The sequence below is a fragment of the Triticum aestivum genome, chromosome 5A (assembly GCF_018294505.1).
Source record: "Triticum aestivum cultivar Chinese Spring chromosome 5A, IWGSC CS RefSeq v2.1, whole genome shotgun sequence".
In the NCBI taxonomy this organism is placed as follows: Eukaryota; Viridiplantae; Streptophyta; class Magnoliopsida; order Poales; family Poaceae; genus Triticum; species Triticum aestivum.
The window spans coordinates 322394228-322464722 of NC_057806.1; the positions used below are offsets into that span (position 1 = coordinate 322394228).

At 47.6% G+C, this 70495-nt stretch overlaps 5 protein-coding genes and 1 non-coding gene across 8 annotated transcripts in view; 1 reads left to right on the plus strand and 5 right to left on the minus strand.

The window, feature by feature from the left end:
• Positions 1–31373: 31373 nt before the first annotated feature.
• TRNAL-CAA (transfer RNA leucine (anticodon CAA)) lies at positions 31374–31457 on the minus strand. The gene has a single exon. It is a non-coding gene; the product is annotated as a tRNA-Leu (tRNA).
• Positions 31458–31574: 117 nt separating this feature from the next.
• LOC123103150 (cytochrome P450 714C2) lies at positions 31575–35499 on the minus strand. Of its 2 annotated transcripts, XM_044524644.1 has the most exons (7): positions 35206–35499; positions 34718–34863; positions 34206–34579; positions 33423–33649; positions 33011–33258; positions 32333–32696; positions 31575–32138 (listed from the first exon to the last, which is right to left on the minus strand). In XM_044524644.1, exons 3-7 carry the CDS (start codon positions 34510–34512, stop codon positions 31713–31715), a joined length of 1572 nt encoding a protein of 523 aa, XP_044380579.1. In that variant the 5' UTR covers positions 34513–34579; positions 34718–34863; positions 35206–35499; the 3' UTR covers positions 31575–31712. The 2 variants fall into 2 exon arrangements, with proteins under 2 accessions (XP_044380579.1, XP_044380580.1); XM_044524645.1 differs by lacking the exon at positions 35206–35499 and having other exon boundaries at positions 34718–34875.
• Positions 35500–56068: 20569 nt separating this feature from the next.
• LOC123103151 (cytochrome P450 714C3) lies at positions 56069–62012 on the minus strand. Its single transcript, XM_044524646.1, has 6 exons — positions 61832–62012; positions 61186–61404; positions 57686–57912; positions 57360–57607; positions 56829–57204; positions 56069–56739 (listed from the first exon to the last, which is right to left on the minus strand). The coding sequence occupies exons 1-6, from the start codon at positions 61992–61994 to the stop codon at positions 56314–56316; spliced, it is 1659 nt and encodes a 552-aa protein (XP_044380581.1). The 5' UTR covers positions 61995–62012; the 3' UTR covers positions 56069–56313.
• A 349-nt stretch (positions 62013–62361) lies between these two features.
• Positions 62362–68137, minus strand: LOC123103152 (uncharacterized). Of its 2 annotated transcripts, XM_044524648.1 has the most exons (3): positions 67832–68137; positions 65703–67280; positions 62362–65250 (listed from the first exon to the last, which is right to left on the minus strand). In XM_044524648.1, exons 2-3 carry the CDS (start codon positions 67095–67097, stop codon positions 65197–65199), a joined length of 1449 nt encoding a protein of 482 aa, XP_044380583.1. In that variant the 5' UTR covers positions 67098–67280; positions 67832–68137; the 3' UTR covers positions 62362–65196. The 2 variants fall into 2 exon arrangements, with proteins under 2 accessions (XP_044380583.1, XP_044380582.1); XM_044524647.1 differs by lacking the exon at positions 62362–65250 and having other exon boundaries at positions 65347–67280.
• Positions 68131–70344, plus strand: LOC123103154 (acetyltransferase NSI). The gene is made up of 4 exons (XM_044524650.1): positions 68131–68716; positions 68827–68885; positions 69600–69656; positions 69829–70344. Exons 1-4 carry the CDS (start codon positions 68249–68251, stop codon positions 69908–69910), a joined length of 666 nt encoding a protein of 221 aa, XP_044380585.1. The 5' UTR covers positions 68131–68248; the 3' UTR covers positions 69911–70344.
• Positions 70345–70423: 79 nt separating this feature from the next.
• The window catches only part of LOC123103153 (bifunctional epoxide hydrolase 2), a 2694-nt gene continuing 2622 nt past the window's right edge, over positions 70424–70495 (minus strand). The window contains exon 6 of the mRNA XM_044524649.1: positions 70424–70495. This exon is cut by the window's right edge and continues 524 nt beyond it. The gene's annotated coding sequence lies outside the window, so the exon portion shown is untranslated.

The window sequence follows — 70495 nt, forward strand, 5'->3', positions numbered from 1 at the left end:
CGTGAAAGCCCTCATGCAATGGAACCTTGGCTAGTTTCTTTGATTGCACCATCGTCTTGTCGAGAGCCATGCTCACAGGTCAAGAGGCTGCATCGAGAGCTACCTAGGAAAAACCTGCCGAGACGCATCCACGCCAAGATGACTGTTAAGGACCGGACCCTTACGACAATCGCGGCAATATGATATCGGCAGGCATCTAGAGCATATATATGAATTGATCATACGAACACGAACGTGTAGGGATCGAAGGGATAAACACACATTTGAAAATCCAGCTAGAAATATCAGTTTCGCACAAACACTAGAGATAGAATGACTAAACACAAAATATGTATCATGTTCCATTACATGGCGCAGTGGAAACAACGGTGGCCCGATACTTGGTCTGGTGGCCAGAAGGAACAGCCTAAACACGAAGAACCCTATCGGCACGGGGAGCGGCTTTCTTCTCGGCAGCTACGATGTTGGCACCTGCTGGCGGCTTCTTGAATCCATCATTGAGGTCGAGCTCTGGATGGCGGCAAGCGATATTGCTCAGGACCATGAAGAGGGCATTGCGGGCAAGCTTCCGGGACTCGGTCGCGAAGCGCTCGGCCCTCCCCTCTTCATGCACCTTCAGCTTGTCGATCAGCTCGTTGAAGAAGAGCCTCAACTTGTCAAGACGTGATGAGATATAATTTTTTGTATGAGATGATCATGTTTTGTAGAAGTTATCGGCAACTGGCAGGAGCCTTATGGTTGTCGCTTTATTGTATGAAATGCAATCGCCATGTAATTGCTTTACTTTATCACTAAGCGGTAGTGATAGTCGTAGAAGCAATAGTTGGCGAGATGACAACGACGCTGCGATGAAGATCAAGGTGTCAAGCCGGTGACGATGGAGATCATGACGGTGCTTTGGAGATGGAGATCAAAGGCACAAGATGATGACGGCCATATCATGTCACATATTTTGATTGCATGTGATGTTTATCTTTTATGCATCTTATCTTGCTTAGTACGTCGGTAGCATTATAAGATGATCCCTCACTAAATTTCAAGGTATAAGTGTTCTCCCTGATTATTCACCATTGCTACAGTTCATCGTGCCGAGACACCACCTGATGATCGGGTGTGATAAGTTCTACGTTCACATACAATTGGTGCAAGCCAGTTTTGCACATGCAGAATACTTGGGTTAAACTTGACGAGCCTAGCATATGCAAATATGGCCTCGGAATACTGAGACTGAAAGGTCGAACGTGAATCATATAGAAGATATGATCAACATAGAGATGCTCACCATTGAAAACTACTCCATCTCACGTGATGATCGGACATGGTTTAGTTGATATGGATCACGTGATCATTTAGACGACAAGAGGGATGTCTATCTAAGTGGGAGTCCTTAAGTAATATGATTAATAGAACTTTAATTTATCATGAACTTAGTCCTGATAGTTTTCTTGCATATCTATGTTGTTGTAGATCAATTGCCCGTGCTACCATTCCCTTGAATTTTAATGCGTTCCTAGAGAAAGCTAAGTTGAAAGATGATGGTAGCAACTACACGGACTGGGTTCGTAACTTGAGGATTATCCTCATTGCTGCATAGAATAATTACGTCCTAGAAGCACCGCTAGGTGCAAGACCCGCTGTAGGAGAAACTCTGGATGTTATGAACGTCTGGCAGAGCAAAGATGATGACTAGTCGATAGTTTAGTGTGCCATGCTTTACGACTTAGAATCGGGACTTCAAAGACGTTTTGAACGTCATGGAGCATATGAGATGTTCCAGGAGTTGAAGTTAATATTTCAAGCAAATGCCTGAGTTGAGAGATATGAAGTATCCAACAAGTTATATAGCTGCAAGATGGAGGAGAATAGTTCTGTCAGTGAACACATACTCAGGATGTCTGGGTACCATAACCACTTGACTCAGCTGGGAGTTAATCTTCCTGATGATAGTTTCATTGACAGAGTTCTTCAATCACTGCCACCAAGCTATAAAGGCTTCATGATGAACTATAATATGCAAGGGATGGAAAAGACAATTCCTGATCTCTTCGCGATGCTAAAGGCCGCGGAGGTAGAAATCAAAAAGGAGCATCAAGTGTTGATGGTTAACAAGACCACTAGTTTCAAGAAAAAGGGGAAAGGGAAGAAGGGGAACTTCAAGAAGAATAGCAAGCAAGTTGCTTCTCAAGGGAAGAAGCCCAAGTCTGGACCTAAGCCTGAAACCGAGTGCTTCTACTACAAAGGGACTGGTCACTAGAAGCGGAACTGCCTCAAGTATTTGGCGGATAAGAAGGATGGCAAAGTGAAAGGTATATTTGATATACATGTATTGATGTGTACCTTACTAATGCTCGTAGTAGCGCCTGGGTATTTGATACTGGTTCAGTTGCTCATATTTGCAACTCAAAACAGGGGCTACGGATTAAACGAAGATTGGCTAAGGACGAGGTGACGATGTGCGTCAGAAATGGTTCCAAGGTCGATGTGATCGCCATCGGCACGCTACCTCTACATCTACCTTCGGGATTAGTTTTAGACCTGAATAATTGTTATTTGGTGCCAGCGTTGAGCATGAACATTATATCTGGATCTTGTTTGATGCGAGACGGTTATTCATTTAAATCAGAGAATAATGGTTTTTCTATTTATATGAGTAATATCTTTTATGGTCATGCACCCTTGAAGAGTGGTCTATTTTTGTTAAATCTCGATTGTGGTGATACACATATTCATAACATTGATGCCAACAGATGCAAAGTTGATAATGATAGTGCAACATATTTGTGGCATTGTCGTTTAGGTCATATTGGTGTAAAGCACATGAAGAAACTCCATGCGGATGGACTTTTGGAATCACTTGATTATGAATCACTTGATGCTTGAAAATCATGCCTCATGGGCAAGATGACTAAAACTCCGTTCTCCGGATCAATGGAGCGAGCCACTGACTTATTGGAAATAATACATACCGATGTATGCCCTCCGATGAGTGTTGAGGCTCGCGGCGGATATCGTTATTTTCTGACCTTCACATATGATTTGAGCATATATGGGTATATCTAATTAATGAAACACAAGTCTGAAACATTTGAAAAGTTCAAAGAATTTCAGAGTGAAGTGGAGAATCATCGTAACAAGAAAAATAAAGTTTCTATGATCTGATCGCAGAGGCAAATATTTGAGTTACGAGTTTGGCCTTCATTTAAAACAACGTGGAATAGTTTCACAACTCACGCCACCTAGAACACCGTAGCGTAATGGTGTGTCCAAACGTCGTAACTGTACTTTATTAGGTATGGTGCGATCTATGATGTCTCTTACCGATTTACCGCTATCATTTTGGGGTTATGCTTTAGAGACGGCTGCATTCACGTTAAATAGGGCACCATCTAGATCCATTGAGACGACACCATATGAACTGTGGTTTGGCAAGAAACCTAAGCTGTCGTTTCTTAAATTTTGGGGCTGCAATGCTTATGTGAAAAAGCTTCAACCTGATAAGCTCAAACCAAAATCGAAGAAATATGTCTTCAAAGGATACCCAAAGGAAACTAGTGGGTACACCTTCTATCACAGATCCAAAGGCAAGATATTCGTTGCTAAGAATGGATCCTTTCTAGAGAAGGAGTTTCTCTCGAAAGAAGTGAGTGGGAGGAAAGTAGAACTTGATGAGGTAATTGTACCTTCTCCTGAATTGGAAAGTAGTTCATCACAGAAATCAGTTCCAGCAATGCCTACACCAATTAGTGAGGAAGTTGTTGATGATGATCATGAAACTTCAGATCAAGTTACTACCAAACCTCATAGGTCAACGAGAGCATGTTCCGCACCAGAGTGGTATGGTAATTGCCGGTCTCAAAACTGGCGGATCTCGGGTATGGGGTCCCGAACTGTGCGTCTAAGGCGGATGGTAACAGGAGGTAGGGGACACAATGTTTTACCCAGGTTCGGGCCCTCTTGATGGAGGTAAAACCCTACGTCCTACTTGATTGTTCTTGATAATATGAGTAGTACAAGAGTAGATCTACCACGAGATCAGAGAGGCTAAACCCTAGAAGCTAGCCTATGGTATGATTGTATGTTGTCCTACGGACTAAAACCCTCCGGCTTATATAGACACCGGAGGGGGCTAGGGTTACACAGAGTCGGTTACAAAGAAGGAGATCTACATATCCGTATTGCCAAGCTTGCCTTCCACGCCAAGGAGAGTCCCATCCGGACACGGGACGAAGTCTTCAATCTTGTATCTTCATAGTCCAACAGTCCGTCCAAAGGATATAGTCCGGCTGTCTGGATACCCCCTAATCCAGGACTCCCTCAGTAGCCCCTAAACCTGGCTTCAATGACGATGAGTCCGGCGCGCAGATTGTCTTCGGCATTGCAAGGCGGGTTCCTCCTCCGAATACCTCATAGAAGGTTTTGAACACGAGGATCGTGTCCGGCTCTGCAAAACAAGTTCCACATACCACCATATAGAGAATAATATTTCCACAAATCTGATCTGCTGACATACCCCGTAGCGTGGCATCACACCACATCCAGGTCTTTATTCGAATCATTTTTCATAACCTATCTCAACGCATTTCGCGAGGCGGTTTCCTTGGCACGTCTTGTCAAAGCAGAGATCGTGTCCCCTTATTACGGGATTCCCATCAATACGGATGTGGGTAACCCAACCGCGCCATCAATTACGGCGCTTGGGGGATGAGCGAGTTTTACCAGGATGGTGGGGGCGCATAGTTTCATCTGCCCTTATAAAGGGATATGGTTTCACCTTCTTCTGCCCACGCCTTCTTCCTCCTTGCTCATCCATTCTTGCGCACTCGAGCTCCAGCGCCCAAGTCCACATCCTTCTCCTCAACCCTCTCCAACATGTCCGGGGCGGGAGGCAAGTGGATGGTCTCCTCCGTCACGGAGAGAGACATCAAAAAGCTGCGCGGGGCCGGATACTTAGCCGCGGATATCGCACACCGGCTGCCAGCCGCGGGGCAGATTGTCCCTACCCCGGAACCTCACAAAAGGGTGGTTTTCCGCCCCCACTTCATCCGCGGACTGGGGTTTCCCCTACATCCATTCTTCTGTGGCCTTATGTTCTATTATGGGCTGGAATTTCATGATCTGGCCCCAAATTTCATCCTCAACATCTCGGCATTTATCGTCGTGTGCGAGGCTTTCCTCCGCATCCGGCCCCACTTCGGCATGTGGCTGAAGACCTTCAATATCAAGCCGAAGGTAGTAGGCGGCCAACAAGCAGAATGCGGTGGAGCCATGGTGGGCAAAATGCCCAACGTTACGTGGCTCGAGGGCTCCTTCGTGGAGACCATAAAGGGGTGGCAATCGGGGTGGTTCTACATCACCGAGTCGCGCGACACCAACCGGGTGGAGGCCCCCGAGTTTCGATCCGGAATCCCCACGTGGCTCACTTCCTGGAAGGAGAAGGGCCTGTCCTGGGGTTCATCGGTGGAGCTGGACGGACTCCAGAAGTGTATCTGGAACATGATAAGCAAGAAACTTAAGCTTGTCAACATAGTCCAGGTCATGCTCTTCCGCCGGATCCTCCCGTGTCAACAACAGGCTTTCAACTTATGGGAGTTCGACCTGGCCCAGCACCAGACTCTACGCGAGCTCTTCGACATGATGCATAAGGACGTCTGGAAGGTGCTATTCAAGGGCGTCGAGGTCCCTCCTTCTCTTATCGAGGACCGCGGGCTAAGCGTGAAGCACCCTGCGAATCTGGTAAGTTCTGTACATCTGGTAGGGTATTTATTTCCCATAGCTTAACCATGTGCGGGGTCTGAGCTCCCATGCCTTTGATGGGACTGAGTGGAGACATTGGAGCAGATTAACTGTCTGCCCCCTCTGCCCGAAGACCCTGTGGACGCTCTCCTGATGAAGATGCGTACTCCTGCTCCTTACGAGGTGCCGGAGAAGACCAAGAAGAAGGCCAAGGGAACCCGAAAGAGTTCCCGGCGCCAGGTGGTATCGGACTCATCGTCCCATAATTCCAAGACGCACTCCTCCCATGAAAACGAGGAGGAGGAAGATGAAGACTCTCCCCCTCCAGCCGGGGGAGACAAGAAAAGGAAGGCCGCCCCAATCGGGGAGGCCGAAGGGTCCAAGAAGGGAAGGACTCTCCTTCCAGACTGTTCCACCATCGCCGTCGACGGTGAAGACGAGTGGTTACTCGGGGCCAAGCCCCTGGCGAAGTCATAAGTATTCAGATACCAGAGTAACTCATAGCAAACTTTTATCGCACTGCTCCTCCTAACGTCGAATATGATCATGTAGTCCGCCCCGAGCCTGTATCGACGTATCCTCGTCGGGCGGTTCCTTGGACTCGTCGGATATGGATAGCGATCCACTTCCATCCGCCTCCTCTCCTCGCCCTACGGACAATGCCGAGGTATCTCAAGGGGCACCGAGCCGGGGGGAGGTAGTCCCAGAGGCGCCTCAAGGCAAACTTCCGGACTCCAGGCGCGAAGGGAGCAAGACTCCCAAGGGCTCCGAGTTCGGTCCCCAGACGAACGCCGCACCGGAACCTCCAGTGGTTCCGGAATCCAGCAGGCGGCCCCCTTCCAAGAGGGGCAAGCCGCCCGTGCTGGTGACCTCTGTCCATCCAGAGGCACCGGACAACCTGCTGGGAGCGCTTCGCGGCGCTTCCATCGATGAAGAGCACCGCACTATTATGAGTGCGGTGATCAAGAAGGTTCAGTCCGCCAAGAGCGGATTGACTGAAGCCTGTGCCAGCCTTCTAACAAGCTTTGAGGTAAGTATTTAAAATATAGGAAAATATTACCGCATAGACAGTAGCCCCTTATGCTCTGTTTGGTGTTCACAAAGAAAAGTCGAATAGAGGATCAAATAATATCCGCAGGAGTCTAAATAAGTATGTCTGTATGCGTATGCAGGCTTCGCTGCTGGCCTCTGTCGCACTGACTGCGGAGGTCGCTGCTCTGAAGCAGAACTTCGAGCGGTCCGAGAAAGAGCTCAGCCTTGCCAAGAGGCAGCTCGAGGAGAACAAAGGTAAGTAATACCTTGTCTATATATATATATATAAAAAGATATGGTTGCAAAATGATAGGATCATCATGGATGTGCCAGGGGCCACGATCTAAGTGGCGACCCTGAAGCAAGCGCTGTCCGAGGCCGAAAACAAAGCGGCCAAGGAGCGCATTGAGTGGGAGAAACAAGAGGCACGGGTGGGCGTGGTGCAGCAAGAGCTCCAGGCTCTCATGACGAGCACGAGGCTTTGGAGCTTGACTCGAAGATGCGAGAGTCCGAGCTTGCCGCGGCCCTCGAGAGCACAAAGCATGCCAAGGCTGAAGCCCAAAAGGCCCTCCAAGAAATTGAAGCGATGAGGAAGATAGTGGCGGGTAAGGCATTCATTATGCAAAGCAAGCATGTGAAAGTAAATTACTTATTACTTACCCGAGTCCGGAGCTCTCCAGGAGCATTCGTAGATTTGCCCCGCAGCGTGTCAGATGCCGCGAAATATTACCAGGCCGAGGAGGTAAGCTCGACGGAGAAGTTGTTCTGGTCTCAGTATACTGGGACCAAACACCCGATGCCTATGAGCGACCAGCTGAAGTAACTGGTCGAGCAGCACAAGGGGGCCGAACAGGCCATGAGGGGCCTTATAGTCCGGATGTGGCCTGGCGACTCCCTTCCCAACAGCTACTTTGGCCTGGTGAGGCAGCTTGTGGACGCCTGCCCCCGGCTGGAAGTAATAAAGTGATCCGTCTGCATTGAAGGTGCGCGCCGGGCTTTTGCCCGTGCGAAGGTGCACTGGGCCAAGATGGACGCCGAGAAGCTGGTGAAGGAGGGGCCGCCGTAGGGCAAGGAGCATCGCCACCCTGAGATGTATTATGAGGGTGTCCTGAAGGATGCCCGTCTTGTGGCGGACGAATGTGCGAAGGATGTAGTTTTTTAATAAACTTGCTCGTGTGATCCTGTATTATGAAAACTTGTTCATGTGCGCTATGCAACGCTTGTTTGAATTTAAAATATTACCTTCTATGCGGCTGTTTATCAAATCTGAGAGATGGCCAGTCGTCGGCTTATGCCCCCATGCTACGAGTGCTGGGGTGTTCGGATAAATCTGAGCACTCTTTTTCCCATTGTTGGGTCCTTCGAGGGAGGTGCTCAGCACAACGAACAAGGCAATCGGACTATAATGCGTTATCACTCTCACTTAGCCATAGAAGTCTACAATTTTAAATTTTGGCGAAGCCCCTAGTATTTGGAAGGCCGAATTCGGGGCGCTATACACGCCTAAGCCGGGCAAAGCTGACTCCTCGCCCTAAGCGGCATAAGTCTTTAGGGACTCGAGACCTCTCGAACAGCGACCCGCTCTCGGCTTATCATGACAGTCAGTTTTAGCTTTCTCTACTGAGGTGCTTAGCCCAGATGAACCGGGGCACAATCGCAGTAGTTCTCCCAGTGCTACCTTAGCCGTTATAGCGGAACGTAAGGTACCAAAACATGGGAGCCGGGCAAACCCAACTATTGACCCAAGACATGATTGGGAGCCGATGCATATAATGCTATAAGTTCGGGGTGCCGCACTGTCAAAAGTGTTCGGACTTCTCACGCCGTATTATGGGGTACGCTTAAGCCCCTGGCGTATTGGCCATACCAGAGTGTACGGGTGCTGAATGTCATGAATGAACATATATATATATATATATATATATATATATGTATAAAAGAATAGAGAATGTTGTAATAGACTAGTGCTATGCATTGTTTATTCAAAAAAGGTGCGTCGAAGCAGAATGATACAATTAGTACAATAAGCAAAAAAGTAGGACTATTTGACGTGTCCCTTCCAAGGGCAAGCTGAGGAATGGTATTTAAAGCATGTATTTCACTCGTTATCAGAGACCACCTGGGAGTTCCATGGTGCGACGTAGATTTCTGCCTCCTTGGTTGTTGCATCGTGTGTCTGGCAATCATACTGCCGGACGGGGTTTCCAAAGATTGAAGTCCTGAAAGAGAGAAAAATAACAAAGCGGGAAGCCCCTAGTGCGGTTGAGCCGCGTCTTGGGGCGTGCCGTAGTCGTGCCCCCCTCCCCACCTGTGCCCATGGTATTTTCAATGCATAATTATGTACGCATGGCACGGATCTCGCCGTTTGGCTGGGACTGGGGTGGGGGCCGCATTGCTATGCGAGCTCGGAACGTGCCAGGCGGTCTTGTTGCCGATTACTCCGGGCGCGCTTGAAGGTGTTCGGGTCCTTAATCGCCGAACTGGTGGATTGCCTTAAGAGGCTGCTTTGCACTTCTGCTGCGAGGGCCGCAGTGTGCTCCTCCATGCGGAGAGAGCGCTCTGTGTTTCCATTGACTGTGATGACCCCCCGAGGTCCTGGCATCTTGAGCTTGAGATATGCATAGCGCGGTACCGCGTTGAATCTCGCAAATGCGGTTCGCCCAAGCAGTGCATGATAGCCACTGCAGAACGGGACTATATCGAAGATTAACTCCTCACTTCGGAAGTTATCCGGGGATCCGAAGACCACTTCCAGTGTGACTGAGCCTGTACAATGGGCCTCTACACCTGGTATGACACCTTTGAAGGTCGTTTTTGTGGGTTTGATCCTTGAGGGGTCTATACCCATTTTGCGCACTGTGTCCTGATAAAGCAGGTTCAGGCTACTGCCACCGTCCATAAGGACTCGAGTGAGGTGAAATCCATCGATGATTGGGTCTAGGACCAGTGCGGCGAATCCGCCATGACGGATACTAGTGGGGTGGTCCCTGCGATCGAAGGTGATCGGACAGGAGGACCATGGGTTAAACTTTGGGGCGACTGGCTCCAACGCGTATACATCCCTTAACGCACGCTTCCGCTCCCTCTTGGGGATGTGGGTTGCGTATATCATGTTCACCGTCCGCACTTGTGGGGGGAACCTCTTCTGTCCTCCGGTGTTTGGCTGCCGGGGCTCTTCCTCGTGATCGCTATGTAGCCCCTTATCTTTGTTTTCGGCGTTTAACTTGTCGGCCTGCTTGAACACCCAACATTCCATGTTGGTGTGGTTGGCCGGCGTGTCGGGGTGCCATGTATTTGGCACAAGCGATCGAGTATACGGTCCAAACTGGACGGGCCTGGAGTGCTTCTTTTGAATGGCTTTTTCCGCTGACCGGGTTTAGAGCCTCTGAATCCGGCATTGACTGTCATATGCTCGGTATTGTTGCTATTGACGCGGCGCTTATGTTTGTTGCGACGTGACCTGCAATTGCTATCCTTGGTATCTGAAGTACCGTGGTTCTTTGATATGTTATTGCTGCGAGCCAGCCAGCTGTCTTCTCCCGCTCAAAAGCGGGTCATGAGTGTCGTGAGGGCTGCCATAGATTTCGGCTTTTCCTGGCCAAGGTGTCGGGCGAGCCACTCGTCGCGGATGTTGTGCTTGAAAGCTGCTAGGGCGCTGCATCTGGACAGTCGACGATTTGATCTTTCTTTGTTAGGAACTGTGTCCAGAATTGCCTGGTCGAATCCTCTGGCTGCTGAATTATGTGGCTCAAGTCATCGGCATCTGGTGGTCGCACGTAAGTGCCCTGGAAGTTGTCGAGGAATGCGGCTTCCAGATCTTCCCAACAGCCAATGGATTCTGCTGGCAGGCTATTGAGCCAATGCCGAGCTGGTCCTTTGAGCTTGAGTGGGAGGTATTTGATGGCGTGTAGATCATCACCGCAGGCCATGTGGATGTGCAGGAGGAAGTCCTCGATCCATACCGCAGGATCTGTTGTGTCGTCGTATGATTCGATATTTACAGGTTTGAAACCCTCTGGGATTTGGTGATCCATTACTTCGTCTGTGAAGCATATGGGGTGTGCGGTGCCTCTGTAGTGGGCTATGTCGCGACATAGCTCAAATGAGTCTTGTCCGCTGTGTTTGGCCCGGACGGATTTACTTTTACTGTATCCGGCGTGACGGTTATCGTATCGCGTAGTGGCGCGCCCTCATGATCCATAGACCGATCTTGCATGTTTTGCTTTGTCCTCCAATACGTATCAAAGGTCTAGCGTGTTTCCCCGTGCCTTGTCATTTGTATTTGCGTGGCGTCGGGGTGCGGGCTAAGTTTTTGGCTGAAATGCCTCTCTGTCGCGGCCACGAGGTGGCCGATCAGCCGTGTCATATGCTAGAGATGTTGGGTTTAATGCTTCCTCCTCCAGTCGGTGTAGCAACCTGCGCTTTGGGTAACTCTTGGAGGGCAGTTCGAGTTCATATTCCTCGGGCGCAAGGACTTCAGTCCATCTGTCAGCTAGCAAATCGTGATCAGCTTGAAGATGCTGCTGCTTTTTCTTAAGGCTATTTGTCGTGGCTATAAGCCGGCGCTTGAAGCGCTCTTGCTCGGCGGGATCCTCCGGCACGACAAATTCGTCGTCGTCGAGGCTTGCCTCATCTTCGAAGGGAGGCATGTAATTATCATCCTCCGCCTCTCCATCTACCGCTCTCTCGGGAGGGCTAGCTTCTCCATCCTCCTACTCTAAATCTTGCTGGAGGGGATTGTTGTCGTCTTTGGCACTGTCCGGAGTGTTATTATCTCCTGTGCCGGTGTCACCGCTTTTGCTTTGGCGAGACTTAGAGCGGCGCCGCTGACGTTGACGCTTGGGTTGCTTCTTGGAGGGATCATCCTCCGCCGTCCCGTCGCCATTGCCTTCTTTGGGTGTGTCCACCATGTATATATCATATGATGAGGTGGCTGTCCAGTGCCCTATGGGCAGTGGTTCCTCTTTGTCTCCCGCATCGTCGTCCATACCGTCGATGTCTTCGGAGTCGAAGTCGAGCATGTCGGTCAAATTGTCGACAGTGGCTACTAAGTGGGTGGTGGGTGGGCGGCGAATTTCTTCGTCATCCGCATCCCAATCCTGTCGAACATAGTTTGGCTAGGACTCTCCTGACAGGGAGAGAGACCTTAATGAGTTCAGTATGTCGCCGAAGGGCAAGTACTGAAAGATATCCACGAAGGTGAACTCCATGATCGGCGCCCAGTCGAGTTCGATAGGCACGGGCGCAGGCGGTTCGGAGTCCGTGGCCGGGGAAGGATCCGGCAATTTGGCATCACGGCTCCCGCGAAGGGTAAGGTCGATATTCGGCTTGATCGCTGCTGAGAATGCGGCCTCCGTGGCGGGGTCTATCCACCCGTCCATGGATGGCGCAATTGGCTCCGAATTGAGGGTCGGAGCGGTTGCCGGTGCGGTCTCCTGAACACTGTCTGATGGTAGAGCTAAATCATGCTTATCGTGACCGTGCGGCGCACTCGGCAGGGGCTCGAATCCATCGAAGATCAAGTCTCCGCGGATGTCGGTCGTGTAGTTTAAGCTTCCAAACCTGACCTGGTGGCCAGGGGCGTAACTCTTGATCTGCTCCAGATGGCCAAGCAAGTTGGCCCATAGTGCGAAGCCACCGAATACAAAGATCTGTCCGGGGAGGAAAGTCTCACCCTGGACTGCATCTCTATCGATGATCGAAGGAGCCATCAAGCCTAACGGTGACGACACAGAGGAACTCTCAATGAAAGCACCAATGTCGGTGTCAAAACTGGCGGATCTCGGGTAGGGGGTCCCGAACTGTGCGTCTAAGGCGGATGGTAACAGGAGGCAGGGGACACGATGTTTTACCCAGGTTCGGGCCCTCTTGATGGAGGTAAAACCCTATGTCCTGCTTTATTGTTCTTGATAATATGAGTAGTAGAAGAGTAGATCTACCACGAGATCAGAGAGGCTAAACCCTAGAAGCTAGCCTATGGTATGATTGTATGTTATCCTACGGACTAAAACCCTCCGGCTTATATACACATCGGAGGGGGCTAGGGTTACACGGAGTTGGTTATAAAGAAGGAGATCTACATATCCGTATTGCCAAGCTTGCCTTCCACGCCAAGGAGAGTCCCATCCGGACATGGGACGAAGTCTTCAATCTTGTATCTTCATAGTCCAACAGTCCGGCCAAAGGATATAGTCCGGCTGTCCGGATACCCCCTAATCCAGGACTCCCTCAGTAATCCTGTTATGGAAGTCATGTTACTAGACCATGACGAACCTACGAACTATGAGGAAGCGATGCTGAGCCCAGATTCCATGAAATGGCTTGAGGCCATGAAATCTGAGATGGGATCCATCTATGAGAACAAAGTATGGACTTTGGTTGACTTGCCCGATGATCGGCAAGCCATAGAGAATAAATGGATCTTTAATAAGAAGACTGACACTAATGGTAATGTTACTGTCTACAAATCTCGACTTGTCACAAAAGGTTTTCGACAAGTTCAAGGAGTTGACTACGATGAGACTTTCTCACCCGTGGCGATGCTTAAGTTTGTCCGAATCATGTTAGCAATTGCCACATTTTATGATTATGAAATCTGGCAAATGGACATCAAAACTGCATTCCTTAATGGATTTCTTAAAGAAGAGTCGTATATGATGCAACCAGAAGGTTTTGTCAATCCTAAAGGTGCTAACAAAGTGTGCAAGCTCCAGCGATCCATTTATGGACTGGTGCAAGCATCTCGGAGTTGGAATATACGCTTTGATAGTGTGATCAAAGCATATGGTATTATACAAACTTTTGGACAAGCCTGTATTTACAAGAAAGTGAGTGGGAGCTCTATAGCATTTCTAATATTATATGTGGATGACATATTGTTGATTGGAAATGATATAGAATTTCTGGATAGCATAAAAGGATATTTGAATAAGAATTTCTCAATGAAAGACCTCGGTGAAGCTTCTTATATATTAGGAATCAAGATCTATAGAGATAGATCAAGACGCTTAATTGGACTTTCACAAAGCACATACCTTGATAAAGTTTTGAAGAAGTTCAAAATGGATTAGTCAAAGAAAGGGTTCTTGACTGTGTTACAAGGTGTGAAATTGAGTCAGACTCAATGCCCGACCACTACAGAAGATAGAGAGAAAATGAAAGTCATTCCCTATGCCTCAGCCATAGGTTCTATCATGTATGTTATGCTGTGTACCAGACATGATGTGTGCCTTGCTATAAGTCTAGCAGGGAGGACCAAAATAATCCAGGAGTGGATCACTGGACAACAGTCAAGAACATCCTGAAGTACCTGAAAAGGACTAAGGATGTGTTTCTCGTTTATGGAGGTGACAAAGAGCTTGTCGTAAATGGTTACGTCAATGCAAGCTTTGACACTGATCCGGATGACTCAAAGTCACAAACCGGATACGTATATATAATGAATGGTGGAGCTATAAGTTGGTGCAGTTCCAAGCAGAGCGTCGTGGTGGGATCTACGTGTGAAGCGGAGTACATAGCTGCTTCGGAAGCAGAAAATGAAGGAGTCTGGATGAAGGAGTTCATATCCAATCTAGGTGTAATACCTAGTGCATCGGGTCCAATGAAAATCTTTTGTGACAATACTGGAGCAATTGCCTTGGCGAAGGAATCCAGATTTCACAAGAGAACCAAACACATCAAGAGACGCTTCAATTCCATCCGCGATCAAGTCAAGGAGGGAGACATGGAGATTTGCAAAATACATACGAATCTGAATGTTGCAGACCCGTTGACTAAGCCTCTCTCACGAGAAAAACATGATCAGGACCAAGAGTCCATGGGTGTTAGAATCATTACTATGTAATCTAGATTATTGACTCTAGTGCAAGTGCGAGACTAAAGGAAATATGCCCTAGAGGCAATAATAAAGTTGTTATTTATATTTCCTTATATCATGATAAATGTTTATTATTCATGCTAGAATTGTATTAACTGGAAACTTGATAGATGTGTGGATACATAGACAAAACAGAGTGTCCCTAGTGAGCCTCTACTAGACTAGCTCATTAATCAAAGATGGTTAAGTTTCCTAGCCATAGACATGTGTTGTCATTTTATGAACGGGATCACATCATTAGGAGAATGATGTGATGGACAAGACCCATCCGTTAGCTTAGCATAATGATCATTAAGTTTTATTGTTATTGCTTTCTTCATGACTTATACATATTCCTTTGACTATGAGATTATGCAACTCCTGGATACCGGAGGAATACCTTATGTGCTATTAAACGTCACAACATAACTGGGTGATTATAAATATGATATACGGGTATCTCCGAAGGTGTTTGTTGGGTTGGCATAGATCGAGATTAGGATTTGTCACTCCGAGTATCGGAGAGGTATCTCTGGGCCCTCTCGGTAATGCACATCATAATAAGCCTTGCAAGCAATGTGACTAATGAGTTAGTTACGGGATGATGCATTATGGAATGAGTAAACAGACTTGCCGGTAACGAGATTGAACTAGGTATGAAGATACCGATGATCGAATCTCGGGCAAGTAACATACTGATGGCAAAGGGAATAACGTATGTTGTCATTACGGTACGACCGATAAAGATCTTCGTAGAATATGTGGGAATCAATATGAGCATCCAGGTTCCGCTGTTGGTTATTGACTGGAGAGGTGTCTCCGTCATGTCTACATAGTTCTCGAACCCGTAGGGTCCACATGCTTAACGTTCGATGATGATTTGTATTATATGAGTTATGTGATTTGGTGACCGAATGTTGTTCGGAGTTCCGGATGAGATCACAGACATGAAGAGGAGTCTCGAAATGGTCGAGAGGTAAAGACTGATATATTGGATGATAGTATTCAGACACCGGAAGTGTTCCGGGATGTGTCGGGTACATATCATAGTATCGGGGGTTACCGGAACCCCCCGGGGGGGAATATGGGCCATATGGGCCATAGGAGGGAGGCACACTAGCCCACAAAGGGGTGGCGTGCCCCCCACAGGGAAGGAGGCCGAATAGGACTAGGAGAGGGGGTGGCGCCCCCCTTTCCTTCTCCCCCTCTCTCTCTTTCCCCCTTCCCCCCTTCGGTAAAAGGAAAGGGGGGCCGAATCCAACTAGGAGCCCAAGTAGGATTCTTCCTACTTGGGTGCGCCTAGGGCTGGCCAGCTCCCCTCCCTCCTTTATATACGTGGGAGCGCCTACAACACACATCAATTGTTCCAAGCCGTGTGCGGCGCCCCCCTCCACAGTTTACGCCTCCGATCATATTCACGTAGTGCTTAGGCGAAGCCCTGCGCGGATCACTTCACCATCACCGTCACCACACCGTCGTGCTGACGGAGCTCTCCCTCGACACTTTGCTAGATCAAGAGTTCGAGGGACGTCATCGAGCTGAACATGTGCAGAACTCGGAGGTGTCGTACGTTCGGTGCTTGATGGTTGGAACGAGAAGAAGTTCGACTACATCAACCGCATTAACAAATGCTTCCGGGTACGTGGACACACTCTTCCCCTCTCGTTTCTATGCATCTCCTAGATAGATCTTGCGTGGGTGTAGGAATTTTTTTGAAATTGCATGCTACGTTTCCCAACAGGTTGTGCCTCCATTGGACGAAGTGCAAATGCTGGATCACCCAAGCCCCAAGCGGAGGAACTATGGCCACTTCACCCAAGCCCCTTGCTCCTAAGCTGGAGAATCTGCCATTGCCTCTGGACTTCACAAAGCACTTCCCCGCCATCCCTACAGAGTTCAAGCTGAAGACGAACATCGGTTGCGCATGGAGGGTGACAGTGAGGGTGATCGACGGCAGGGTGACCCTTCATCAGGGTTGGGCCACCTTCGCCGCCGTTCACCAGATCTTGATCAGGTACATGCTGACATTCAAGCTATTGTCCCCCGAAGGTGATCGTCTTCAACGACGAGGGCGTGGAGGTGATCACCAAGTGCAAGGAGCACGACAATGCATTTGTCGCGACCGCCTAAGCTCCTATGGTTCAATCCTTGGTTGTTCTTGCTTTAAGACTTTGGTTTCATTTAGAACTTATCATATTGTGTTGGTTTAAAACTTGTTGTGCATGGTTAAGACTTTGTTTGTGCCTAAGATTATTCCGTTGCTACTAGTTGAGTTCTTACTAGTTCATGTGTGCCTTTGGTAACCTCACCACATCGAGTAGGAGGTTACCACACAACTGTCCTGCATGTAACCAAACAACTGGACTTGTGTTTCCCCTCAAACAAGTCCGCAACCAAATAGCAGGCCTTTCGTTTTAGCACATTCATGCTGGAGGGATGCAGGCAACCAATCAACATGCAGATGTTGGTTTTTCGCATGTATATGCTCAGCCAGACCCAACTAGGACAAGTATGCAAAGTGGCAAAAATACGATGCAGGTAACCAAACACGCCCGTAGCGATTCACGCGGGGCCATCCTTGACCCACAGGAGAAGAACTGACTAGGCAGCATGTCCATCGGAAAAGCTGGCTCGATCTGGAGGAGCAACAGACAGAGATTCATGCGACGGCGGCGGCGGACAGAAGACCACTGCGATCAGGAGTAGAAGTGGACAGAGAATCCTATGACGGTGGCAGCAGACCCGCACCGGGCTTCAGCGGATGGCTGGAAGAACCAGCGGCGGCCAAAGCAACCAGGGCGGCGGCGGGAGGTGTAGCCGGTTGAGAAGATGCGACGACACGAGGAAGCAACAGACCAGGTACATGCAGCTAGACCCGACCTCTTTGATCTGGACGGGGAGGCAAGAGAAGTGGAACCGACAGCCTGAGGAGCAGAGGCAGCCAGGGCGTCGTGGCCAAAATGGAGAAGATCGGCGAAGTTCATGGCTAAAAGAAGACGGTGGCAGCGACAACACTAGATGGAACTAGCACGAGTTGCAATCATGCACGAAAAAAAAGAATCTACGCTCTATACCATGTATGGAATAGCAACATAATATCTGGAGGCCAAAGCCAACATATATACAGGCACATACGGGAGGTCAAAAGCCAAAATACAGAAGATCAAAGGCCAAAGGCCAACATAAATATATAACTCTAACATGTACGACGACCTTATAGAAATGTCGGCGTACACCAATGAATTACACGACTATGTTTTTCTAAATAGGTCAAGTCACCTCATTGGAGTGCGACCTATGCCCTATGAGATGATCCATCGAGAGTGGTACTCTGCGCATAGAATGTTTAGAACATCACCACTTCCAAAGTTCCATGACTCTCGAAGTCTGAGCCTTTACTAGGTCCCTTAGATTGTGATTCCCAATCCCCATTTGGACATAGTTCTAGGGAGGGTGAGGAATGTCTCTCATTGTGAGTTTATTCAAGTGGTAGTGAATGAGCTCAATGCCAATTGGGGGCTATTTATATCCTAGGGGTCCTTGACAATGACCAAGACTTCCTTGAGATGAGGAGATGGGTGGGTAGAATGAGGTAATCTTTGGTCGATGGTTGATGAGTCTATGGGCTCCTAGTTGGTCTAGGAGCGAAACTGTGGCACATGGGAGGATTTCCCTACTCTACATGAAGGCTTTTGCCTTGGGACATGAATGTCTTTGTTCCTTTTCCCGCATCTCTTTTTTGAATGGAAAGTCTCTTGACACTTTATTACTAATTTAACAATGTTACATCATTCAGAACATGAGGTAATAAAAAACTAGGAGGCTCATCATCCCACCTATACATTATATTAGCATCATAAGCATGTCTAGCAAATAGGTGTGCCAAAGTATTTGCTTCCATAGGACAATGCTTGTACTGAATTGATGGTACCTTATGTGCAAGCTGAAAACAGTTAGCCACAATAGCATAATAGGGGGCTAATATATCTGAAACTCCAGTGCATGCATTTACTAGTTCGAGATAGTCCGATTCCACAATTATCTTTTTAGCAACCAATATCACTAACCAGTTGTAATCCTCGGCAGAGGGCCATTGCTTCTACTGATGCAGCATCCGCGACATGACTAAAATGTTCTGTTACCCCAGACATCACTTCCCCATGACTGTTGCGAAGAACTACATCAATTATCCCCTGCCATCTTTGAAAAATGTGGCATCAATATTCAACTTATAGAAGCCTGGGGGAGGCCTCTCCCAGCCAGGTTTGTTCACTTGCTCCCGAGGGTGCTTCTCTGCATAATTTGTTGTCAAAGCTTGTATAGCGAAAGCTGAAATAAAGGGAGGCTTAACAGTCAAACCCTTCCTCGCTTCTCTCCTCTCCCACCATATATACCAAGAGGCAACAACCACTGTTTCTTGCAATCCTAGTTGCCCAAGTACCGGGGACTTTCCTCTCGGCCAGCGGAGAATTTCCTCCAATACTACTGATCCTGAATGGTCCACGTCCAAAGCCTTGTCAATGATGTTTTCTAGGCCAAGGGCTTTCCATACCTTACGAGCGCGAGTACATGTAAAGAGAAGGTGACATATAACCTCGGGACCCGAGCGGCATATTGGACATTCTGGTGAAACTTTTATGTGCGTGTGAGTGAGGACAACCATACTAGGAAGCACACCTTTTAGGGCACGCCAGATAAATATTTTTACTTTGCTTGGCACTTACAATTTCCAAACAGCCAACCACACATGATTAATGTTCGATGTCCCTTCGTCGCTAGTAATGCAAGCTCCAGACTAATGTTCTCACTCGGTGTAATAGGCAGACTGAACAAAAAACATATAAGATTTTGTCTTGTGCCATGCTATAAAATCCTCATTAAGATGAACTGATAGAGGAATTGTCAAGATTCTTTCCTCATCAACCGGAAGGAAAATATTCCTTACAAGATCCTCATCCCAAGTTCGCGCAAGGGGATCAATGAGCTCATCAACAGTTCTCAGTAAAATATTTCCTCTCCTAGTTTGCACCATTTTCATTGGACTAGATGGTACCCAATGGTTCTCCCAAATATTGATTATCTCCCCTGAGCCAACTCTCCAAATTTGCCCCCTTCTAAATGTTTGAAGACCAGCAAAGATACTCTGCCAAGTGAAGGACGATCCTTTTCCCCGCATCTTACTTGTTCTCTTATCCCCCCTTCTTCTTGTGACTTGTTGACCATGAATAATTGTCCCCTTCTTATTCTCTTATGCCCCGTTCTCCTACACCACTAATATTTTCTTGAGATACCGGTTCTTTGGGGGCTCACCACAAATAACTCTTGCCTATAAGTCTTTGTACTAGTGATGTATATAAAAATAATATTTGCAATATAAAAGGGAAAAACATTAGTGAAAGTACACGCCATGCGTGAATGAAAACAAGCAAGATAATATGCAATATAAAACTTTCAAGAAAGAGAAAAAACTTGTAAAAGTGATGCGGAGCATCCCAAGATCATCCCCATGGACGCACCCACGCCTCCAACGGCACCACTTGGACCAATGACACGAGCCTGAGCCAAAGCTATCGAAGATAAGGTGAACTCACTCCTCTCTGAACTTCCACTTTCTATGCATGAGACATGGCTACTACCTAAGTCCGAGATGTTGTGCATGATTAGGTACCAAGAGGGTCCTCCCGAAGATGCGCATGAAGACGGACAAGTCCCCAAGTCCACGGATGAGGAGAACCAACGGAAGGGGCCAAGAGCATCTCCCAGGCCCCGGACATCCGGCCCCTGGAGCGCCTTCCTCTACAGCTGCTGAACCACCAAGTGCCTACAGGCCCCGGACATCCGGCCCCGCAAGCCCGGACATCCGGCCCTTCCCGAGGTCCCGGACATCCGGCCTCCTGCCCGGAAATCCGGACACCCCCGCACCCGAGAGCAACATGGCCAGCTTCACCAGCCCGGACATCCGCCCCCCACAGCCCGGACATCCGGCCCGACGCCCCGACGTTCGGCCTCCCTGTCTGCGCACAGTAAAGGGACGAGACCCGTGTACCCCTTCTACCCCCCTAGACTATATATACTCCATCATGTACAACTTTCTAGGGTTAGCAAATGTTTAGCTCATATTTGTGAGAGAGCTTTGCTCATCCACTTGGTTACCTTCTCCATGGAGATTCGAGCCTCCACCGGAGAAGATCCCCCAAGCGGATTCAAGACCCCTTTTAGGGAAGAACTCAAGACCTCCTCACGGAGAAGACTGTTACCATTGTATCGTCCCTAGTTGATCATGTACCGTGTATCGTTCCATGTATCCGAGGATCTAGCGCATGTGTAACTTGTTCTTGTCGGTTTAGTGTTTCTCTTGTGTTTCCCCTTGTGTTTCCCTCATTATCCCCTCGTGTTCTTCGCGGGATCCGCTCCTTTCGTGAAAGATCGGCCGATTAGGGTTCCACCCTACATCATCTTGGTATCTAAAGCCACGTTGATCACGATTTCGGAGCCTCCCCTCGTAGTTTTCTAGCCTTGTTTTGTTGTTTTTCGTCCTAATTCGAAAATTCCCCACCAAAAATAGCCCCAAATTTTTTTTGTGATTTGTTGGTGTGTTGAGATTTTGTTGGTTTGGATCCGTGGATTTTCTTTGTTTTGAGTGGATCTAGTTTCCCATCCTTCTCCCCCCAATTTCCATCCACAAATTCTTCCGAATTTCACCCGGATTTAACCTCCCCATGCGGTGTTCGTCCGTTCGTCCCCGGATCCAGAGCCCGGACATCCGGCCCATAGAGCCCGGACATCCGGCCCCACCCGAACATCCGGCTTTCCACCCAGACATCCGGCCCCTGGCAGCAACATATCCTCCCACCGCCCCAATTTTCCACCAAATTTTGTTCCGCTGCCCACCATATACCATACATACTTCCGCATCCCTCCATCACTTCCGCATAACCCAACCATTTTTGGATTGTTTCGCTCTCCGACATAATTGCTACCTCGAGGTTTGAGAATTTGAGTTGCGGTACCGTATCCTTTTGTGTTTCGGCAATTTAGGTACGGTTCGACATCGACATCACCGCTGCTCATCTTCGCCACGGACGCGTCATCAACAACGACCACCTTGACTACATCTTGGTATTCGTGCCACCATTTTGACACCATACCGGAAGCAAGACCGGTAACCTCATCTTGGTATTGGACATATCATTCTTGCCATTACATTGATAGCCATCATAGCCTTACTCCTTTGCGTTGCTTACCCATCGAGACTAGCCATTGAGTATTGCCGGCAACGAGACTTGTGCACATTAGTGAGCATACTTCCCATAACATACATACATCATTGTTGCATATATTGGTATCATCTCTTGTGTCACAAAGTTGTCATCGCATAGTCATTTGCTATCTTGGTTCGTCAAGCATTGCAGGAGAAAAGAGCTCAAACATCAAAGAGCCAACCAAGCTTTTAAGCAAAGAGAAAAGATAAGCAAAGAGCTTTTAAGCAAGAACCATAGCATCTTACAACATTAAGATTGTCATACTCGATCATGTTGGATCATATCATAGCAGCACCTTGCATACAAAATATTTGGGATAGAAGTCGTTGCATTTTTGCTAAGTAGATTGTGCACAAGTTCTTGTATCCGCCTATTGTGCAATTGTGCTAGCGTCTCTCTAGTGTTGTGCAACAAGAGAATTTTTGTGGTTTCCACATTTTGGCTCACCCTTGGTTGCACAACCCCACTTATCTTTTTGCGCGTGTGTTTCCGTGTACCTTATATGCTTGGTCTACTTGTTACATTGCATCTTGCGAATCTTTTCCAACATTATTGAAGCTCACTTACAATTGCATCAAATTTTGTGCCACCATCCTAACCAAGCTCCACCAAAAGCTTTTACTTGTGTAGGTGTGAGAAACCGACAAGAACTCGTACCAATTGTGCTATTTCCTTGTCCTACATTGGAGTGATCCTCGATCCACTTTCAACTTTGGTCAAGGTACATTTGGTACTCGTTCTTCTCTTTCTACCACTCACATTTGTCTTGGAATGATGGATAGGCCAAGTACTTCTACCAACCCACTCTTCATGGAGCAAGACGACGACATGAACTCCTTCGTCACCAAGAGTCACCTCTTTGGTGCACAACGTGCTTTGCATCAAGAACAACAAGCTATGAGTGAACGCATCGACAACCTTGCCGCCGACTTGCGACTTTCCGAGCAACGTACAAGGGACTACTTCGACCACAAGCTCGATGATCACAAGGAAGAGAATGACACAAGGATGGATGAAATTCGTGCTTTGTTGCTCAACCGCTCGTCTTCCACTTCAAGAAGGAGCCGTTCAAGCCGCCACTCCGACTTCACCCTCTTCGGCTCAAGTACACCGACATCGAACACTCTTCGTCGAGCCGCGCGCACCGACCGTCAAGCAAGCCTCAATCCCCTACGAGACACTGACTCTCAAGAGCGCCGACAACGTCAAACTCAAGAGGCCTTTGCGCTAGCACGAGAACGGCAACGACAATGCCAACATGAAGAGGAAGAGCGAGCGCGTCTACACCAAAATGCTCAAGATGCCGAGGCAAAACGTCAAGAACAATAACTCTGTGACGCTCAAGCACTAGCGGCGCAACAAGCTCTATGCTATTCGAGTCGAGCCGTTGTCGACCGAAGCCGACAAGCCCGTGAACAAGAGGAAGCACTTTGCGGAGAAATTCAAGAACGAAGATTTCAAGCTCGCGTGCATCGTCAAGTTCCTCCTCGAGCTCGACAAGCTCCTCCACAAGCTCGCCAAGAACAACATGGCGATATCAACCCTCCGCGCCAAGAGCACCATGAGTTGGTCAATCATCAACAACATGGGCGTCATCATCCCCGACCCCAACACAATGAAGAGCAACGTTATGGCAAACTCAAGTTCACCATGCCCAAATTCAACGGAAGCAACGATCCCGAAGAGTACCTTTCATGGGCATTGAAGGTTGACAAGATCTTCCGTTTGCACAATTATGAAGAAGAGAAGAAGATCGCAATGGCATCCCTTGAGTTCCAAGACTATGTCCTCATTTGGTGGGAACAAATCATAGAGCGCCGAGAGGCAAGAGGTGAACCACCCATCACTACTTGGGCACAAATGAAGGATGTCATGAGAGCACGCTTCGTATCTACCTACTACAACCGCGACCTCTTCAAGAAACTCCAACAACTCAAGCAAGGAACAAAGAGCGTTGAAGAATACTACAAGGAGATGGAGATTGCAATGATAAGAGCCAATGTCACGGAAGATGATGAGCAAACAATGGCACGTTTCTTGAACGGACTCAATCACCCTATCAAGAAGATCGCCGACTTCCAACCATACTCAAATCTCATCGAGCTAGTGCACCAAGCTACCAAAGCGGAACGCCAAGTGCAAGATGATTTCAAGTATGCCAAGTTCTCATCCAATTCCTATAGCTTCTCCAATAACCAAGCTTCAACGACTCCAACACCGACTACAAGACCTTCTACTTCCAACATCGACAAGTCGACTTCCAGGAAAGCTTCGTCAACTACAAGCCATCCTCCTACGAGCAACTTCAAGCCGAGAGCTTCATCATCATCAACCCCAACCGATGAGACCGTCAAGACGAGTTCCTTCAAGTGTTTCACTTGCGGAGGCCGAGGCCACAAGTCCTACGGGTGCACCAACAAGCGAACCATGGTATTCAACGACGATGGCACTTATGACTCCATGAGCGAAGGCAAAATGGAAGCCCTCGAGCAAGTCGCCATGCACCGCCAAGTGAACAATGAAGAAGAACAAGTCTTTTGTGATGAAGACTCAAGTCCCGCACTTGTTGTCTCCAAAGTCTTGACTCTCCAACATCACCAAGAAGAAGACCAACGATGCCACATATTCCACACCAAGGCCGGCATCAATGGACGATCTGTCAAGGTCATCATAAATGGAGGGAGTTGTCATAATCTCGCAAGTGAAGAACTTTGCTCCAAGCTCCAATTACCCAAGACGAAGCATCCACATCCATACAAAGTGCAATGGCTTAGTGACTCTGGCACCATCCAAGTCGAACACCGGGTACAAGTCTCCTTCAAAATCGGCGCCTACGAAGACACCTTGGAGTGCGACGTCGTTCCAATGACCCTTTGTCATCTTCTCCTTGGACGGCCATGGCAATTCGATAGAGGAGTAGTCCACAACGGCCGAACGAACCACTACACCTTCAAGATGAAGGGCAAGGAGTACGTCCTCCGTCCAATGTCGCCAAGTCAAGCGCCGACAAGCAAGCCACCCATCGTGGAGATCATAGTGAGAGAGCGAGACACCAAAAAGAGAGTGAGCGCCACAAGCCAAAATTGAGTGCCTCCACGATGAGCGAGAACAAGAACCTAGTCCTATTTTCCACCAAACGTGAGATGAGAGAAGTGTGTGAGAACCCATCTAGTGTCCTACACTACGTCCTCGTGTGCAAGGACAATGCATCACAAACTAACACTTCTCACACTCTTCCTCTAGTGTTGTCTTCCCTTTTGCAGGAATTTCAAGATGTTTTCCCCGATGAGCTACCTCCGGGTCTACCTCCTCTACGAGGCATTGAGGATCGAATCGACCTCATCCCCGGAGCACCTCTTCCGAACAAAGCACCATACCGTGTCAACCCCGAAGAAACCAAAGAAATTCAAAGGCAAGTAAAGCATCTCATAGACCATGGACATGTGTGTGAAAGTTTAAGTCCTTGTGCCATTCCGGTCATTCTTGTGCCAAAACGTGATGGTAGTTTTCGCATGTGCTCCGATTGTAGACCTATCAATGCTACCACCGTTCACTATAGGTATCCCATTCCACGCCTAGATGATATGCTTGATGAGCTTAGCGGTGCCACTATATTTTCCAAAATTGATCTTAAGAGTGGTTACTATCAAATCCGCATACAAGAGGGTGATGAATGGAAAACCGCCTTTAAAACCAAGTTTGGTTTGTATGAGTGGTTAGTCATGCTTATGGGTCTTTCGGAAGCACCTGGCACTTTTATGCGCATTATGCATCATGTCTTTCGCCCTTATATTGGTGAGTTTGTTGTGGTCTACTTTGATGACATTCTTGTGTTTAGCAAATCTATCAAAGAGCATGTCACCCATGTCCGCACCGTTTTGCAAACTCTTAGAAAAGAGCGCCTCTATGCTAATATGGAGAAATGCCTTTTTTGGTGTTGATAAGCTCGTTTTCTTGGGTTTTGTTGTTTCTTCTAAGGGTGTTCATGTAGATAAGTCCAAGATCAATGCTATTAAGTCTTGGCCGCAACCAACCAACTTGCATCAAGTGCGTAGTTTTCTTGGCCTTGCGGGTTTCTACCGTCGCTTGGTCAAGGATTTTAGCACCATTGCTTCGCCTTTGCATGCTTTGAGCAAGAAGAATGCGCCTTTTGTTTGGGGACCATCCCAAGATACCGCATTCAATGAGCTTAAGAATTTGCTTACTCATGCTCCTGTGCTTGCATTACCCAACTTCGACAAGCCTTTTGAAATTCATTGCAATGCTAGTGGTAATGGCATAGGAGGTGTGTTAACGCAAGAGAAGCACCCCATAGCTTACTTTAGTGAGAAACTTTCCGGAGCGCAACTCAAATACCCCATCTATGACAAAGAGCTATATGCTTTAGTCTGTGTTTTGCATGAATGGGAACATTACCTTCGTCCCCATGAGTTTATCATTCATACCGATCATGAGACTCTCAAGTATCTTAAGAGACAAACAAAGTTGAACAAGCGTCATGCTAAATGGAGTGAATTTATTGAGTCTTTTCCCTATGTCATCAAGTACATTAAGGGTAAAGAAAAGATCGTAGCAGATGCTCTTTCCCGCATATGCATGCTTGTCACGCAACTTGAGTTAGATGTCATTGGCTTCGAGCATATCAAAGAATTGTATGAGCATGATGCAACTTTTGCCACTCCTTATGCCAAGTGTTTGTCGCATACATCTTGGAAACGCTATTACATCAAAGACAGCTATCTTATGAGAGCTAACAAACTTTGCATCCCCGAGTTGTCTCTTCGTTTGTTGCTTTTGTAGGAATCGCATGGAGGAGGCTTAATGGGACACTTCGGACGCGACAAGACGTTCGCCACGCTCTCGAAGAGCTACTTTTGGCCAAAGATGTATCGGGACGTCAATCGTTTCACCAACCGGTGTTCTACATGTCGCAAAGCTAAGTCCAAAGCTCCATCTCATGGTCATGTCGTTACTAATTCCATACCAACCATGGGAAGACATTAGCATGGACTTTGTACTTGGTTTGCCTAGAACTCGAAATGGTAAAGATTCCATATTTGTTGTTGTGGACCGTTTCTCAAAAATGGCACATTTTATTCATTGCCACAAGATAGACGATGCTTCACATGTTGCTAATCTCTTTTGTAGGGAAATTTTGCGTCTCCATGGTGTGCCAAAAACCATCGTCTCGGACCGCGACGTCAAGTTCCTTAGCTACTTTTGGAAGACCCTATGCGCCAAGCTCGGAATCAAGCTACTCTTCTCCACGGCGTACCATCCTCAAACTGACGGCCAAACGGAAGTGACAAACCGCACACTCTCCGCTCTACTTCGAGTACTCATCAAGAAGAACATCAAGGAGTGGGAGGAGTGTCTACCCATCGCCGAGTTCGCCTACAACCGAGCAAGACACTCAACGACTGGCAAGTCCCCTTTCAAGGTCGTCTACAGATTCAACCCTTTGTCACCATTGGATATTCTACCTCTACCACTCCAAGAGCGAATCAATTTGGACGCAAGTGCAAGAGCGACCCATATCAAGAAGGTGCATGAAGATACAAGAAACACCATCGAGCGCCAAGTACAACGCCTTGCGACCAAGCTCAACGTCAACAAGCACCCTATGATATTCAACATTGGAGACCTTGTGTGGCTACACCTTCGCAAGGACCTCTTTCCCCAAGAACGCAAGTCCAAACTTTGACCATGCACGGATGGACCATTCAAGGTGCTTGCATGCTACAACAACAACGCCTACAAGATCGACATCCCTCGTGACAAGTACTCCGTGAACGGCTCTTCAACATCAAAGATCTCTCGCCCTACCATGGTGATGATGATTTCGATCCGAGGACGGATCTTCCCCAAGGGAGAGGATATGATGCGGAGCATCCCAAGATCATCCCCATGGACGCACCCACACCTCCAACGGCACCACTTGGACCAATGACACGAGCCCGAGCCAAAGCTATCGAAGATAAGGTGAACTCACTCCTCTCCGAACTTCCACTTTCTATGCATGAGACATGGCTACTACCTAAGTCCGAGATGTTGTGCATGATTAGGTACCAAGAGGGTCCTCCCGAAGATGCGCATGAAGACGGACAAGTCCCCAAGTCCACGGATGAGGAGAACCAATGGAAGGAGCCAAGAGCATCTCCCAGGCCCCGGACATCCGGCCAAGGTCCCGGACATCCGGTCCCTGGAGCGCCTTCCTCTACAGCTGCTCAACCACCAAGTGCCTACAGGCCCCGGACATCCGGCCCCGCAAGCCCGGACATCCGGCCCCGCAAGCCCGGACATCCGGCCCTTCCCGAGGTCCCGGACATCCGGCCTCCTGCCCGAAAATCCGGACACCCCCGCACCCGAGAGCAACATGGCCAGCTTCACCAGCCCGGACATCCCCCCCCCATAGCCCGGACATCCGCCCCCCCCCCCCACCCCCCCACAGCCCGGACATCCGGCCCTCCGTGAACGCCCGGACGTCCGGCCTCCCTATCTGCGCACAGTAAAGGGCCGAGGCCCGTGTACCCCTTCTACCCCCTAGACTATATATACTCCATCTCGTACAACTTTCTAGGGTTAGCAAATGTTTAGCTCATATTTGTGAGAGAGCTTTGCTCATCCACTTGGTTACCTTCTCCACGGAGATTCGAGCCTCCACCGGAGAAGATCCCCCAAGCGGATTCAAGACCCCTTTTAGGGAAGAACTCAAGACCTCCTCACGGAGAAGACCGTTACCATTGTATCGTCCCTAGTTGATCGTGTACCGTGTATCGTTCCATGTATCCGAGGATCTAGCGCATGTGTAACTTGTTCTTGTCGGTTTAGTGTTTCTCTTGTGTTTCCCCTTGTGTTTCCCTCGTTATCCCCTCGTGTTCTTCACGGGATCCGCTCCTTTCGTGAAAGATCGGCCGATTAGGGTTCCACCCTACATCAAAAAGTATTAGTTTGTCATAAGTGGAGTTTGGCAAGGAAGAAATATATGCAATATAAAACATCCAAGGAAGAAAAAGAAATGCAAAACTAAACGTCAAAGAAGAAGAAGAATGCAAAACATTAGTGAAAGTTTACGCCATGCATGAATGGAAACAAGGAAGAGAATAGGCAATATAAAACGTTCAAGAAAGAGGAAAAACATGTTAAAATATTAGTTTGTCATTAGTGAAATATTAGTTTCTCAGTAAAATATTTCCTCTCCTAGTTTGCACCATTCTCATTGGACTAGATGGTACCCAATGGTCCTCCCAAATATTGATTTTCTCCCCTGAGCCAACTCTCCAAATATGCCCCCTTCTGAATGTTTGAAGACCAGCAAAGATACTCTGCCAAGTGAAGGACAATCCTTTTTTTCCCGCATCTTACTTGTTCTCTTATCCCCCCTTCTTCTCGTGACTTGTTAAAATATTAGTTTGTCATTAGTGAAATATTAGTTTCTCAGTAAAATATTTCCTCTCCTAGTTTGCACCATTCTCATTGGACTAGATGGTACCCAATGGTCCTCCCAAATATTGATTTTCTCCCCTGAGCCAACTCTCCAAATAAGCCCCCTTCTGAATGTTTGAAGACCAGCAAAGATACTCTGCCAAGTGAAGGACAATCCTTTTTTCCCCGCATCTTACTTGTTCTCTTATCCCCCCTTCTTCTTGTGACTTGTTGACCATGAATAATTGCCCCCTTCTTGTTTTCTTATGCCATGTTCTCCTACACCACTGACATTTTTTTGAGATACCGGTTCTTTGGGGGCTCGCCACAAATAACTTCTGCCTATAAGTCTTTGTACTAGTGATGTATATAAAAATAATATTTGCAATATAAAAGGGAAAACATCTATATCTATATCTATACCAATATAAAAAGATCCAAATGGGCAGATCCAACTGATCTCAACCATCAAACTAAGTCAATCCAACGATCTACACTACTCCAATGGCGAGCGTTCAACATGTTTAACGTGTAATTAATGTCATACCAAATATTGCACTAATCACAGAATTATCATACAAATAATAGCATACCTAATATCCACGTGCAATTAATATATTGCCTAAATATCAACGAACGTGCGCGTTTACTAGTTAGTGAAAGTATACGCCATGCGTGAATGAAAACAAGGAAGAGAATATGCAATATAAAATGTTCAAGAAAGAGAAAAAACATGTAAAAAAATTAGTTTGTCATAAGTGGAGTTTGGCAAGGAAGAAATATATGGAATATAAGACATCCAAGGAAGGAAAAGAAATGGAAAACTAAACATCAAAGAAGAAAAATGCAAACCATTAGTGAAAGTATATGTCCATGCATGAATGGAAACAAGAGAATAGGCAATATAAAATGTTCAAGAAAGAGGAAAAAACATGTAAAAATATTAGTTTGTCATAAGTGGGGTTTGGCAAGGAAGAAATATATGCAATATAAAACATCGAAGTCGAAGGAAGGAAAAGAAATGCAAAACTAAACGTCAAAGAAGGAGAAAATGCAAAATATTATTTTGTCAGAAGTGGGGTTTGGCAAAGAAGAAATATATGCAATATAAAACATCGAAGTCGAAGGAAGGAAAAGAAATGCAAAACTAAACGTCAAAGAAGAAGAAAATGCAAAATATTATTTTGTCAGAAGTGGGGTTTGAACCCACAAATAACTTCTGCCTATAAGTCTTTGTACTAGTGATGTATATAAAAATAATATTTGCAATATAAAAGGGAAAACATCTATATCTATATCTATACCAATATAAAAAGATCCAAATGGGCAGATCCAACTGATCTCAACCATCAAACTAAGTCAATCCAACGATCTACACTACTCCAATGGCGAGCGTTCAACATGTTTAACGTGTAATTAATATCATACCAAATATTGCACTAATCACAGAATTATCATACAAATAATAGCATACCTAATATCCACGTGCAATTAATATATTGCCTAAATATCAACGAACGTGCGCATTTACTAGTTAGTGAAAGTATACGCCATGCGTGAATGAAAACAAGGAAGAGAATATGCAATATAAAATGTTCAAGAAAGAGAAAAAACATGTAAAAAAATCAGTTTGTCATAAGTGGAGTTTGGCAAGGAAGAAATATATGGAATATAAGACATCCAAGGAAGGAAAAGAAATGGAAAACTAAACATCAAAGAAGAAAAATGCAAACCATTAGTGAAAGTATATGTCCATGCATGAATGGAAACAAGAGAATAGGCAATATAAAATGTTCAAGAAAGAGGAAAAAACATGTAAAAATATTAGTTTGTCATAAGTGGGGTTTGGCAAGGAAGAAATATATGCAATATAAAACATCGAAGTCGAAGGAAGGAAAAGAAATGCAAAACTAAACGTCAAAGAAGGAGAAAATGCAAAATATTATTTTGTCAGAAGTGGGGTTTGGCAAAGAAGAAATATATGCAATATAAAACATCGAAGTCGAAGGAAGGAAAAGAAATGCAAAACTAAACGTCAAAGAAGAAGAAAATGCAAAATATTATTTTGTCAGAAGTGGGGTTTGAACCCACGCCCTCGTAAGAGGACCAGAACTTGAGTCTGGCGCCTTAGACCACTCGGCCATCCTGACTTGTTTGCCGTGGAAGCGTATAAATAATATATATACACTGAATCGCAGGATTTCAAAAATAACGCCTTCTTGAACGTACCATATTTGATACGACGAAATTTTGCACCATGTCCAAAGTGACAAGAATTGGTACTCTCATGCACAGCAATAACATACTGAGAAAGTGTTTACAGTCAACATCCAGCCGTTCCTCCCTGTCAGAAATCGACAGTAAACAACAAGCAACAGCTCAGAAACGATGAACAGACCATCATTTCATAGCTTCCTAAGAATCAGCGGCACGCCGCTCCCGGGCTCCACGGTCAGCCTGAACACGGGTCGATGATCGTAGCTCGGCGAGAGTGCAAACTCAAACCTGGACAGCAGCAGCGACAGCACGACCTTGACCTCAACCATGGCGAGGTTCTGGCCGGCACACGTCCGGGGACCCACGCCGAACGGCATGTACATGTGGTGGGGCTTGCAGGCGCGTGCTATGCCTCCGGCAAACCTTCCCGGATCAAACTTGTCGCAGTCGGCGCCCCATGCCGAAGGGTCCCGGTGAGCCAGCATGATCGAGACCCTGATGTTGGTGCCTTTCGGGATGTCGATGCCGCCGAGGTTCAGGTCCTTCAGAGCTTCCCGCGTGACAAAGGAGGCTGGCGGGTACAGGCGGAGGGTCTCCTGGATCACCATCGTTAGCTGTAATACCATTATGCTTGTATTAGCACTTTGCACAAGTCAGTCAAAAGGCAAGCAAAAATATGCATTCAAGTAGTTATCAGAGGTTTGTTTACTCAGCAATATGTATGTTCATTCAGACCAAACATGCTAGTATTTATCTTGTTAATAAAAAAAATCTCTCATTTACAAGAGCGAGGCTTGATCATACGTACCGTTTTCAACTTCCGTAGCTTGTCGAAGTCTAATGCTTCTCCATGACAAACGTCAAGGACTTCCACCCGAGCTCGGTCCTGCCATTCAGGGTGCGCTGCAAGAAGCATCAGGCACCACGCGGCAGTGCTCGAGGTTGTCTCATGTCCCGCGAAGTAGATGTTCTTGCAGTTGTCGACGATGAAATCCTCGGGTGTGCACGAAGAGAAGGAAGCGGCTTTAGAACCCTCAATGATGGAGTGCAGAAAAAACTTATTTGGTGTGGTTGCTGAATCATGCCCGTGCTTCTCGGCTATGTTCAAGATGAGGCTACGGATGCAACTCCCAAGGTTCCAAATCTCTCTGTTACTCTTTGTCGGTAAATATCTGTTTATTTCAAGCATATTATCACAAAAAAGTACTTCTCTATTAGATGACAACACATGAAAATCATGCTACTGCTTTTTTAAAAAGCAAAACATGTGTCAAATCATATTGGAGTAGTGGCTAGAAAACAACAGTCTGACGCTCAACTTCGACACACTACAGTTAGTATACCGTTACTAGTTCAAAATATCCATCATGTAGGTTTTCTATCTGTCTAACAAACACTGCCATCATAGTATGTGAAATAGCCTCTGGGGTTGATGTCAAATACATCATATATAAAGATAAAGATGATATGAATACATTGAACATACCTACTTCCAGGAACACCAATAAGCATACTTCGCTTCCCCATCAATTTCTGAAGTTGGCGAATTTTGTAAAATATCCCCTTGCCTTCGACAAAACTGCTTCCAAAAGAAGCTCTTGATATAACATCAGCTGAGAAGTTCCGCAAGAACTCATCAACTACAATCTCTGCCCTGCCTCCTTCAGACTCAACCTTTTCTTCCCATGAATTCAACATTGATAGTGCAGCATCCATCATCAAATTAACCATTCCCTGTGGATATTTCCACAATTAAGTTTAGTCTAATGGTGCATGTAGTAAGCATTTTTAAGCAAGCATCATTGTTGAACAACACCATGAAAAAACACTGTCTGAAGCATTTTTGCCTAAAAAAAGGCGTGTCTGAAGAAAAATACTCACGGTGAAGGCACAATTACCTTAACCTTGTCCATGAAGAATTCAGGTGCAATGACCTTTCGTTGGTGTACCCATAGGTCACCATTCGCCGTCAAAATTCCCATACCAAGAAGAGGTCCATGCTCTTTCTGCAAGTAGCTAGGCTTTCCAAGATCCAAAGACTTGCAACTGGCCAGCTCCTTCACCATGTCAGGATCTATGACATGTAGAGTTTGTATGCTTCCAGTAGCATACAAGTAGATGGAACCTGGCACAACATCAAATTTACGGCAACTTGCAAGGTTTAAATATGCAGCTCAGAGGCCATTTATCCATGTTATCGGGCCAAATCCCGCTGTATAATCAAAGATTTATAACAGTAAAATAATACACATGTCTACTTAAGCAGAACTTAAATACAAATATTCTTAAAAGCAAAGTTTATGTCAAGTTAATGGCTCAAAGTGAAGATTAGTCAACATATGGTGAGACACGCTATATAGTGCATCATCGAAACGACTACGAAATTTTAGGAGATATCAGGTCCTCGTCAAAGAACATAACTGGCTTTAGCATCTAGCACCATCTACTCATCTTGAAACTACAAAAGGCCTCAATTTTTTTGTGATTATAATTGTGCATTCCCCATGAACCCCCCACAGATTCTGCTGTGCAAGAAAAATATATATCTCTTTCTACATGAACACTTCTAATAACAAAAGTTACAAATATATTTATTAAACATCGAATAGACTAGAATTCAGCAACCAAACAAATTGAAGCTAAATTCCTTACTGAAACTATCTACAGGTTTGTCAACATACCATAAACTCTGGTCCAGTGGAGGAAGTAAGGGAACAGAGTGGCCACATAATTTGAGGAGAAGCGATCTGTAGACCCTGCTCCCACTTCTTGATCAGACATGGCAAGTTTCTGGATTCTCCTCATCTCCGGTATGTTTCCGAAGAGGAAAGAAGGCTTGGGACCCTTCACTCCTTGGCTTCTCAGCTTCTGCCTGAGCCTCTCCGGCCTTAGCCATAGGGTGGTGTACAGGTAGGAGAAGAGAAGAGTGGAGAGGAAGACCGGAGGTAGCACCAGTAGCCATTGCCGCGGTGAGAGGATCATCATCATGAGGGGGAGAGAGAGAGGATCATAGTATGTGAAGATACATATTTGCTGGGTGGTCCATGGTGCGCAGCTGGGAACAGGAAAAGTGCAAAACTACAAATTAGTCACTCACTCTGAAAGCAGCTGGCAGATAAGACAGTGCCAGTTTTCTAGAAGAAATAAATAAAGAATGCAAAACAAAGACCATAGTTATTTTGATTTGCCATACCCTGAGAGAGAAGCTTTGTCTGATTGCTATGACCAGAGCAGAGAGCACCCCCATCACAAAAACAATTTCGGTTCTAAATACAATACTCTTCGGCGGGTGAGGAGATGCGAAGCCCTGGTTGGTGGAACAATCTTAACACGCTCAACCTGCTTGCAAGGTCTCAGATAAATAGGTAATCATAGTACTAGGCTGCAAGAAGATGTAGACTGATACTTTCATGCACTGTATTTTATTATTGCAGGCGGCAGAGTATCAGTCCTGCACATGTTACCGTTCATACATGAGCATGATTATTAGTACTATATAAAACTAATCGACCATGATTACGCTAACAGCCAAATGATGAAAGGCTATGGCTAAGGAGCGCTGGCCCGAATTCAACAAAAAGAAAAAAAAGACTCGTGATTGAAACTGGAGATAGAGCAGATCAAAAAATTTAGATCCATTCCCCAAATCAAACAAGCAAGTATGTTTTTTAAGAGATTAACCTGTAGGACTAAGAAACAGGAACGATTCCGAAGGATTGAGGAAGGACGAGCGTGGTGCTTGACGTTGGTCCGCCGCCGCCGGCAAAAAGAGCGTTACTCTTTGCCGCAACCCGCGAATCTAGGCTCACTGGGAAAAGGAAGGAATATTCCGCAGCTAATCTAGGCTCACTGGGAGTAGATGAATTTGGACTGTTCGTGGTTTGAGAGAGAAGAACCCTAGCTAAATTCCTCTAATGCAAATAGGTTTCCCTTTCTTTACTTTTCTCATTCCAGCACCATGGCTTTAAGGGCCAGTTCAATTTGCAGTGGTAGACAGAACTCAGTGAAGTTTATAAAACAGTAGTAAGAGCAACTCCAACGGCGCCTTTGTTAGTTTTTTGTCCGTTTGGATCGGCCCAGCGGACACAAACGTCCGGCGTAATATGACCGTTAGGAGGCCGCGCTCCTGCGACTCCCCCGCTCCCAGCGGCGGGCCGCCGCCGCCGCCTCCTGCCGGCGTCCCAGCTTTGGCCAACCCTCCCCGGCGCCCCCTCCACCACCTTCCACCTCCCCCACCCTCCCTGCCCCTCAGCTACCCCTCGGCCCCCCTCAGGAGGCCAGCTCAACCCTTGGCGCCAAGATCCGGTGCCGCCGCTTCGTCGAGCCCCCTTCCGCCGCCGCGCGAGGCTCGTGCGCCGCCTCGCCTCCGAAGCTCCGTCGTCGGCTCTCTCATCCTGGACGTGCCGTCCGCGGAGGTCTGCGACCGCGTTAATGGCGCGCTGTCTGCCTGGAGGAGCGCGGGCTGTCCTCCATCTTCGTCCTTCTCGTCGGCTGCCCCGAAGGGAATCCTTCGTTCTGCTTCCTCTTCCAGGACGGCACGCCCGCGGGGCTCGGTGCGCTTCATCCTCCCAGCCCCCCATCTCCAAGGCGCTCAAGGCTCAACCTCCCCGCGCCGACAGGATCCCGCGGGCCCACCGTTTTCTCCTGGGGAATCGGAACCGGGCTGGACTCTGGTGCGTTCCCGTCGCGCGCGTCGTGAAGCCCGCTTCGAAACACGAAACGCCGCCTCTTCATTGCTGCGCCGCCGCTCCTCTTCCTCGCGCGGTCATCAAGGGGGAGGAGAACAGCCATCCTCCGTGCCTTCAAAAGGCAGACTCCGACTCTGCCACCGCTGCAAGTCCCCCAACCACCTCGTCGCCGTCTGCACGCGGGAACGCCACCCCAAGAGGCCTCCGCGCTCGTTTCTGCAAGCCTCCACCCCGAGCCCGACGCCTCTCAACCCTCCGGCCCCGCCGGCCGCCGTCTGCGCGGCTGCTGAGATGGACGGCGTTGGACTGGGCGACCCGTCGCTCCGCACAGAGGAAGATACGTGCTACATCGCCACCTCCTACGACCTCGACCGCGCTCGGCTGGACTGGGAAAGCTCGGCCATCGTGGCTTGGACGCTCTCTGCACCGTCGGGGGCCGACCGCTCCGACGTTGAAGACGTCTTCTGCAGGAAGTACCGTCTCCGTCCCTCGGAGTTGGTGGTGAGCTCCCACTTCCCCGAGCAGTACATCGTCAAATTTTCCTCCGCCGAGCTCCGCGACCGGGTGATGCGCACCGAAAGATGCTGCTTCAAGCTTGATGGGCTCGACGTCCACTTCCGGCCATGGCGTGCGGTCTCGCACGGCTACAACGCTGACCTCCACTACCGCGCCCATGTGTTGGTGGACGGCCTGCCGCCGTTCGCTTGGCGCCCGGAAATCGTGGACCAACTTGTGGGGCGGAACTGCGCGGTGCAACGGTTCGACGACGGCTTCACCACGATGGAGGTCACCTCATCGTTCGGTATGTGGGTCTGGACGCCGTCCCCGCGCCGCATCGCCAAGGCCATGTGGTGCACCTTCGTCAACAAAGCGCCTTGCGGCCTCTCTTCAAGGATTCGCATCGACGAGGACAGACCGGACCAGTGGAAGAGGGGCATGACCTTCCGGGTACTTCTCCACATCGACCGCATCGAGGATTTCAACGGCGCACCGGTGCTTGATGGTGACGCCCCTATCTCGGACTTCAGGCCGCGAGTGCACGCCCTCCCGCCTTGCCACCTGGGCACCATAGATGGCATGCCAGTGGATGCGGGCGCCGGCTCCGTCCTCCCGGCGGCGATCCCACCACTCGGTGACCTCCGCCCGCGCGACAAGGACGCCCGCGACCAGAAGGACCTGGGAAGGTTTCAAGCCAGGCGCGGCGACTCTCGACGCTCCCGCTCAAGACCTGCGCCTGAGGGGTCGCGCCGCTCCCGCTCTCGACCCGCGGACGGTACGGAGGCGCGCCGCTCCCGCTCTCGGCCTGCGGACGGTGTGGAGGCGCGCCGCTCCCGTTCGCGGGGCTACGTTGGCCATGACAACTCCAGACGCTCCCGTTCACGCAGCCGCGAGGAACGCCGCCGCAGCCGATCCCGCGCTGGACGACGCTGTGATGATCGCAGGCCAACCACACGCCATCCACATGACGATGATGGTGACGCTGACCGCCATTCTCCTCGCCACGCTCGGGATAGGTCGCGCGCAAGAGACTCCGGCCGGCGCGCACCCCTGGACAACCGTCGATGCAGCCATGGACACCATCGCTCCTCTCGCCACCACAACAGCGAGCGCGGGCACCGCAGCTACAACCAGAAGGACGCGACCCCGGCTGTAGCCACGCCCCCAGCCCTGGCTTCCGTCCTGGTGCAGCTCCAGCATTCAGTTTCTGCTGCTCCTGAGACCGCGCTGCATTCCGCCACCATGAAACCTCTACAGCCGATGACGCCTACCACTCCCTCCGCGGCGCCCACCGTCTTCGCGCCGGGACAGCTGCTGGCTGCACAGTGGGCTTTGGGAGCGTCCCCGAACTCGCCTATGCTGACCTCGCTCGGTCGCGCCTCGCCGCATCAGGAGCCGTGCCGGGACTGGTCCCTGGCCATCAAAGGCGTACCTGACGTCCTGAATTCGAAGCTCGCTTCGCTGCCACCCTCGGTTGAGGCTGCCCCACAGAGTACATGGGAAGATGAAGCCCCCGTGGAGGAGTGTCCCATGGCTGCACCCACTTGTCAAGCGTCGCCGCTCTCGCTTCTGCTCCAGCCCCACGTTCCGGAGGTTTGGGACGACGACATGGAGAAGGTAGCTTCCGATGCTCTGGGGCATGAGGTGGCGCTCCTGCCACTTCATATGCAAGAGCCAAACGGGCAGCTGGGCCAGGCGGTCGAGGCCCCATCCGACCCGACCTTGCTGGAGCTGGAGACGCCTTCCACGGAGCTCGAGTCTGCGCCGGCCGAAACGCCTTTTTTGAGCTCGGTGGAAGATCTCTTCGACAGGCCGCCTGTGCCGCTCCTCCCGCGGCCTGCTGCGATCACACCACGTCCTCGACCAGCTGTGGCTGTGCCCCCTTCTGAGGCACATCGCAGCGAGCGCCTTCGTGCTAAGCCGGTGATGCACGCTATGGATAAGGCGATACAAGTGCTCCTCAACAAAATGGGCTGTGATGCCGAAGGTTTGCCTCTGATTCAAGCTAGGGAGAAGTACATCAGCAAGTTCAAGACTCAGCTGCCAGACAAGACCATTGAAGGTCTAGCTATGCTTTTTAAGCTGAACGTTCGTAGCATCATGGATGCGGATAATGCGCTGATCGCCATGGGCGGTGCGGGTGGAGCTGATTCTAGCCTTCAGAAAGACTTTGCTTAGATGGAGACCAGGTTATGGTTTCGTGGTTCGATGGCCCCTAGTTTTGGCATGTTTGTCTCAGTCTTGATGTTATGCAATAGCTTTGGGGGCGGGCATGTCACCCCCGTTTTCATCTACTATCTGGCTTTCTTTTCTGAGCTGCTAAGATGATCGGTCCCAACCTCAACGTGGCTGACTGGAACGTTCGAGGCCTGAACGACCAAGCTCGCAAAGACACGGTCCACGCCTTTCTGTCAGACACTCCCTGCCATATCGCGTGTCTTCAAGAGACCAAACTTGATTTCATAGATCAGCAAACTGCGGCCTACATTGGTGGTTTTAAGCTCAGATCTTTCGCTCACAAGCCAGCTGTTGGCACACGAGGTGGTATTCTTCTTCTCTGGAATGAAGATCAAGTCTCTGTTACAAACGTTCACATTGGCAGCTTTTTGATCTCCGCCCAGATCACCATCCGTGAGTGCAGCACCTCTTTTCTCCTCACCACAGTATATGGCCCTAGCGTTGACACAGATAAAGGAGCTTTTCTTGCCGAAATCATCGCCACTGCTCCCAACAACGATCAGAAATGGCTCATCCTTGGTGACTTTAACCTCATCCTTCAAGCGGAAGACAAGAACAATGATAAGCTGAATCTTCGTCTCATGGGCCAGTTCAGGCGTGCTCTGAATACTTGCCATCTCAAGGAGATAAAACTACAGAACAGGAAGTTCACCTGGAGCAATGAAAGGGAGAACCCCACTCTCGAGAGGCTGGACCGCGCTTTTTGCAACCCGAGCTGGGATTTGACTTTCGAAAGTCATGTCTTGCACGCTCTTTCGTCATCCTTGTCGGACCACTGCCCCCTCCTCCTTTCCAACCAGAGTGGGCCCCGTAAACCTGCGACTTTCCGCTTTGAAACCTTCTGGACTAAAATGCCGGGTTTCCAAGAGACGGTTCTACAGGCATGGTCAGCGCCCTCTTCTCACACTCAGCCGGTGCACGTAATCAACCACAAGCTCAAGACCACCGCGCTCAGCTTGCGATCCTGGAGCAGGGGTCTCTTCTCTAACTGCAAGCTTCAGCTCTCCATGGCTCTGGAGGTCATTCTCCAGTTAGATGTCGCCCAGGATTCTCGCCCCCTGTCCACGGAAGAGAGGGCCCTCCGTGCTGGCCTTAAAAGACGGATTCTAGGGTTGGCGGCCTTGGAACGCTCTAGAAAACGTCAGGCCTCCAGAATCAACTATCTTCGCGATGGAGACGCCAACACAAAGTTCTTTCATCTGCGGATTAACTCGAGGAAACGCAAGAACCATATCCAAAGGCTCAAACATAATGATGGTTGGCTGGCAACACATGAAGATAAGGAGAACGTCATTCTCGAACACTTCTCCAAGACCTTGGGTCGCCCTCCCCTCCGGCAGTTAGACTTCAATTGGATGGTCGTTGATCCTAGCACCCATGCTTTGGAAGATCTCGACCTCCCCTTCTCTGAGTTGGAAATTAAGGAGGCGATCGATGATATGCCTTCAGAAAAGGCCCCCGGCCCCGATGGATTTTCCATTGCTTTCTTTCAATCATGCTGGGATATTGTCAAAGATGATCTCATGAGGGCCATCACTTCTTTCTCCGAGCAGTCAGCTTCTAATTTCGCCATCCTCAACACAGCTAACATCGTCCTCATTCCAAAGAAGGACGGTGCGGAAGCCATCACGGATTTCAGGCCAATAAGCCTCATCCACGTGGTACCGAAGATTATCGCTAAAGCTATGGCTCGCCGGCTCGGTCCGAAGATGGATGCTATTGTTTCTCGCTGCCAAAGTGCCTTCATCAAAACAAGAACCATACATGACAACTTCATGTATGTCAGAAACACCGCTCGCAGTCTCCATCGCAGCAAAACTCCGGCTCTCCTCATAAAGCTGGACATTGCCAAAGCTTTCGACACAGTTCGCTGGGACTATCTACTCGACCTTCTGCGCCGTCTCGGCTTTCCTCCTAGATGGCGTGCTCTGCTATCCAGCCTCTTCTCCTCGGCCATGTCTAGAGTAATCCTTAACGGTATCCCCGGTAAGGACTTTGCTCACGGCCAAGGACTTCGCCAAGGAGACCCGCTATCCCCCCTACTTTTCGATATCGCCATCGACCCGCTGCAACAAATTCTGGATAAAGCAACTGCGTCTGGTTTGATGAGCGAAAGTCCTGGAGGTTCACAACATCCTCGGATCTCTCTTTACGCTGATGATGCTGCCATCTTCATTGCCCCTTCGGTGCAGGATATATCCTGCCTGGCAAATATTCTTCAAGGCTTCGGGGAGGTTACGGGCATGGTGACCAATGTGGCTAAGAGCTCTATTGCCCCAATTCGCTGCTCCGATGTTGACCTCACCGCAGTTCTGGCAAACTTCTCGGCGGCTATCACCCAGTTCCCTCTCAAGTATTTGGGGTTGCCCTTGTCGCTTGGTAGACTCAGAAGGACCGACCTTCAGCCATACATTGATAAAGCTGCGTCAAGGTTGAACCCTCTGAAAGGAAGATTCCTAAATCGGGCGGGGTGCTGCACTTATGTGAAATCTGTCCTTTCTTCCATGCCGATCTTCCTCCTGACCGCTATCAAAGTGGATAAAGGCTTCCTAAGGGCTATGGCCAAGATCTGTCGCGGTATGCTATGGGACTGCAAGGAATCTGTCAGCGGTGGGAAATGCAAGGTCAACTGGCAGAAGGTCTGCCGCCCTAAGGAGCTTGGTGGATTGGGGATCCTAGATTTGGAAAGGTTCTCCCGCGCCCTTAGACTTCGCTGGCTTTGGGACGAATGGAAGGCTCCTGAAAAACCTTGGGTAGGTTTTGAAACTCCTAACGATGCCTCAGATAGACAGCTCTTCAACGCCGCGACTCGTGTTACTATCGGGGATGGCAAGAAGGCCTCCTTTTGGTCTTCCTCATGGCTTGACGGCAAGCCACCGAAAGATATGGCACCTCTGATCTTCAAAGCTTCGAGGAGGAAAAACCGAACGGTCCATGATGCCCTTACTGACCATACCTGGGTAGCGGATATTGCGGTGGAGGCCTTCACGGCAGAGCACATTGGCCAGTTCGTCCAGCTATGGGATCTCATCTCAGATATCCAGCTCTCCCCAGATATAGAAGATTCCATCATCTGGACCCTCTCCCCAAATGGATGCTACTCTGCGAGCTCCGCCTATAAGGCGCAGTTCATGACCGCGCTGCCTTGCTCCTTCGGCTCGATTGTCTGGAAAACGTGGGCGCCTCCCAAATGCCGCTTCTTCGCTTGGCTCGCCGTCCAAAATCGCCTCTGGACCGCGGATCGCCTGGCCAAACGTGGATGGCCACACCAGCCCTCCTGCCAGCTATGCCGGTGCTCCCCTGAGACGGCGAGACACATGCTCTTTGAATGCCGTTACTCCAAGAGGATCTGGTCCGCGGCGGCATCCTGGCTCTCCTGCCCGGAATTACTGCTTAGCATGGGCTCTGGTCGCCCCAAGGTGGTGGACTACTGGCAGGCCTTAGCTAGGTCGCCCTCTTCCTCTCCCAAAGGTCTAAAAACGGCTATCATGCTCATCACCTGGGAAATCTGGAAGGAAAGAAATGAGAGAGTCTTCAACAAGAAATCCTCTCTGCCGGTGGTGGTCATGCACAAGATAAGAGAGGTAGCAAAAGATTGGATTCTAGCGGGAGCAAAAAACCTGGCGGATCTTGTGGGCTGATCTGTTTGTTGTTTTTGTTTTTTCCTTTTCCTTTGGGATGGCCTAAGCCATTCCCACCTTGCTGTTGTTCTTGCTCCTTCTTTATCAATATAAGGCAAAGCTTTTGCCTCGTTTCAAAAAAAACAAACGTCCGGCGTTGTATTTGGATCGACGCGAGCGCCCAACACTGACCCAACCCATTTTGTCGGCGTGTCAAAAAAAAGTCTTGTAAGCATTTTAAAAATGGGTTTGTCTAGGGCACATCTAGATGTGCCCTAATTATTGCACATCTAAATGGCTCAATCAAACTAGGAGGGAAAGGGAAAAGAAAAAAGAGGAAAGAAAATGTTTGCACAGATCTTCATGTAAAATCAAGGACATGGGACTTACATGTGCAATACTTAGGACACATCTAGATGTGCTTTAGCAAAACTGTTTAAAAATAAATATATGCATTTAATTAAACATAAGAGCATCTCCAATAGCATGTGTATATTTGGATGTCTATATATTTATATAGACAATGGTCTAAAAAGATTCTTTCATATACACGTCCAGTTTTACATCAGAATGTCTATATACAGGGACCATGACAGGTGGGCCGTCGCTGGGGAGAGGAAGAAATCATAACTGCAGCTGATTTTAGACAACGCCTTCACATTGTCCAGGCGTGGACATTGTCGAGGTCGATATAGAGGATGTGTATATTTGGACGACCATATAGACAAGCTGTTGGACGCCTGTTTTTGGGTCACGTCGTGGAAAACGAGTATAGACATCCATATAGACAAGCTATTGGAGATGCTCTAAAAGCCGGCCACAAAGGCCCGCGAAAGTCCATATTACATTAATTAACATAAAAAGACTAAAAACTAGGCGTCCTCGCGGCGGCGTCTGCGTCGGGGCCGGTGAGGTTGATTAGCGTCGGCGCAGGGCCGGCCCAGGGGAACGTCGTGTTCCAGAGGGCGGCGATGTCGGGCTGTGCCGCCGCTGCCTGGGCCTGGCGCGCCTCATCTTCGGCCTCACGCTCGAGCATCTGCAGGCGTTCGCCCTCCCGGCGCTCCTCAGCCAGCCGAACGCGGCGCCAGTGGTCGAGGTAGGTCGCCTCCTGCTTCTTCGTCGTCCCGAGCCAGATCGGCGGAGCGCTGACCCACTCGCGCACTACTTCGGTCCAGGAGTAGCGCTCGAGGTAGGCCGGCTCCTCCGGCTCGGCTTTGGGCGGGGACGGCAGGGTCGCCGGCGGCACGACGCAGTCGCCCGACGCGGAGAGGGCCATGGCCTCCGCCATGGCAGCCTGGAAAGCCGCCTCCCTCTACCGCTCCTCCTCCTCCTCTCCTTAATGGTCGTCTGGTAGGCGGCCTCGGCCTCCTGGTCCTCGTCGAAGATAACGAGCGCGGGCGGTGGCAGGCTGCGGTCGACGCCGCAAACACTGCGTCGCCTCGCCTCCTTGTGCTCGACGGCGAACCATCGAGCCCAATTGGGTGAGTCGACGGCGTAGTGCGGTTCGGCGCGCTGCTCCGGCGCCAGCAACGCCCGTCGGCGCAGCACCTCCTCCACATGGGCCCTCGCCGTCCGCGGCGCCGCCGACACAGGGATCCTCTCCGGATCCAAATGCCAGTCATGTGGCAGCGTCACATCGGGGTACGGCAGAGGCACGCGGTGGTGTCAGTGCCACTCGACCTGGTGCAACGGCACATTGATGCGCCGCCTCTGCCGGGGAGCGCGCGGCGGTGCGGGGAGGGCGGGGAGGGAGGGGGAATGGCAGGCGGGGGCCTTGCCCTTGCGGCTGCTGTCGATGCCGGAGAAGAAGCCCATGCTGGCGGTGGCTAGGGTTGTCGCCGGCGTGGGGGCAGGGGTGGCCAGATGGGGACGGGGGCGAGTGGCAGTGGATGAGGACGGCCCCGCCGCACGTCCGACTTAAAAAAGGACGACTGTCGTAGCTGGCGCGTGGGCCCAAGGTGGGCGGTCGTCATAAATTATGTTAACCGTGGTGGTTGGACGGCCGCCAGGTGGGGACGCGGCGGACGGCGAGGAGACGCGCGGCGCGTCCGCGCCAACGCATTGCAGGCGCAATTTTGGGCCGAAAATGGGTCGGCGCGAACGCCGGACGGACACGATTTAAGTTTGGGTCAGCATGTTAGGCCGCCGCTTTTGTCCACGCCGATCCGAACAGATGCGGGCGGACGTAATGGGTCACCCCATTGAAATTGCTCTAACTGAGAAGTAAAAAGACAACAACTAGCTTTAATCCTAGCCATCCGTGCATAGTTTAAAAAACCGGACCGAATCAAAAAAACCGAAACCGGCGACCTCAGTTGGTTTTTTAAGCTAATAAGACGGCTATGCAATCAGATGAAGAAAACAGGTTGAACCAGCCGGTTTTTTGGAAACCGATGAAAAAACTGGGTCATTGAACCGGATAAAACCAAGATTTTTTTTATAGAAATTGGGAGAAGTGGAATTCGACCCCAGGATGTTTCAGCAGTACGCGAGGCCTGCCCAAGGCCCAATAACCAACTCGGTTGTGCTACTTTATGGTCCACTATATATAAATAATTTTATTTGACCATTTGTTCACACTATATTAACACATATATTACTCAACATATATTATTTTATTGCTTAAAAACCGACAATCAAATCGATAAACCGGCGGTCCGACCGATAAAAACCTAAACCGACAACCTTTTCGGTTCAGTTTTTTAAACTATGCATCCATAGCGTTCGTCTTCAGTGGATCTTGTCCCCCTGTTATCTGAAGAGATGTCGATGACACCAGACAGTGTTTGGTTCAGTAGCATTCAGTCACGCCAACTCCAACTCACCAAAGCATACAAACATGGATTTGGTTCGTTTCTTTATCCGTTTGGATCGGTCAGGTAAACATTGAACGTCGACACCTGTTTTTAGCTGTGGTACGTAGGTGCGCCCCGCATTTCAGACTTGGGTGTTAAAAAATCCAAAAAACATAAAAAATAGTATAAACTTAATATCTAAACCGTCAAGGAAAGTCCACTTACAATTTAAACTTAAACACATGGAAAAAAACTTTGAAAAAAAAAGCAGACCCATAGCCTTAGAAATTGTCGTTGTCGTCCTCATTGGTCAGATCTACGAACGTCGGCACCTCCATCCATGAGAAGGCCTGCTAGTAGACTGTCAGCGCCGCCGTCTATCGCTCGGCTTCTAGGACATGCTGCTCTGCCTACTCGTCGGCCGTGCCCAGCCAAACGGGTGTGCACAACACGTAGACTAGCACAATGCTTGTCCACGACCAACACTGCACGCTATCCAAGACTTGTATCATTTGATGATGCCATGTGAATAGCTAGAAATATGTGAAGTGTATGACTAAGCCAATAACAAAAGTTTCTGAAGGAGACTAGAGCACGTTACCATGAGACAAAAGATTCTCTTTCTAAAGAGATTTGATTCGGAACTCTTATATGTCCAAGATCAACATGGAACTTCTTTCATAGGTTTTTCCTTACTTTATCTGTGTCAACAAACAATTCAAAATATCTAGGATTTTTTTGGAAAGTTTCGGGAAAAAAATTGAAATGGAATACTATAGAATAAAGCTAAAAACAATAAGTCGTATATAGAAGAGCCGAGATTTCAAATGAAGAAATGGAAACTCGCGCCAGATGCTGGTGGCGGTGGGGGCATGTTGGCCTTCACGGCGGCCGTCGAATCTGCCAGTGCATGCGCAAGTCCTGGCCACCTGAAGATCCAACTCCTCGTAGTCCCACCTGTTGGCCTCTTCGAGCGCCACGAGATAGACCTCCTCCTCCCGGTCTTCCTCCTTCACCACCACCAGCGGTGGAGCGCGTGCAACCGTCACACCCAAGCTCTGTTGGCGGCGGGCGGCGGGCTCAGTGGCAAACCAAGCGTCCTAGTTGGCCAAGTCCACTGTGTAGTCTGGGTGGCGGCGGAGCTTGGGCAAGAGACCGATTGCGACACCGCCGACACTAGCACATGTCGCGGTTGAGGTGCCAACCGTGTGGCAGATTTACGTCCAACCACGATGCCGAGATGTGATGCTGCCAAAAATATCTGAATTGGTGGACAGGGAGGTAGAGCCGCTGGCATGCCAGCCGCGGCGCAATGGTGAAGTTAGCCGTCCGGCGCCCAGACGACGAGCTAGCCTCGTGGTTGTGCTTTGCCGCAGAGCTTGCTGAACCCCCATGGCGACAGCTAGGACTGGTTTCTCGGGAGGATGGGCGAAAAGAGAAGACGGAGACTAGGGAGAAGAAGTGGATTGGACTGGCCGCCCCCCTACATCGGCATTAAAAAGGACGGGTGTGGACTATATTGTCTGGCTGATGTGCAGGCCAGCCGCACGCGTGCTATTTAATAGGACGATGGGCAGTAGTTGGACTGCCCACACATGGACCCGAGGCGCACCGAGCTAATGAGCGGTGCCTCCGTCTCGTGTTTATGGACGCAAATCGAACCCAAATTTAAGGCAAAAATGTACCTGAACAAACACACATACTATTTGCGGTTTGGTGGGTGTGATTGGCCCATGGACCCAAACGAACACAAGCGGACCAAATGGATTGGCTCAGGGCCCTAAGAGCAACTCCAACGGGCCGATTCAAACGGACGGTGATTTTGTCCGCTTTTGTCCGTCTGGTTTGGCCGCCCGCCTGGCGTCCGCCCTGTTTTAGATATGGGTCGACAGCACGCCCAACGCGCCGACCCATATGTGCCAGCGTGGCCGATTGGCCACCCTATTTCAACAAATAGCTCATTTTTGCATTGATTTTGCATTTAAACATATAGTCAAATAACATAGTTTGAACCGAATAAAATAGCATAGTTTTACAAGCCGAATAAAAATAAAAACGTCTCCCATAATTTTGCAAGCCGAATAAAGAAGATACATCTATTGGTTGCCAACATGAGCCCACATATACTCAACCAAATCATTTTGCAGTTGCACGCGAGTTTTCCAATCACACATGTCATGATGAAATTGGATGAACTGTTCAAACGTTGCCGCTCCTCCATGCTCAGACACAACATTCTCACCCTAAAACTGAAACCCTTGATCGTACAGACGTTCCGGACGCTCATCTTCTACGATCATATTGTGCATGATCACACAAGCAGTCATCACCTCCCACAGTTTCTACGTGCTTCAAGTATTAGCAGGATACCGAACGATGCCCCATCGAGATTGCAAAACACCAAAGACACGCTCGACATCCTTCCTAGCACTCTCTTGCTCTTGGGAAAATCTTTTCCTTTTCCCTCCGACAGGGTTGGGAATTGTCTTGACAATAGCGGTCCACTGACGATAGGTACCGTCACCCAAGTAGTATCCTTTGTCGTAGTTGTGGCCGTTGATAGTAAAGTTTATCGGTGGGCTGTTGCCTTCGGCAAGCCTAGCAAACACCGGCGAGCGCTGAAGCACGTTGATATCATTGTGTGATCCGGCCATGCCAAAGAAAGAGTGACAGATCCAGAGATCTTGAGACGCCACGGCCTTTAGTATGATAGTACAAGCCCTGACATGGCCCTTATACTGCCCTTGCCAAGCAGAAGGGCAATTCTTCCACTCCCAGTGCATATAGTCTATGTTGCCAAGCATCCCTGGGAAGCCCCTGCTAGCATTCATCACCAATAAATGGGTTGTATCTTCAGGAGTTGGCTCTCTCAAGTACTCAGGGCCAAACACAGCAATAACAGCCTTGCAGAACTTATACAGAGACTCTAGGCATGTAGACTCACTCATACGGACGTACTCGTCAATGAGATCACCGGGCACTTCGTATGCAGGCATTCGGATGGCGGCAGTGCATTTTTGATAAGAGGAGAAACCAATCTTGCCAAAGGCATCCTCTTTGCACTCGAAATAGTCATCGTAGCCGACCACCCCCTCTCTAATACGGTTGAAAAGATGCCTATTCATACGGAAACGACGGTAGAATTTTTGATGTTTGAACAACAGATTTGTTGTATCAAAGTAGTCTTTCTAAAGAAGGAAATGTCCGCTCTCTTGGTTGCGATTCAACGCCGGAAGATGGCCCGGAATGGAGCCATGAAACAACGGCCGCTGGCTGTTGAGGTGGTGATGGACCAACACGGCATCCAATATCTCCTCCTGGTCACCGAACGACGAATCGTCGGAGTCGCAAAGGAAATTGTGAAAAAAGAACTTGTCGGCGGAATCCATTTTGTACCTTGTCAAACTGTCGAACAGTTTGCGGGCGTCGATGAAGGAGACGGACGACGAAGGGAGTCGCGGCGCGCATGGACCAGCTAGCTGCCCTGCCGGCGTCCGACGAACGGGCCGGCGTCCGACGAGCGGGCCGACGTCCGACGAGCATGCCGGTGAGGATCTGGCCGGGGCGGCGAGGCGGCTTCTTGGTCGCGGTCGCGGCTGTGTCAGGGGGTGGGAAGCAGCCGGCTCCCCGGCGGCAAGACGGCGGTGGCGGGCGACGTGGGAGGTGGCGGCGTTGCTGAGCGGATGTTGCGGCGCCGGCAGCTGGTAGAGTCGCCGGAAAAAATGGACGACTGCGTCGGCGACGAAGGAGGCGGGCGAGGGTTGCTGTTGGATGGAGGGCAATGTGCCATCGATCAGCGGGCCCGGAGGGAGAAGAAGGCGAGCGCGCGCGTCCATCTCGTGTCTGCGCCGACGCTAATAAAAAAATGGACAGGTCGGATCGTTGATCCCAAGTAGGAGGACGAGTCATGCCATTCATCCTTCGAAAGCAAAGCGGGTTACATACAATACGTGTCTCCCACTGTCTGTTGTTACAACAAATGGACGTACCGTACGGTTTCAGCAAGATACACAGGATCCTAGAACGTTTTCTGACACGTTATGATAAAAAGTTTCTGAAGTTTTAAAGGAGTATTCAAGTAGTATTTCTTCCTATTGTTATGCAAGTGTCTGCTGAAGTACTATTTGTTGATGTTGTTCTACTTCTTGTACTCCTAGTTCATGCTGGAGTGCTGCTTGTTCCTGTTGTTCTACTGTTGTAGTGCTGGAGTAGATTGTTTACTGTAAATTGTTTGTACTCTGAACAATAAGATGTACTATATCAGTAGGAGTACTCCAGTAGCTATAGCAGTAGAACAAGTAGCAAGTTTTTACAGTAGAGCTACTCCATTAAAATTCAGTTACATGTATCAATAGTACTCCAACAGATAATGATGTAGGGTAGGAACCCTATCGACCGATCTTTCACGAAAGGAGCGGAATCCCGCGAAGAACACGAAGAACACAAAAGGGAAAACGAGAGAAAACACTCAAACCAACATGAATAGATCACACATGTGCTAGATCCTTGAATACATAAAGTAAGATACACGATCCACGATCAACTAGGGACGATACAAAGGGTAGCCGGTTCTTCTCCGTGAGGAGGTCTTGAATCCACAAGGGGATCTTCCCGTAAAGGAGTCTTGAATCCAAGGTGGATCTTCTCCGAAGAGGGGCCGCGGTCTCTCTCAAGGAGTAGACCCGATATGGATGAGCGTAGCTCTATCTCTCAAATGAGCTATCACAATGCTACCCTCAAATGGTGAAGGTGGAGGAGTATATATAGTGAAGGGGTAAGTGAAGGGGTACATGGGCCTCAGCCTGCAACTGGACACAGCCAGGTACCGGACGTCCGCTGGGAACCGGTCGTCCGGTGGCTCGTGGGCGGCCGGACGTTCGGTAGGGGCCGGTCGTCCGCTCGTTCTGGCTCAGATGCTGGTGTAGCGGATTTCCGGTCTGGACTGGTCGTCCGGTCGTCGGTCGTCCGGAGGCGTCAGACGTCCGCTCGTTTGGCTCGGGTGCAGGGACACCGGTCGTCCGGTCTGGACCGGTCGTCCGGTGGATCTTCAGGCGCCGGACGTCCGGACCCGACCGGTCGTCTAGTGGCTGGAGCTTCTTCGACGGCTCTTCTTCTTGCGTCTTCGTTTCCACGCTTCCCTCGCGGATGGTGTAGGTGTTCCTTGGCGCTTGCACTCCTCCACGTCGTCCGCAGCGTTCCGATAATACCTATGCATGCACACGGGAGAAGTGTCAAGTAGTATACCATCCTCGAAGGGGTCAAGTGAGCACGTGTAAAGGATATGATTCACCTTTGTGTATGTGAAGTAGAGGTCGCATGTGTCACTTGCCAAACGGACTCTTGACATGATGATGTCCGTAGGATGCTCCGCATCATCTCCCCTCCCTTGGGAAAGATCCGACCTCGGATCGAAAACCAAATCACCATGGAAAAGAGATGGCTTCGCCATGTAGGAGTGGACGTTCACCAAGTAGTCGTCATCTTCAAGCTTGAAGTGGGCACTCTCCAATGTCGCACCATCTTGGGATTCCTTCAAAATGAGCAAGGACAACAAACACTTGGAAAAATGAATTTGGTTAGCGTTAGTGCAAAACCAAGCATTCAAGAGGCGATTCACCAAACAAGTGTCGTCATCATGCAAAGCATATGGTGTGACAAATGATTGTGACATGGCATATAAGCGCATAAATTGAGCACAAGCAAAGATATCATGGGGACAAGCATGTAAATGGTTGTCATCAACCGCATGAAGTGAGTAAGTATGAATCATTGGTGATGCAACAAGGCAAGCAATCATAGGAATCAAGTCGTGCAAGCTAGTAGTGCAAAGATGCAACATACTAGAGGAAAGCATGGCAATCATGTCATCTGAGCAAATAATAGTCATAGGCAATGTACATGACATATCGCAAGCACGAACACAAAGCAAGATCATAGTATCATCATAGGCATGGGACACAAAGTAAACATGGCAATAACAAGCAATGTCTCCACCAAGCTTGCAAATACACATACAAGCATGAGAATCAATCATCATGTGTAATGCAAAGCATGGGTCATGAATGCATGGCAAAAGGATAATAATGAGCATATCATGCAAAGTGATCATGGCAAGATGGGCATAGAATATGTAGTGGACAATAACCCATAGCCAAGTGAGGGTCATGTAGAAGAAATGCGCGAAGTCTTTGCACGAAAGGAACGGTGGGAAAGACAATCCATGGGATCTCAAGTCATCGTTGCTCTCTAGAGCTCGTTTTGTTAACTCATGGGATTGCGAGGTTGACAAGAATTCATGGGTACCTACACAAAAGAGACACAAATGAAAGAAATTGTGTGTGTGGTAAATATACACATCATCCATCATGATGTGTATGTGCATGTGAAAGTTAGCACAAGATAAGCGTTGCTCAAAGAAATTTGATGCATGGTATAAGAACATGTCATCCATCATGAAAGAATAGTTATTGTATATAACATGATGGGGATGCAAATTGAGCATACAAGTATATGGCACATCAATAGCATGTTTATTCGTGGGAAGCATATTGTGCACATAAGTATTGGGATCATGCAATGTATGGGAGTGATCAAAATCTCCAAACATGTATGAGGAAACTATGGGGGTCTCCTCATGTGCAATATTTGAAATATCATACGGAGAAAATGGGCAACATCCAAAATAATGCATATCCGAAGCTAGGTGGTCATGGCATGGCATATGAGATAAATAATGCAAAGGGAGCATATCAATATCATCACAAGAGAAACAAATGCCAATAACCATAGGCTTGTCATCTATGCCATAAGTGCAAATTGGGTTAATCTTAATGGCATATGCATAGTCACTATGAAGAGATTGCAAATATGACATGTGGTCGATCTCATGCATAGCATATGACAAGTCAAGCGAATTGGCAAACATGATGTGACCGAGAGAATTAGCACAAGAAATCCTATGTAACATGGCATCACAACTAATAGACTCCACATGGCAATCATCATACTCATCATAAATGGGTAAATCATCGCATGGGGAAGTCATACTAGCATGAAGCATGTCAATAGGGGGATCAACATCATGCAAGCAATTAATGTCATGAATGTCCACTAGTGGGACTAGAGCATCACCTTCACCTATGTTACCTTGTTCATTCCACTCAAGTGGTGTAGGTGAGGTGGAAAGACCAAATGGTGGTCAAGATCATCATTGTGATGGAACCATGTGGGGGTGCATCATATTCCACCATGGCCATCGTCTTGTCCAAAGGTAGGGCGAAGTCGTCGAGAAGCGGCGCATCATCATATAAGGGACCTAGCACCAAATGAGAAGACACAATAAAGGTAGAGGTCAAGTCGTTAGTGTTAAAAGTGGCCTCACATGACCTATCAACTGGACACAGCCAGGTACCGGACGTCCGCTGGGGACCGGTCGTCCGGTGGCTCGTGGGCGGCTGGACGTCCGGTAGGGGCCGGTCGTCCGCTCGTTCTGGCTCGGATGCTGGTGTAGCGGATTTCCGGTCTAGACCGGTCGTCCGGTCGCCGATCGTCCGAAGGCGTTAGACGTCCACTTGTTTGGCTCGGGTGCAGGGACACCGGTCGTCCGGTCTAGACCGGTCGTCCGGTGGATCTTCAGGCGCCGGACGTCCGGACCCGACCGGTCGTCCGGTGGCTGGAGCTTCTTTGACAGCTCTTCTTCTTGCGTCTTCGTTTCCACGCTTCCCTCGGATGGTGTAGGTGTTCCTTGGCGCTTGCACTCCTCCACGTCGTCCGCAGCATTCCGACAATACCTATGCATGCACACGGGAGAAGTGTCAAGTAGTATATCATCCTCGAAGGGGTCAAGTGAGCACGTGTAAAGGATATGATTCACCTTTGTGTATGTGAAGTAGAGGTCGCACGTGTCACTTGCCAAACGGACTCTTGACATGGTGATGTCCGTAGGATGCTCCGCATCAGATAACATGAATTCAGATATAGTAACAAGTTAACATGAATTTGACTAAACATGAATTTAATATGAATTTAGGTAACAAGCTTTTTACTGTAGTCCTGCAGTATTCCAGCAGACTATTCTTGTGTATCTTGAATTTAACTGAAATTGACACGAATTCAGTAACAAGTTTAACAGTACAGGACATGAATTTAACTGAATTACTCCAGTAACAAGTTTAACAAGTGTCATGTTGTATTAAACAAGTAATCTGCTGCTTGCTGTTTGCTTGCTTCGTGTAACATGTGCTGCTGAAGACGAGTAGTTGTAGCTAGGAAGATGATGCATAGTAGTTTTATGTTGTTGTAGTAGTTGTAGGATGTTGTTGTAGTTGAAGTTGCAGGAGTAGATAATGGAGTATTGCCAATTTACTGTTGGTAAAGATGTTGAACACACAACTGCTGTTTACTCCAGTGATAGGAGTAGTGGTGGACTTGCTCTAGATTTTAGGATTTCTTTTCTTCTAGTTCTAGGATTAAATTTGTTGTAGTATGCGTGGTGCTGTAGAGTACAACGTATCAGATGCACCCACACTTATGGTGCTACCGGTGCACCGAATGCCGTACAACATTTTTAAAAATCTGAACAAAATTCTAGCACATTGACACAACATCAATGTATGTCATCACAAAATTTCGTATCAAAATTTGAAACCTTCATTGAGATACAAAATTGACATCTGGGCCAAATCTAAAGCCCAACGTATGTTACGTACTATTCAGTGTTGAATGGGTCATTTTCTGTTTTAGGAGCTATGTTTTGAATTTTGACTTGAAATTTTGTGACAATATATATTAATGTTGTGTGAATGTGCTAAATTTTTTTCAGAATTTTTTGAACATTTAAAATGTGTAACGTGAGTTCGGTGCACCGGTAGCACCACAAGCACCGGTGCACGAGATAATCACAAGTCGAAATTCAAAACATAGCTCCTAAAACAAAAATGACAAATTCAGCATTGAATAGTAAGTATGTAACATAAGTTAGGCTTTAGATTTGGCCTATTGTCACACTGATGTCAATTTTGTATCTCAATGAAGGTTTCAAATTTTGATACGAAATTTTGTGACAACATACATTGATGTTGTGTCAATGTGCTATAATTTTTTTCAGATTTTTAAAAATATTGTACGGCATTCGGTGCACCAGTAGCACCATAAGTGTGGGTGCACCGGATACGTTCCCGTAGTTAGAATACTTCCAATACTCCATGTTAGGCACAAAGCATTGTGCTTTGGAATACTCCTTTCTTTGGCCTCTCCTTGCCTTTCCTCTCTTCCCCTCTCATCTCCTACTCCTAAGTTTCTCCTCTCCAACAAACGACAGAAAATTCATGAAATTTCCCATCTACTCTCGTCTCCTAAGAAAATTCAGATAATTTTATAAAATTCAGAAACTTGGAGTAATTTCAACAAAACCATTACAAAATTCAGAAACTTTCATGAAATACAGAAAATAGTCATACTCCTTTACAAACTTATGGAGTAAAAATGATCATACAAATGGAGTAAAAACATGGAGTAAAAAAATCCACTCCACACAATCCTTTGCGAACATATGGAGTAAAAATGATCACACATGCTCAATGGGCATCTTGTTAATTCTTGCAAACATATGGGGTAATAACAAAATTCTTACAAATACTCTAACATACTCCACACAAACATATGGATTACAAAATTCTTACAAACAATATGGAGAAATTCCACACAAGCCTTTCATCACAAACCTCTCCGCACAAGCCTATCCACACAAGCCTTTCATCACAAGCCTCTCCACACAAACCTTTCATCACAAACCTCTCCACACAAGTCTTTCATCACAAGCCTCTCTACACAAGTCTTTCCACACAAGGCTGAATGGACATCTTGTCCTAGAATCTCCAAGGCATTTTCATAGACTTTACGAGAAAAATGAATCCTAGGAGGTAGCATTCCATCCCTTTCAAATCTTTGCTTGTTCACATGTGGAATTTTGAAAGAATTCCCTCCTCCATACTTTACTGAATTTAAATTTAGTTAACTGCTTTTCTGAATTTAAATGCAATTAAGTACATTTTAATGCATTTTAACACTTAAGTGCATTTATATGTAGTTAAACTGAATTTGAAAGTTAATGACTTCAGTAAACTAAATTAAGTAAAGCTAACTAAATTTAAATTCAGTTAACTGAATTTTAAATTCACTGTAATTTAGTTAACTTTAAAAGATGAATTCACTAAATTTACCTCCTTATCCTCCAGGCTGATCATCTTCTCCTTCAGGTTGATGATCTTCTTTGCCACAGATTGATCCTCATCTTCTCCAGGTGGGGAGAAATTCAGGTCAAAGTTCATCTTCTATTGCTGCTGGGAGAACAAGAAGAGATCTGCTGGTAGGCAACTTGATTTACTTGCTCTACTGCTGCTCTATTGCAACTGCTGCTTGCTTTACTTCTGCTTTGCTCCAACTTGATTTACTGCTCTGCTGCTCTTGATCATGCATGGAGTATCACCAAGTCTTTCTACTCCAGTTTCTAATTCACCAACATGGAGTATGGAGTATCACAATTGCAGTTTGAACAAGGCGAGGACATGAGGTGAGCAGGGTGAAGTATGCGGACATGGGGCGAGCAGGGCAAGGAAGAGCCTGGGCTCGGAGGTGGCCTCCACCTGGGCGAGGGCGGGCACGCTGGTGCTGGTGCGGGGACACTCTGGTCTTGGTGCGGTGACGCGCCGATGCTAGCGCAGGGCTGGCGTTGGTGCACGGCGAGGAAGAAGCAGGATCGAGACAAATTTGAAAATCAAACTGTTGAGGGTAGAAATGACTATTCACACTGTTTTGAGGACTGTCTGAAAACTCAAAAACGTCTTATATTTTGAGACATAGGAAGTATATATGTGGCTCGCACGCCTGGTGAGTGTTGACTGTCCAAGTTCAGAGTCTGGTCGACTACAGGTCAATGAGCAACGATGGTGATCACAGCTTCTTCACCACCAATGGCATGCCGAACCCTGGCTCGATGGTCAGCCGGAACACCGGCGCGTGGCGGTACGTCGGCGACGGCGAGAAGGCGAACCTGCTCAGCAGGCGCGCCAGCACCACCTTCAGCTCCGTCATCGCCAGGTTCTGCCCGATGCAGGTCCTGGAGCCGAGCCCAAATGGCGTGTACATGTGCGCCGGCTTGCACGCCCCAGCCACACCGTTGGCAAACCGGCCCGGGCGGAACTCGTCGGCGTCGGGGCCCCAGGCTTCCTTGTCCAGGTGCAGCATCGATCTGGTCACCTGGACGATCGTTCCGCGGGGCACATCCAGGTCGCCGATCTTTATGTCCGTCAGGGCTTCACGCATCATCAGCGACGCCGGTGGGTACAGACGGAGAGTTTCTTGGATCACCATCGTCAGCTGCATTTCGGTGCCAGGTGCAATGCATGAATAGCAAATACACGATGTCTAGATATATGATGATGATGGACAGAATGTTAACTGCTCACAATTTTCAGTCGGTGGAGGGCGTCGACGTCCAACGTGCTCCTCGCATGGCAAACCTCCAGCGCCTCGACACGGGCGCGCTCCTGCCACTCCGGGTGTTTGGCCAGTAACATCAGGCACCAAATGGCGGTGACCGCCGTGCTCTCGTGCCCTGCAAAGTATATGGTCTTGCAGTTGCCAACGATGAAGTCCTCGGCAGTGCCGCCATGGCCAGCACCATGGGAGCCTTTGATGATCGCACGCAGAAGACCGTTATGAGTTGCCTCATTCTCAGCTCCACTCTCGTTCCCGTTGTCCTTTGCCAGTTCCAAGATCAGTAGCCTGACTCTCTCAACCAGATTCCGTATCTCTCGGTTGCTCTTGGTAGGCAGATGCTTCCTGCAACAGCATGAAAGAACTAAGCATGATTCGCCACCCCTTAGTTGTTTCATGTACAGTCCACTGAAATAAATGCCTTCCTACTTCCCTGGCCGAACGTATAGAAAAATACTGGATTAAGCATGGAATATGGATTAACAATATTTTTTACTTACCACAGTGCAGAGAGTCCAACAAATGCATCCTGTTGAGAAATCGCCTTTTGAAGCTTCCTGAGCATGCAGAATATCTCTTCTCCTTTTGCGAAGCTACTCCCGAAGCAAGCCCTGGCGATTACATCTGCTGAGATGTTCCGCACATAATCATCGACAACTATCTCTGTGCTACCTCCTGCACTGTCGAGAATGTTCTCCCATGCTTCTAGCAGCGGAGCAGTTGCATCTTCAATCAGCTGTATCATACCCTGCATATATACAGCATTGCATACCTAAAGCCATGAATACTAGTCCAGGTTAACTGTAAGCAAACTGTGTGTCACTACCTTGATCTTGTCCATGAAGAACTCTGGCGCCATGGTCTTCCTCTGATAGGCCCATTCGTCACCATTCACCGTAAATAACCCTCCCCCTAGAAGGGCTTTTCGAGTTTTCTTCAGATAATTAGGCTTCCCGAGCTCTGATGGTGTCCAGTGGTCTATGTCCTTTACCATGTCTGGCTGAGAAACATGCAATATCTCCCGACCTCCTGACGAGTAAAGGAACACAGAGCCTGTCCCAAATTCATACTTTCAGTTACTTCCATGTTCGAAGAAAAGACATATATGAATGCATAACAAACTTATTTAATTCTTAGATGCACTTAGATTGAACTGACATCGAATATTCTTTTTTTTTCCTTGAATACAACTAATTGTGTCACTTTCATTAGAAAGGTGTCAAGAAAGCAAAAAGTACAGCAAGCGAAACAGAAAACATTTACCTAGGCCTAGTATGAAATGGAAACCGAAGACAACCGGAGAACCTAGAAAACACACTGAAAAGAACAGAGATAAACTAAAACTACAGCAAGGCCTCGGCCTAAGAACCATCTGGAGGTCTAGTGTGCAGAAGGAACCTTCTCAGCACACTTCGCACCTGCTAGCTGCCATTGCCCTGCTTTGACCAAGATGGTGCCTACCAGATACTGGCTATGCAGGCAGCTCAGCCAAACACACATGAGTTCTACAGTATACAGAGCCGCCACAACGTCTACATGAGTGACCGAGCTCCCTTCATCTCGCCAACGCTGACTCGCTCTGCCACGCTAAGAAACCAGTCAAGAAACTGATATATGGCTTTTGGGTGGGTAATGGTCTGAAGACCATAATGGGCTAGAACTGAGTGCCAGACCTGCTGGGCTAAAGCATACTCGGACAACAAGTGAGATATAGTCTCTTCCTGCTTGAAAAAAGGGCAAACCTTAGGGTGATCCAACTGTCGCCTCACTAGATGATCTGCTATCCAGCACCGGTTTGCGCGACCAACCATGCGGAAATTTTGCTTTCAAAGGCACCCAACAGCCCAACGTTGAGTTCCAGGCCGGCGACTAGACCATGCCGGCAAAATGATTTTGACAGGCTGATTTGGCCGAGTAGAGCCTGGACTCAGTCCAACACCAAACAAGCTGGTCGATAACTTCAGAGTCGAGGTCTATACCATCACCAGATGAAGAAATTCCATCAATCCTTGCACATTTAGTGCTCAGCTGATGCCCTGGATCCACCGATTTTGGTGCAGCATCGCGCTGATGGTCCTAGCCTTGAGCGTCCGAGATCCAACCACCACCGGTGCCAATTCAGCGATGGACTGCCCTCCGGTCCATCTGAGAGTCCAGAAGAGGGTTTGCTGACTGTCGCCAACTGCAACCCTGGAGGCCGTGTGGAGAAGTGCGGTGACGTGCCGGCTAGCTTTGATCAGAAGTTGCGACCAAGGTTGAGAGGTGTCAGCTTATTGCAACCAAGGCCAGCACACCCTCAACGACCAGTTCGCCTTTCTCAGGTCTTTTATGCCCAGGCCACCCAACTCAATAGGGTGGCAGATATCACGCAACATGACCGAGCAGCTACCACCGCTGGCGTCTTGCCAGCCCATCCAACAGAAGCTCCCTGTTTTTTATCAATGGCTTCCCGCAGCCACCACGGCATATCAATCGCCAGCATGGTATCGATGGGGGCAGCCGAGATCACCGCGCAGATCATCTGATCATGACGAGCATGCCACCTTTCATGGGCATGCCAGCCTCTTCTGGATGCTGGTGCGCAACCCTGGTGCCACACCAAAGGTTCTCAGAAGCTGAAGAATAGTGCCGCACGTATAACTAAGAATAAAGCTGATCATCGTTACATTCTAAAATACCTGCACCTTCTACCAAAGCATAACTTGCATGATATTTAAGTGGTTGGCAAATGAATAGCCTTGCAACACAAAAAAAAGGGAAAAGGTACAGATTCAGTCAATGGAAATATTAATCACAAGTTACTTATTGATTGCATCATCCACGTGAGTACATGACTGTTCAGAGTTGAAAGTCATCTTGATACAAAATGACAGAGGTAAGTGAATGTTTTGATTGCATAGTTGGGTGCACACAGTCATGGCTTATCGTGCAAAAACAAATTCACTTGTCAAGGGAGAGTTGAGTTTTTTCATCCTTTAAACTGTAAAAATCTAATACTCCATTCCTCCATTCCTAAATACTTCTTGGAAAATATGTTAGTTCAAGTTTTTCCATCCTTTAAACAAATTCACTTGTCAAGGAAAATCTAATACTTCTTGCAAAAACAAATTCACTTGTCAAGGGAGTACTTCTCAAGTTTAAACACACTTGAAAGCAACTTAGCGGTGGTGGATGCATTGTCCATAAAAGTATTTGGTACTACATTATTTATAAGACTATCTACTACCTCCATTCCTACATATAAGACGTCAGGGCAGTTTAATAGTATGTACTAACCTAAGGTGAATGCAAGGATACGGGATTCAACTATTTAAGGGTTGTAGACTGTAGTTCTACTTTTTGAAAATATTTTAGTTGAAGTAGTACATAGATATAAGATGTTTTGGAAAATATGTTAGTTGAAGTAGTACATAGATATAAGATGTTTTGGAAAATATGTACTCCCTCCGTTCACAAATATAAGATCTTTTGGATATTTCAATATGGACTACATACAGACTGAAATGAGTGAACAAACACACTAAAACGCGTATATATACATCCGATTCAGAAAAAAGTTAGAACATCTTATTTGTAAACGGAGGGAGTACTTCTTTGCTTTCTTGTTTTGAGCTTTTCTTTGAGGCTGTGTTGTATGGATCTGGTGCCATCTTGGCGTTTTCTTCTAATACAAAACAACATGCATTTGTGTGTGTGTTCGAGAAAAAAGAAGTAATCTGTACTGTCAACGCTGTAAGAAAATCGCAGTGATAGAGAGTAGCAGGTACTTTAGTCTTGTGACCCTGAATGCAAAAATATAAAATATTCATGACATGGGTCAGGACAACTGACAACAGAAGTTTAATATTTTGTGCTCTTTTGTCAGCTTCTACCCACTTGCCCCATTGATTTACTAATGTGCCTAAGATTATGACAAATGTAAAAAAATCTGATCAATAGCAATTAAGTACTAATAATGAGTTGTGTAACATGGATTAGGTATTACTTACCCTTGAAAAGGACAAACAAACTCACTAGAAAAATGCGACATAGCCATTTCTCTGACAACCGCTGTTTAAAGAGCTTGATGTTACTGACTCACTTGTGTAGATCCATATACCATATAAAATGTCAGTGTACAAATCAATCAAAAGATTTTTGTTAACTAAATCGTTTTCCAAAGCAGTGCAATCTCTGGAACTGATTCGTGGGGAAAATTTTGCCTCACAAAATTTGTAAGTGACCAGAAATGTCTATCTAATAAAGATCAAGATCACAGCATCAGCCTGAAATATTCACATACAAACATAGCAAGATCATAGCATCAAAAGAAACTTGCATACATACCATAAATTTCCTTCCAGACAAGGATGTGAGGGAAGAGGGTGGAGATGTAGTTGTTGCTGTCTTGCTTCTTCATAGGCTTGAGCTCATGTCGGATACGCTTCATCTCTTTGGCGTTGCCATCAAGCAAAGTAGGCTTGGGACCCTTCACTCCTTGCCTTCTCAACCTCTTCCTTGTCTTCTCCGGTCTTAGCCATAGGACGTTACACAAGCAAAACAAAGCTAAGCAAAGAAGAAGAACAAGGATTAGCATAAGTAAGTTCTCCATGAGAGGAGACATGGAGCTGGAGGCGGGGAAGTGTTCCAGTCAAACATTCAGATACAAGACAATGCCAGAACCACCTTCGTACTTGTTCGAGTCTCTGAGCATATGAATCTGACTTCTCTTCTGGTGTATGATTGTTTAATGGTACGCTATTTTCAGATCTTGGCATTCATTAACAATTAGTTTATTGTTAGATGGTCCATGCCACAGCAGCCCCAGTTAGCGAGCCCCAGGAAAGAGTTGTGGCAACTAAGTGTAGTTGGAGCAATCACAAGATCCAAAGCAACTGACAACCAGATTTAACATGTATAGCAAGCTTATTAACTAGATCGATCAGGCAAATACGTTCTGGCTTGACATACAACAGATGGCATGTGCCGGTACCTCGGCGATGAGCGATGGAGTGAAGGCGAGCTTGGTGAGCTGGCACGCTTGCTAGAGCTTCGGTTTGCTGCTGTGAGCTTTTCCTTGGCTCATGCCCGAATGCGTGTGACATATGCGCTGGCTTCCACGCTTGAGGCTTCCATGAGGTACAAGTGTGCAACATCGAACAAGCCCTGGAAAATGGTGCCACGAGGCCTATGCAGAAAACCTATAAGGTTAGGACTATCCAGTCATGTGAGACAACATGTGTGCTTCTGCAGTAAGTAGAAAATACAATACTTCTATTTTCAAGTCAAAATATGTGGCTGACTAAAGTTTTGTCTTTTCTCTAGTAAATTTTACTAATTATGGAAGTACTGCTTTACAATTTTAACAGTAAAATAAACTGTACAAAGATTGTGACAGGGACAACAAGGATACATAATATTGTAAGTATGTAGTTGCTTGCGGTCCTGAAAAACATGATGGTATAATATTCACACTGCTTTCATGCTCTTGTGTCAACTTCCAGTCATTTTCACCAACGATTTTCTGGACACAAAAAGCATGCTCACACAAGATCAAAACATTGCAAGTGGAACCTAATCCACACTGAGTACTACTTCCTACGTTCCAAAATACTTGAAGTTCTAGGTTTTCCTAAGTCAAACATCTTTATGTTTGACCAAGTCGATAGAAAAATATATCACGTCTACAACATCAACTATATAAAGTATGAAAATATGTTTTATGATGAATCTAAGGAAACTAATATGATATTGTAGATATTGGTATATTTTTCTATTAACTTGGTCAAACTTAAAAATGTTAGGACAAACCTAAAACTTCAAGTATTTTGGAACGGAGGGAGTACCATCTAATAATACGCTACAAATATGAAGTAGTCATCTCACAAACTACGTATGTGGGAAATTGATCTTTTACCCGAACAGTGAACATGAATGGTAAACAAGAAGGATCCGAAAATTAAACTGTGCTTTCACCTGTATGGGCATGCTCAATTTAAATAAAGGTATGCTTATTGACTATCCGCTTAAGCAATAATGTGCTTGGAACTTTGTTTGCCGAAGTTGTATGAAGCAGATGTAGAATCTAGATTTGAATATTTGATGTGCCGCTAAACTCAAGGATTTCAAAATGCAGCAAGTGATGGTGATCATATTGTTTTTTTAAGGGACAGGCAGTTGTACTGCCGATGCATTTCAAAGGGGAAGCAACATAATGTCAGTTACCCCCTCCGATCCATATTACTTGTCTTAGATTTGTCAGTTACAAGACAGGGAAAGTAGTTTTCCTAAAGAAAAGAAAGAAAGCATACAAAACTAATCCGGCTCGGGCTCTGGCTCGTTTTCACCAAAGGTGTCTCAAGTAATGGAGGAGTGAGCAAGGGCCATATTCGATTTGACATGCTAAGCACCTGATCAGCCGAGCAGATAGAATTTTGAAAGACTCGCCTGTTTCTCTCCTTCCAAATGTTCCAGCAGCCATAGACAGACACCTGGGAGCAGCAGGAGTCGATAGGCAGGATGAGTGCCGGTTGCTGAAGCCAATCCGCAGTCAGGTGCCAAACCTCGCGTGCGAAGGAGCAATGGAGCAGCAAATGTGCAGGGATTTCAGGCTGTTGATCGCAGAGGTTGCAAGGGCCATTGTTCGGCCAGCCCCGCTTCAGAAGGTTGTCGTTGGTGAGGATGTGTTCCCAAAGCCATAGCCAAATGAAGAATCTACACTTGGGTTCAACTCTAGCCTTCCATAGCTTCTAGACATTGGTGGCTGCAAAAGAACCAGTGAACTGCTGCAGATAAGCCGAGCTAGCCGAGTACTTCAAGTCAGGAGTCCACTTCCAAGAAATTTTGTCGGCCACATCTGAAAGCTGAATATTTCTGAGAAGCAACCAAAGGTCAATGAACTGACGCAGTTGGGTGGCGTTGCAGATGTGTTGCGGCCTTGTGAATCTGAGACTCTAAGTATAGGCATACATACACATACAAGAGCAAATGCATGCATCGAGTCTTCCTCTAGAGAAGGAAATGAGGTAAGGTAATAGAATGTATCTGGAATGGCCTCATGTGGATCCTCTTCATCTGCTGGGTGTTGCCATAGAGTTACATAGGCTTGGGACCATTTATTCCTTCCCTTACTACACATCTACTCTGTAGACTTACCATACAGTTCATATAAGTCAACAAGAGTTTGAGATGGGAGGTAATTAGTGCTCAGCTCCTTCATACGCCTACTCTTCTGAAATGAATGTCACTTCTTATTTTCCTAATTTATTCATTTCTCACTGTTAAAACATTGTTTTCAGATCACAAGGCAACAGTAGACAGCCTTCATTGATCTTCACTGCATGGTGGTGTCTATTCATCAGTAGGATGGTAGAAAACTGGTTTCTGCCTTCTGCTTGCGTACTATTCCCTGCCCTGTTTTACCTCATGAAAACATACAAGCTACCACAAAATATATGGCCTCGTTTGGTTTGTAGGAATTCTGTAGGATAAGATGTTTAAAGGAAAACTTTCTTTGGAGCCCTTTGGTTTGTAGGAATGGATTCCTATTCCTACATAGGATATGAATCAATCCTTCACATTTCAAAGGAAAAGACACATTCATTCGGTTTGGAGGAAACCAAAATGTAGGAATTAGGAGTAGTATAGGAATTTGATAGGATGCACTTGCCATCCTAAGGAATTGTCTTGCCTCATTCCTACGCACAAAATGAGCTTTGAGTGGATGTGTAGATTCCTCCAAAAACACAGGAAATGAATAGTATTCCTACGAAATTCCCGTACGCGTTTCCTACAAACCGAATGCATCTATAGGAAATTTTCCTATGAAATCCTTGTTCCTGCGTTTTTCTATAAAAATCCTCCAAACTGAATGAGGCCTAGACTCAATGGAAAAATTCCTATACTATGCTATGTTTTTAAGGCGGTAAGGCGATCTAAGGCGCTGGGGGGGCGCCTTATCGCCTAGGCGACGCCTAAGCGCCTAAGGCGGACGCCTAAGCGCCTAAGGCGGGCATATTTGTAAGGCGCTGGCGGGGCGCCTTATCGCCTAAGCGTCGCCTAAGCGTCCAAGGCGGGACGCCTTAAAAACAGAGATACTATGCATCAAATGACATCTCTTTCCCTATAGGAATTGAGGTGCATGTCATCTCACTTCCTATGATTTTCCTATTTACAATGATATTCCTATCCTATGGACCAAAGGAGGCCTATACCTGAATACCTCTGCAGCAGTCATGCACTCATGCTGCAAGCAGCTAGTTTAGCTAGGCAAGAGCTACTTATGGAAAAGCAAAAGGGACAAGACAAACCTATACATGAGCATCAACAAATAGAGAAATACCTCACAGCCAGCGCTGGTTAAATTTCTAACATAAGGTGAACTGGAGTCTGGAGGCATCTTGAGTCTTCAGACTGCAGATTATATTAAGACATGGATTGAACTTTGAAGCAGAGATTAATTGCGGTTACAGCAATATGAAGCAGAGGACATCCAATCACAAGTAGCAGTTGAATAACAACAGCAGGCATCAATACACACTTTGCTGAACTGAGCAAAGTGGTGGAAAATATATAGTTTTGAACTCGGTTACAGGAACAACTCAATGGATCTCCTCACTTATCACATTGACCAAAACTTCAAATCAAACTTTTTACAGAGAAAGCACTGCCAACAATCGAGTTCCACCACACAGTAAATTCGGGATCAGTACACATGTACTGGATATCTAGAACATGGACCACCAACTTCTTTTTGTGTCTACAAGTGCTGCAGAGGCACTCTGGGATCCACGACACAGTCGCCTTCTACCACTACTAGTAGGATTTGCAAAGCACAAAACCAGAGCTAAACCGACAAAGCTTACTGCTGGGGCAACTGCAATAAACAGCCATCGACGGTGGGCACATGCTCTGTTTGACTGCTCAGCAACATGAACACCATGTTCACTTGTATTAGTCACTTCCACTGCATCATTAAACATGTCCTGAGTTTCTTCAGCCCCAGGTTCATCAGAACCTTCTTCACCAATTTCCTGCAGATGGGTGTGTTCCTCCACCCCAAGGACATCTCTTTCATTTGTTGCAGCTCGCTCGGACCTCTCGGATTCTGGATCATCTGTAGGAAGTTCATATCGGCAAACTGGGCATGTATTCCTGGAACTAAGCCACGGCAAGATGCATGACGAATGATATAGATGCATGCATGGTAGCTGTTTTGCTCTAGTTCTGAGAGGCATCGGGTCTTTGCAGACTGGACAGATCACAGCGCCATCTGCCTCATGGCTTGTGGAGATAACCAGAGAGGGAAGATTTCCAATGAAAGAGGTCGCTGCAGGTGGAGCTCCTCTTCTGGAACTGTCGTCCTCAGCAAATTGTTCAAGAATCATCTCAAACTGTCTTGCATCAGCATAATCACCAGGATTCCCAACAAAAGGTGTCCTGACATCTGGCCCTTCCATGTCTGCCATCAAGTTGGTCATATTTGCTCTTTGACTTCTCCAAGTCCATACCCCATCTTCAGACTCCCACCCAGTCAATTCACTGGGGCCAATGCCACGTGATTGCTGCTGGTGCTGCTGCATGGCATCAACTGCTTCATCAAAATCAGATTCTTCCAACTGCACATCTTCATCCTCTTGGTCATCTGAATCCCACAGGTCCATTCCAGCATTCATGGGATCAATATCTGTATCGGTATTCATGTAACTCTCGTTGTCAAGTTGAATGGTAATCTCCCTTCCCATCATGCTATGTTGACCTAGAGAAGCATCTGACTCCCCGCCATAGTCCCCAAAACTGATGTTTGATTCAAGCTCGTCAAACACAGAATCAGCATAACTGAGACCGTCACTCTCATCATCTGAAGCATGCCACCTTTGGGACTGGTTCGGTGTAGAATTATAAGATGCCAGCTGTCGCACAACGGTCGGAGAATCAATATCTGCTTCATGGCCCTGTCTAGCTAAGTTGATCAGTTGGGAAAACTGCTGTGAGAATGCATCCTCATTAGATTCAAGACTTGCAGTCCTAGATCTCCGCCTTCTTTGTCGTCTTTGCTGACTAGTGCTGGTTGTTACATCTCTTTGACTATCATTAAGCACAGTAGCCTTGCATTCCCTGCATATAGCTAAAGCTTCAAAGCTATTGGTCACCTCAGTATCCAAAGTAAAAGGTCTCGTGCAAACTAGGCATTGAGCATCGGGTTGGCTGGCAAGAAGCTCATAGTCGCTAGATTGTGTCTGACTGCCAGACATGGGCATCTTGTACTAGTAAATCTGACGCTGAGATGTGTAAGCAATGCGCTGGTGAAAAGAACAAGGGGCGCTATTGCAGATAACAAATGATCTAAATGGAAACAGAGGTATGTCCTGCTTAATTCCTGGGTCAGGTGTTTATCAGATACATTGTTGAGCACGTCACAAAAGTTCTTCCCAGATGTCAACCTGACAAAGAAAAGCAAGCGATTGCTCCAGTTATGACGGAGAAGAAATATGCAGCGTACATTAAACCAGATGACTATGATCAAATTGGATAAGCGATTAAGCATATCTACAAATAGAATGCAATAGCTACCAAACAAAGTATTCACATGACCAAACTGGATACTTTTACTACTGAGGACCAGCAACCACACCAACCAACTCATTTGCAGAGTCCCCCCGTGTTTTCCTTCATTAATTTCCTCTAACATACGATCTTATCAATTTAATCGCCACCCTCTTTTATCACGGAACAGCCTGCCGCAGGAGATCCACGCAGACAAACTAAACAATAATGAAAAGCAGCAGTAGCTATGCAGGAGAGGTACCGAGATCGTACACGCATCACAAAATCAGCAGCCGACTCCCCAATTTCCACTACGACGGGGCGCTAAAATCAAACGCGAGGGAAAAATATTTTGCGCGGATTTGGAGAAGAGCCGCAGCCATTTGCGATGCGACAGCAAACAATCAGATCAGTTGACGGCAAGGTCCAAGGGTTCGAAGAAAATCACCTTCGCCTCGAAAAATCTAGGGCGTGATGCGGCGAGAGAGAACTCCGCCGGCGGGAACAGCGATCTCGCGATGCTGGGGCTCGGCCGCGGGACGACGTCGGAATTGGGGGTTGGGGATCGGCGGATCGCGGAGGAAAGGGAAAGGTTGGAGTTTTTTCTTTTTCTTGAACAGTTGCAGGATTTATTTCGATTTTTTTCTGCGGGAGAAAAGAGATAACAACCGTGGCGGGCTTGTTCGAGTAGGCCCATTAAAGCTCGGCGCTAGGCCCATTTAGAACCACACACACGCGCGCGCCGATGTCCCAGGGGCAGTAGCGTCTTTCCCGTTCGATTCGTCGCCATCACCAACCTCCATTGGCGCCCACCCGCAGAGCTCCACTTCCACGAGACCACGACCACTCACTCGTCACCCTCCCCATGGCCGCCGGCGTGAACAGGCTTCCGCCCCGTCTCACCACGCTTGCGGTCTTCTCCTCGCCGACACCGAGCCCCTTCGGCCCCAACAAGCGCGTCGCCAGGCCCAGGCTCAGGCCCCCGCCGATCTCCATCTCCATGGACCCGGCCCTCGTCGACCCGGCCCACCTCCAGGCGCTCATGCTCGCCTGCGCGCACTCCTGCGCCATCCGCCTCTCCCCGCCGGAAGCCGCCGCGCGGCCGGAGCCCGTCGACATCCGCAAGCTCCGCACCGCCGTGGCGCACAGCTTCCTGGTCGTGTCCGTCTTCTGCGGGACCAGGTTCCTGGAGGAGGACGACGGAGGAGACGACCGGCGCTTCATGGGCCTGGAGCTCGACCTCGGGCTCGGGCGGCGGGGGGAGCAGCGGCTCGTCGGGTTCGGACGGGCCGTCTCCGACATGGGGCTCACCGCCTCCGTCCATGACGTCGTGGTGATCTTCTCCTCTTGATTATACAAGTGGTCAGTAGCGAACTGCGCGAAACCAATGGTTATCGCTGGAGCGCATGTGTTTATGGAACTATCTTCAGTGACTTGTTGCAGGTTCATCCATCAGTGCAGAGGAGAGGAATTGGGCGCAAAATACTTGAAAAAATTACAAGGTAGGTTGCTGACATTGGGTTTTTCTGGTGAAGTCTGAAAGGGGCTAACTTCTGAGTTGACCTAATAGAGGAAAAATAACATTCATGTTTTCTTATGTAAACCGTGCAAGTTAGCAATGACGAAGCAAAAAAAAAAAAATATGATGTTCTTTTCATGGATTCAAGGAATAGAGATAGAGGCCTCTTGCACCGAAACATACAAATCTCCTGCACCATTGGAAAGAAACGACCGAGTGATAAGCAAACAGAAGATAATATCCTGCGTTTGAAATATGTTTCTTGCTTGATAAAACTATCTTCAGGGTATTGTGTTTCTCTGTTAAACATAGCATCCCAGTCATCACGCATATATCGTACTTACTTGGACAGATAACATTACCACGGCTGTTTGTCGGTAGCAAAGCTTACTTGACCGACAGACTATAAAGTGATTTATGTTATGTTTTTCTTGGGGTACAGACTTCACAGTTTTCTTGTATTACTTTGACTGCATATTGAAACATGAACAATGAATGTATCTCTGGATCGACTAAACTCAGAGATTGGAACAACATGCTTATGCACAATACAAAGTACTTGAGCAGAGATAATCATAGTGTCAAAAAACGTCTTATATTAACTTAAAGAGGGAGTATATTTAAAAGGTGCTGATTTATTTGCTGTCCAAAGTTTAAGCTTCATCTAATTTGCTTGTTTCTGGAACAATCTCTCCAGGGTACTCCATAGCAGAGGTATTTATGACATTTCTGCATTATGCACAGGAAAGGAGAGGTATGTCTTTCTTACCTAATTTGGTGGACTTCATGAATGTCCTTACGTGCTATCTTTCGTGTTATCTGTAAAGGAGGAAGCGGTGATCTACTTCTACCTCCACATATCACCTGCAATAGAATCTTATGACAGTATATGATGATGTTTACACATCTTTTGGTACTGTTTGCAGGCCATTTTTTCAAGCATGTGGATTCGGTGATGATGCAATGGGTGCCACAACGATGATGTACACTAGAAACTTGTACAAATAGCATTCCTATGGATGGTTGGCAATCTGCACAATGGTACTACCACGGCTCCTTTTTTGCTGGTTATCTGTTGCCACCTGAGAATGCCGACTGTAAAGAGAGTTCTGAGATCCAGCAGTGATTTTACCCTCTAACTGGATCCAGTATCCATGGTGCCCCAGCCTTTTCTGTCTTCGAGGAAACCACCCGAATAAATTAGAAGAACTTGTGGACATGGTAGTACAACTTATTATCATGTGTGGAAGATGGCATTATCTAGCATGTTCAGAATCCGGACCAGCATTTGTGAATTTACCACTGATGGTAAAAGGGCTTGTTGTGTTTGCAGAGATAAATGTTTGTACACATTGTTTTAGTCCTCATGTATGTCAGCACTTGAACAAAGAGTGAATCACAGAAAGAGAACCTTGATACAATACACAAAAACTGTGGATTTATGGACAGTTAGTGCTGTTGAAATTTTATTGGGATTTTTTTCTTCATCAAGTAATGTTGCAGGGTTGACGACAACATGAATAAATCAAGGGAGATGTGTGCAGGATTTCAACTATATACAAAAGATTAAACAGTAGTTGATATAGCTATGAC

Coding starts and splice junctions, on each gene's coding strand:
- LOC123103150 (XM_044524644.1), bottom strand. CDS start 34,512: ATGATGATGATCCTCTCACCGCGGCAATGGCTACTGGTGCTACCTCCG. Junction 33,259..33,422: donor TCTTCATGGACAAGGTTAAG/GTAATTGTGCCT, acceptor AAATATCCACAG/GGAATGGTTAATTTGATGAT. Junction 32,697..33,010: donor ATTGGTGTTCCTGGAAGTAG/GTATGTTCAATG, acceptor TGAAATAAACAG/ATATTTACCGACAAAGAGTA.
- LOC123103154 (XM_044524650.1), top strand. CDS start 68,249: ATGGCCGCCGGCGTGAACAGGCTTCCGCCCCGTCTCACCACGCTTGCG. Junction 68,717..68,826: donor CCTCCGTCCATGACGTCGTG/GTGATCTTCTCC, acceptor GACTTGTTGCAG/GTTCATCCATCAGTGCAGAG. Junction 69,657..69,828: donor TTATGCACAGGAAAGGAGAG/GTATGTCTTTCT, acceptor TACTGTTTGCAG/GCCATTTTTTCAAGCATGTG.
- LOC123103151 (XM_044524646.1), bottom strand. CDS start 61,994: ATGTTGCACACTTGTACCTCATGGAAGCCTCAAGCGTGGAAGCCAGCG. Junction 61,405..61,831: donor CTCCATCGCTCATCGCCGAG/GTACCGGCACAT, acceptor TTCTTTGCTTAG/CTTTGTTTTGCTTGTGTAAC. Junction 57,608..57,685: donor TCTTCATGGACAAGATCAAG/GTAGTGACACAC, acceptor GTATATATGCAG/GGTATGATACAGCTGATTGA.
- LOC123103152 (XM_044524647.1), bottom strand. CDS start 67,097: ATGCCCATGTCTGGCAGTCAGACACAATCTAGCGACTATGAGCTTCTT.